This window comes from Mustela nivalis (assembly GCF_964662115.1).
Source record: "Mustela nivalis genome assembly, chromosome: 11".
Taxonomy (NCBI): domain Eukaryota; kingdom Metazoa; phylum Chordata; class Mammalia; order Carnivora; family Mustelidae; genus Mustela; species Mustela nivalis.
The window spans coordinates 37,378,699-37,450,787 of record NC_139030.1 but is presented as its reverse complement, the minus strand read 5'-3'; the positions used below and the strand labels follow the sequence as shown (position 1 = coordinate 37,450,787).

The following is a 72,089-nucleotide window of genomic DNA, read 5'->3' as shown; positions in this document are numbered from 1 at the left end:
ACCCCAAGATCATGACCTGAGCCAAAATCAAGAGTCATCTGCTTAACCCACTGAGCCACCCAGGCACCTCAGAATTTATATTTTGACTGATACTATACAAGAGTTCCCTTTTCTCCATAACTTCAATACTTGTTATCTTTGGGGTTTTTTTTTTCCTTTGTTTTATCAGAATATAATCGATATATTGCACTGTAGAAATTTAATATGTACAGCATAATGACGACTATAAGTGGGTACAAGAAACCCACTTCAAAGGTTATATTTTTAAGTAATCTCTATACCCAACATGGGGCTCAAACTTACAACCCTGAGATCAAGAGTCACATGGTCTACGGACAGCCAGCAAAGCACACAAAAAATGCAGTTCTATATAGATTCTATATAGATTAAAAGTAAAGGTATGAAGAAAAATATACCATGCTAACACCAAAAGAAAACAGGAGTAACTGTATTAATTTCAGACAGAGTAGACTTCAGAATATGGAAAGTTACCAGAGATAAAGAGGGGCACTTTGTAATGACAAAGAGGTCAATTCTCTAAGAAAATATAATAATTTTCACATATACGTGCCTTACAACAAAGCATCAAAATACATGTGGCAAAAACTGATAGAACTGCAAGTTTATTATTATAGTTGGAGACTTTACCTCCCTATTGGAAATGGACAGATCCAGCAAGGAGAAAAATCAAAAATATTTGAACTGAACACCAATCAACTAAACATAATAAACATTTGTAGATTATTTCATCAAATAGCAGAATATGCATTCTTCAAGTTAACACTGAACATTTACCAAGACAGAACATATTGTAGGCCATAATACACACCTTAACAAATTTAAAACAATGGAAATCACACAATGTCTGCTCTCAGACAATGGAACTAAACTAGAAATCAGTAACAAAGATAACTGAAAAATCCTGAAATATATGAAAATTAAACAACACACTTCTAAACAACACACAGTGGAAAAAGGAATCTCAAGAGAAATTTTAATGTATTTTGAACTAAATGAAAATGCAAACCCAACTTAATAAAGTGTGTGTGATGCAGCAAAAGCTATGCTCCTAAATTTATAGCATTGAATGTATACATTAGAAAATAAAAATCTAAAAACCAATAATCTAAACTTCTGCCTTCAAAAACCACAAAGAAAAGAAAATTAATTCCAAAGCCAGCAGAAGAAATTATTCAAGCAGAAATAATTGGACACAAGAACTAAAGAAAATTTAAAAACCCAAAAGCCATTAAAAAAAAAAAAAAAAAAAAAAAACTACTTCTAGCCTGGCTAAGATAAAAAGAAAATACAAATTAATAATATCAGAAATTTTTAAAAAGGGACATCACTACAGATCCTATGGATACTAAAAGGATAATAAAAGAATATTATCAGCAACTCTATGCCCACAAATTTGTTAGCTTAGAAGTGGACATTCCTTGAAAGACACAATCTACCAAGGGTGAACATTAAAAGTTGAAGAAGTAAATGTGATTCCTCACATCACCTGGCAGGGGAAAAAAAAAGACAAAGGAAAGAAAGGAAAGGAAAGGAAAGGAAAGGAAAGGAAAGGAAAGACCACAGGATCTTACCTTCAGATGTAGAAAAAATGGTTTTTTTTTGAGATTTTTTTATTTATTTGAGAGAAAAAAAGAGTGCACATGCACAAACCAAGGCAGGGAATGGGATGCAGAGGAAGAGGGAGAGACTCTCAAATGGATTCCATCCAGAGCAGAGCCAGACAGAGGGCTCAATCTCAGGACCATGTGGTCATGACTTGAGCCCAAATCAAGAGTAGGAGGCTTAACTGACTGAACCATCCAGGCGCCTCAGAAAAAAACATTTGAACAATCCATCACTCATTCATGATAAAAACCCTTGGTAAGTTAGGAATAGAGGAAACCTCCTCAACTTCATTTTTAAAAAATTAAATAAAAAACTTATGGCTAACATTATACTTAATGGTGAGGAACTCTAAGCTTTTCTACTAAGATCAGGAACAAGGCAAAGATTTCCCCACTGCTTTTCAACATTGTAATGGAAGTCTTGGTAATGCAATCAGAAAAGGAAATGAAGGCATACAAATTGGGAATGGAGAAATAAAACTGCCTTCATTTGCAGATGACATGATCATCTGCATAGAGAATCCTAAAGAATCAACAAATCAAACCTCCTTTTAGAAACTTCATAGAAGAAATTATGTCAATCACTTTTCTATATAACAGCAATGAATAAGTGGAATTTGAAATAAAGCACAATATCATTTATATTAATATCCCTAAAGATGAAATACTTGGGTATAAATCTAACAAAATATGTAAGATCTAGATGAGGAAAATGACAAAACGCTGAAAAACTACAAAACTATAAAACATTACTGTCTTTAATCTGTCCTGTCTACCTGCCCCAACTTCAATCACTTTGACTCTTTTTGATCCTCTTCCACCTTTATTCTCCCCTACATACTATAAACTCCAGTCATATTCAACTAATCCCAGCTTCTAAAAGGTCATACCATTTCCTGGGTATCTATGCTTTTGCACACACTATTCACTGTAATAGCTTTCATTAACAGTGACTGTTATTCACTATTATAAAAGATTTAAGCAGTGTTAATACAGGCATTTGTAAACATAAAGAATAGTACAAGTAAAGTGTATCCGGGCAATTTGAAGCCCTCACTTTCAAAGGCAGGACTATCTTTAATCCAAAACTGTTCTTGTCAAGGTCATTGACAAACTATCCTAGGACCCCTTCTCTGCCTATTTTCTTAAACTCTCAGTAGCACTGATGACTCTAGTAAAGCCAGCTCCTCTCTGGGCTTCAGTGGCATTATATTCTCTTGGGCTCTGCTTGCTCACTGTAACTAGTCCACCTGCTTCTCTCCTATTTGACCTTTAAACATTAGTGTAACCCACAACTCCATCCTCAGCCGTCCCATTCTCTGCTCTGCCTACATTCACTAAGATTGCTGGACAATCTTATTCATTCCCAAGACTTCGGAAAAACCATTTATTTGTCAATGGCTCCCACACTCAGGTCTCATTTAGCTTCTGCCAGGCTCCAGATTCATTCATCCAATTGCCTACTTGACATTTCCTTTTGGAGATCTTAAAGGTATTTCAAACTTTACATAATCAAAACAAAACTTACTCTCTGCCTCCTCCTTCCCAAAATTCTACTTCCTCCAATGATCTTTTCATCTCAGTAAAATGGCTGGACAGCTGCTCATACCAAAAACCTAGGAGTAATCTTTGATGCCTTTTTTCACTTAACCTTCTATTACCTAATTTGTCAGCAAGCCTTATTGATGCTACTTCGAAATATATCTTGCCCTCTCCTCCTTCCTCCCCTGGTAGTACTATCTCCAACTTTCAGCATCTCTTGTCTGTGTTCCTGAACAGTGTCCTAGCTGAATATCACTTTTGTGAGTGGTATTTATTGAGTGGTAGAAATAATTTTTATAAAGTATAATCAAATATGATTCTCTGGCTGAAGAATCCCTCAATGGCGTCCCATTTTATGTAGAATAAAATTAAAACTTTTTGGTGACTTACAACAACATTGGTGTAATTTTCTGCCAATTTCCCAAGCTCATCTGGATACTAGCCTCCCTCTTTCACACTACCCTCCAGTCACACTGGTCTTTCTTCTGTCCTGTGAACTCCTCAGGATCATTCTTTACTTCTGGGCCTTTGCCTCCTCTGCTGAGATTATGTTGTCTCCCAGGTAGTTATGTAATTGGCTCCTTCTTGTCCTTTAATCTCAGTCTGAATCTTACATATAAAAGTCAGTTCTTGAAAATCTTGCTGCTCTTCTTTACAACGACCTAGTTAAGGTGATTGTATGGGGATTCTCTAAAATAAGACAGGAAGCCCAGTTTTAAAAACAATGAGTTCAACTTAGAACCTGTTGAGTTTGAGATAGGATGCTACCAAGCAGTTAAATAGATGGAACTCATCCTTGGGAAAGAGATATGATTGAATATGTAGTTCCCAGTGCATTGGTTGTAACAGAATGCATGGCAATATGTTTGCCTCAGGAAATCAGAGAAGAAAATTTATAAAAGGAGTAATCATAGAACATGATGAAATGCCACCAGTTTCACTGATGAGCATAGGAAAAGTTACCAAAGGGGTCTAGGGGACAAGAAAAAATAAAGCCAGAGATGCAAAGCAAATGAGAAAGAAGTTTCCAAAAGAATAATGTGATAAACTCTGATAAGAAATTAAAAGTTTAAATAGAACCAGAAGGGTTCATTGCTTTTGGAACTGAGAGGTTGGATGTCCTGGGCTGGAGCATCAGGCCCAGCTGCAATAGATTTGAAGTAAGAAGTGAAGGCAAGGCTACTCCATTACTTATCAAACATTTGTCTTTGCCAAATATTAGTCCCCATGAGGGCACATCCCAGTCTTTGCAGTACATTCCTGTTTTCCAGAACTCACCAAGTGTTAGACACATCGTAGGCAACTCCTACCCTCAATAGTACTTACCCAATGAATGAATGAAAGGAAGAGTTTGTAGGAGGAGAAGGGAGGAGGAAGTGGGGGGTTCTATGAAGAAAAAGAAATGGAGACAGGAAGGGAAAAAAGAACAGAGAAAGCCAGATACAGCAGTGGATAGACAGGATCTAATTGTTTTCAGAATGGGAACATCTTGAGTACATTTATGTGTAGAGGCAAAAATAACCCATGGTGGGGGCACCTGAGGGCTCATCACATATCAGACTCTTGATTTTGGCTCAGGTCATGATCTCACAGTTGTGAGAGCGAGATTAAGCTTGGTGCTCAGCGTGGAGCCTGCTTGGGATTCTCTCTCTGTCTCTCCCTCTGTCGCTGCCCCTCCCCCTCCCCTCATGTTCTCTCCCTAAAAAAAAAAAAAAAAAAAATAATAATAAAGTAACCCATAGGGAGATTTTTAAGAAACAGGAAGGAGAAAGCAAAATAGAATGAGAAAACTCTGCAAGAAGATGGGAGGTGGAACTAGTGGAAGGATAAATTTTATATTAATAATCAAAAAAAATTAAGTTTCAGTAGGACTGCAGAATGTCATTGATAAGTCACAAATGATCTGTAAAGGATGGTTTTTAATTATTTAATAATAATATTCTCATTTTCCTATTGGCTTAATAAAGCAATAACATGAAATAGCTAATATTACTATCAGATTTTAAATTCTTGATTAAATTCTTAATAACCCAGTTAGAGTTTACACTTGTTCCATTAGAATTTTAATTTTTTAGAAAAGCTTTCTACTGTAGCTATAAGATGCACTACCTTTGAAGGTAAGGTAGAAATAGGACCAAGAATAAGGAACAGATGTATTTAATTTTCATAGAAAATAAATGGCTGAGTCTCAAGAAGTTTTTTGTTGTTTTGCTTTGCCAGTATCAGAACCAATAGAGAGCAACAGAAGAAACAAAGAGGGTTTGCTGTTTGTTACCAAAAAAAGATTCCAGTCTAAATCTCATATATTTTAGTCAATGTCCTTTGAGGAATGTAAACTCCCCTCCACCTCCAGAAAAGAAAAAGAAACTGAAGTTACTGAACTCAACTGTGGTGTTGTGTTAATGTTGCCAAATTTCTTGTTTACCCAAATTGAACTGTCATAACATTTGTCCTGTACATTCCTACCCAGAGGACAAGGCTCTACTGATTTCTTTGTGCTCTCTTAAACCTTACTTTGGCGTCACCCCCTAACCCAGGGAAACAAATCTGAGTTTTCACTAATTTGAATCTGAGTTGAAGACAGGCAAGGAGGACAAATTTAGCTCGAGCTTCAAAACTAGGTGCCTAACTAGGACATAACCTCCGAGTCTTCACTTAACGTTTCATAGGCTACTTTCTCAGGACTGCCCTTAGAGAACATCATTCTGTAAGAAGACTAGGGAAAAAAATCAACAAAATTTGGACTAGATCTCAGGTTTTTTGATTGCTAAAGCAGTTGGTTTCCTACTAACCATGGAGTGCCAGAAGTTATTTGCTATTATTTGTGGATAAAAGATTAACTATGATACAAGGTACAGTGAATTCCATCTGATTCTTCCATAGTAAATTTTAAATTCCACTTCTTTCCCATCCCAATAGCACCTATTTTCACTAATTCAGAAATCAGTGAACCTGTTCGTTGATAACCACAGCCCATGGTCCCCTTTTTTGCCTTTGGGCCATTTTATATTGCTTGTTCATGCTTCCGGTAGTGAAAATGGGCACTCTAAACAAAGGTGAAGCTTACCTCTATTTAATTTGCAGAGTTAGTAACTCTAGACAGAACTTTGAAACAAATGGTTAATCGGGATTGTGTGGCTGGTTGTTTCCCATGTAGATTCCGACCATGAGCAATTAAAAGTCCTGTGGTGGATACCCTGGTCTAGTCCACCAGAATCCATGCTCTGTCTCCACTGAAAATCACATGCCTCTTCTGCACATCCCACCCCCAGAATCTCTTGCCCTCATGTATCTTGACCCAGCCCTATGTCCACTCTGAGAACTCCCCAGAGACACTCACCTCCATGTGGGGTGCCTTGCCTCTGTGGAGCCCTCCTGGGCACCTCTTCATTCCCACCCTACCCCCCCGCACACACACACAACTGAAGTGCAGGGGTCTGTCACACCCCAGGATTTCTTTTGACACAAAGGGTGATGGGAAACCCTGGGTAAATTTGTTCACATTTCCCTCCACCTCCATCTCAGCCGGGAACACAGTTTCCCCTAGACTCAAGCAAATTTATTTTTGCTCAGGCCCCAAGAATTCAGTCTTTTCAGTCTTTGAAACCCCATTCCTTCTCCATTGTTTCTTAGGGAGTTGTTGATGTTAGCTTGTTGTTGTTTTCTAGAGGTGGGAATGAAGAAGGAAAAAAGTGTGGGGAGTGCAATGTCTATAAATACGCCACCCAGGTGCCCCTCCTTTAAATCCTTCTACAGCCCTTATAGCTTCCCCTCAAACTTCTCTGATAAAACTTCTCTGTCCAGGAAGTACTTTTCACATCTAACCCTTCGCTCTCTTCAATTTTTATAAAATTATTTATTTATTTGACAGAGATCACATGTAGGCAGAGAGGTAGACAGAGAGAGAGAGGAGGAAGCAGGCTCCCTGCCGTGCAGAGAGCCCGATGCAGGGCTTGATGCCAGGACCCTGGGATCACGACCTGAGCCAAAGGCAGAGGCTTTAACCCACTGAGCCACCCAGGCGCCCCTCTCACCATTTTTCTTAAAGTCTTTTTTCCTCCACCTTTGCCATGTGGCACCAACTCTATCTCCTTCTCTAAAACTCCATCATGAACAACAACAGCACTTCTGGAGGTTTTCTAAGAGTGAAAATACCTTAGGTTATGCAGAATGAGTCAGGATTCATATCAGCGCAGTGGTTCTCAAAGTGTGATCCCTGGAGTAGCGTCAATGAGCACTGGAACTTGATAGAAGGGAAACTCTCCCAACTCACCCCAGACTTAGAAACTCCCGGAGGAGGGCTCATCAAGTTGGATTTCATGAGCTCTTCAGGTGTTTCTGATTGAGGTAAACTTTGAGGTTAAAATAGTAAACAATGCCACATGATTCTCATTGAACCCTCCCTGTATATCAGAATCATTTGGGAAACATTTACAATGGAGAGATTCATAGGATCTATTCCCAGAAAGCAGTTTCAGTTGGGCTCTGATGTGGCCCAGAGTTTCTAGCTGATCTTATTGTTTTGCCAGGGCTGGTACAACATTGCAATATCCTCAAAAAAGAACTAAACGGGACAATAATTTTTCTGTTGTGGAGGGCTTGGGAGGCGGGATGGTGTGGGGAAGGAGGATATGGTTCTAGTCTCCTGGTTTAAGTACAGAATGTTTAATGTTTATAACCTTAACTAAAGTAGTTGTTAACATGAGCAGAGAGCAATACTGCTTGTCCAGCTTTTTAAAACTTGTTTCAATAAAATACATAAATGGTCTTTAGAATCCCTGAGCTCATGTGGTAGAACTGCTTAAAGTAAGCAGAACTGTTCAAGCAGCATGGACACCTAGGTTGGCGACAAAGCCCTTGTGGTTCATGGATGGCTGGCTGAGTGCCTTTCCCCTTAACAAATAGAGCAGCCCTTTAGGTCGGCGCCCTGGGCAACTGGCCTCCTTACACCCTCCTCTCAGCCCCCAATACTTTGGAAAGCTGCTGCAATTCTGCTAATGTCTTCAGACAAAGGCATCATTTTATTCAGTTTTTATTAATAGCCCAAAGTGTTGGAGACTTTGTAGACTGAACCCTGTGGGGAGAAAAGTTAGACACCGGGTGTGGATTTAAGCCTTATGCCACCTCATCAGGCCATTTTCCACTTTCTTTTCATAAGGACCAAAATAGACAATGGAAAAAACACCAATTTCAATGTTCCAAATGGAAATGAGACACTACTTTGGGGTAAAGTTTATGTTTAGATAAAATAACACAATCACACATATCTCTGCATTTTCTGGTTTAATCGGCCTCCGTTACCACCAGCTGATTTGATTTAGGGGTTTTCTTTTAACTTAGGTAATCATTTAGCATGTAGTCATAAGTAGTAGAAAAGTTTGGCATAGGAAACTTAAAGGTTGACCAATGGATTCAAGTTTCAGTATTTTCATCTTGGTTGTATGAATGACCTTGATTAGAAAAACCATTAGCCAAAAATCGAGCATATTATCTGGTTGCCCCAGGAACATTCACCAACCTACAGTTGAGGAAAAATCACAAGAGGCATGTGGTATTTATAAGGAATTTGAGTGCCAGTTTGTCTCTGTGCCCAACGACAATAAAATACGTTAAATATTTATTCTGTGTTTACAGTAGGCCAAATGAGCATAAAGGGTACATGAGAAGGGCACTGTGGTTATTCTCCAAGTGAAAACACATCTGTTCTTTTGTTCATGATGTTCTAAACAGTGCTGGGAATAGATGTTCATTGTGAAAACTACCTGCTGAGAATTCCTTAAAATCTTGAATCTCGTCTTTGAAGTTATCTGCAAAACTCAAGGAAAACAAAAGTGGAAGGAAACACCATAGAGGTAATTTGAACACTTGTCCATGTCAGATGCATACTATTACGTGTCTTTAAGAGTGCACTAAGTTCTCAGTGTTTTTAGATATGTCCTAGAGTGCTCACCTTGAACCTACCCCCACAAACTGTTGATGTGCAGAGCCTGAACACAGTGGGGCAAGAAGTAGACAAATTTGCACACAGTGATTCCAAACCCTTCTGAGCTTGCAGGTGACTGACACTGGTCAGAGGACTTGGAAGGACTTGACCAAAGGCCCAGGGGTAGGAAATAAAACACAACCTGTGGTGGTAGAGAGATCAGATGAGGAGAATGGCCACTGCACCTAGTCCAGTCATCAAAGAGAGACAGAGCTTCTAGGCTATGGTGGTGGGTGGTTCCAGTCCTTGATCTCACCCAGAGAGGTAACCTTTGTGAGGAGCCCTCTCGGCTGAGGTAGCACCAAGTTGGTGACCTCCCTTACAAAGGTAAAAGCCGCCACAGCCAGCCAGTTTGTCCTAGCCACTCTTCAGAGGCATGACCAAAGGGCCTGTGAACTGTGAGGGAGATGTTTTGTTTGGTTTCTTTAAATGGACCAATGCACGCAGGAAACTCAAAGACTTTGTGCTCCCTACTCCCCTTTTGAGTCTTTATTATTAATAAAATCATAACTCTAAGGAGCTACAAAATAGTCAAAATTGGAATTTAAAATATGATGGGCTTCACACTCATAGATACAGACAGCAGATTGGTGGTTCCCACAGGGGACAGGGGAGTTCAGGTGAAGGGATTAAGGAATGCACACTTCTAATTATAGAATAATTCTGATTATAGAATAAACCAGTCATGTAGAGTCTGGGAAATACAGTCAACAACACTGAACTCATAAAGTGAGAAAGAGTCACTAGACTTCTTGCGATGATAACTTCTCAGTGTATCATTATGCAGACCACCTGAAACTCCTCTGATATTGCATGTCAATTCTACATCAATAAATAAAACATAATACGATAAAATAAAAATGATGGGATTTCAAAAGCCTTTATTCAAGTTAGATGACACTGTGACCCCCAGAAGACTAAACATAAACTTCGGCTCTAGTCCTTGGCCATTGTTTCAGTAGTCTGCTGATTAGTCAAATATACTGAACCAAAGTTAAAACTGGGTTTTTTCCTGCTCCAGAATGACATGATTGTTGAACACAAAAAATGATTTTTTTTAAGTTTTAAGGGCCAAAAGTAGAACACAGAGAAGGCAATGCTGGAGCAAATCCCAAAAGATGCATATACACTAGTCAGGTTAACAAAAGACAGAATTGCTTAGACCCAGAGAGGCAGCAAAAGACAATACTCAGGAATCTCCATCAGAGAGGTTTTTTTTTTTTTGGTTTTTTTTTTTTTAATTTTTTATAAACATCAGAGAGGTTTTAAAAGACTTTATTTATTGATTTTAGAGAGAGAACTCTCAAGCAAGGGGAGGAGTAGAGGGAGAGGGACAAGCAGACTCCATGCTGAGCACAGAGCCCAAGGTGGGGCTTGATCCCACGACCCTGAGATAATGACCTAAGCTGAAATCAAGAGTCTATACTTAATCAGCTGAGCCACCCAGACACCCCCTTCATCAGAGATATTTAAAAATATTTTGTGCCCCTGAAAATATTTTTTAATGCTGATTATATATTGTGTCATTAGAAAAAAAAAAAAAAAAAAAACCTCTACAGGGCACCTGGGTGGCTCCATTGGTTAAGCACCTGCCTTCAGCTCTGGTCAAATCCCCAGGTCCTGGAATCAAGTCCCACGTCAGGGTCCCTGCTCAGTGGGGAGTCTGCCTCTCCCTCTGCCCCTCCCCAGTGTTCGTGTTCTCTCTCTCTCGTAAATAAATAAAACCTAAAAAAAAAAAAACCCTACAGATTGTAGTTCATTAAATGTTTTCTGTACATCACCTCACTTGGTTATCTAGTAGTCCTGCAAGGTAGGTAACACTATTAGTCAATGTTGTAGGTGAGAAGGCTGAAATCTGACATGATGCTGAATTTACGACTAGCTCCTGAACTCACCCTCTTTTACACCTTCTATGTATAATTATGCAGTGCTATATGGTCTCATCATTAATACCTCCTCCAAAGCTAATCAGCATACTAAGATTTCCAAGAATTTATCACCAAAGCACACATAGTGTACAAATTAACTTCTTGGCATGACTTGTGAAAGTGTATGCCTGGACCCTCAGATTCTTCTATTTTTCACTTTTTTATTTTGGGGATTTTGTTTGTTTTGGTTCTTTAAAATTTTGGTGCTTTTAGTGCTTTATGTTTTCCTCTATTTTTTCCTCTGCATTTCCCCCCAAAGCATATGCAGATTGCCATTTGTACTTTTTGAAGCAATACATTTGGCTTGTTAGAAAGGGAAATGAGAAAAAAAAAAAACTAGATTTTTCTAACCTCAGATTTTTTTAAATGCAACTGTAATCATTATATATACAACTTTGAGTCTTGTTTTATTCATTCAAATTATTATAAGCATTCTTACATTATTAAACATGCAAAAACATTTAATGGTTGATCCTGTTCTCTCAGGTAAAAAGACCATAGGTCTTTTAACCAATTCTCTATCATGTGACTAAAGCTAACTTTGAAGTCTAAGGGTTAACCTAACTCTCACTGCAGCTCTAGAGATCTAGAAACTAATCAGTGAGTACCGCTCTGAGTTGGTATCTTCAAGGCTATTGCAATCAGTGAACTCTACAGCATGTCACACTTGATCAGTTTTTACCATATTAACAGTGATTACATGTTTCTCAAGTTTCAGAGGGAAATCAAATAATTGACCGCAGCTGGCGATATTTTATTTTACATGGAACACCCCAGCTGGAGGAACATCAGCTTGAACAGGGCTTGAACTGACTGGAAACATTTAGGGGCAGCGTCTCAGGCTGGCTAACTTTATCTTCTTTGCTAACTTTTCATTTGGTATCCGAATATTTTCAAAAGTACACACAGGAATTGCAAAGCCTTCACCGAGATCCAAGGAGAACCCAGAAGCCCAACAAGCCTTATTCCAAGAATGCAAAACAACCCTGATCATGTGGGATATATCATAGGCATTTCTGAATGCCTATGGAAATTGGAAACTCATTTGATCCCCTCAGGTTTTGCAGCTGCTTCAAATCGATAAGCAAGGACAGTCCTGTCAGAGTAGATGTTTTGAATACCAGTAATTCTTGTCACAAGACTTTTATAAACAAGAATGAAATAAAAACGAGAAGAACCAAAAGAGAAATAGAAACTTTTCCTACCACTTATGTTTACAGCCTCTGCCCAACAGTCACTCTATTTTACTTAAGTGAACTGATTAAACACAGAAGTGTTTCCTGAGTGTGTGATGCAACATTATTAATATCATGCTTAACCCTTCTGCATTCTTAGTTGCAATAGTTTTGTTATTAGAAATGTCAATCCATTCTAGCCTCATGATCCACAGAATTTGAATCAACATGTTATATGATTTAGACTTTAATTTTTCTAAAGATGATTAGTTTCCATTGGGCACTGTAAGGAAAAGGGGGGGAAGTGATCATAGGAAATATTTTCTAAGACATATCCTTGATTTACTAAAAATAGAGAAAGAAGCAAAAAACCCAGTCTTATTACAGCTGCAGAGTTACTTGGCAGAACAAAGGATGCTGCTGTCTACAGTAAAGGTACTTGCGGTCCACACTTGAAATAACAAAAATAATCCTTAAAAATTAAATTAGTACAGTATGTCATACCCTAACTTAAAACACTAATTAAGGACCAATTGGAATCAGCTGATGAAAATATTTTCACTTCTAATAAATAACTATATACACATATGAACATACACACATACACATTGATCTATACTTCGCACAAACTCGGGCCTACTATAATGCTAACTTTAAAACTTTGATAGATCAGCATTTTTAAATTTTGTATACAGCTCCACTATTATTATTTGCTTTCCATTTTAGAATGTAGGCTTACCATGCCTGTTTTCACGTGGAACAATGTTGTAAGGTGAACTCTCCTAAAGAAGCAGCCTTCAAGCTTTTACTTTATTTCCAAAATCTTACTTTTAAGAAAATGTTGATGGATAGCTTTAAATATGCCTCCAGAGTCTATAGGCCCATCCATTTTGGAAGGGTGGGAGGGCTCTCCTCCATTAAAGTGAGTGTCACTTTTACACACACTACACAACCAGAGAATGGCTTTGGGGGTAAAAGAATCTTGTAGGTATTTTATCCCAGGGATGATTTTAATAATACTTCAAACTGAGATGTCACTTGGGGCCTGAAAAATGTTTGAATCAGTTTAAGGGGGATAATGTCAAAATCGTAAGCTATTAGTAACAAGAGGATAATTGCATTATTTTACAAACTGGTAACTCAGGTTTATGTTACCATGGCACAACCATTTTTCTGCAAATGCAACCTATTTTATTTTATTTTATTTTATTTTATTTTATTTCTTTTTCAAACTCCGCTTCCAGGTCTGCAGTCACTTTCATGGGTGTGGAATGGAGCTGCTGTGTTGGTCTAGCGTCTTTGTACCATCCCATGTGGGAACTTAGTAACCTTTGCACCGCCACAATTAGAAATAACAAAGAGGTATGTATTCATTCAGTGCAAATGCTTAGCATTAATAGTTGGCCCAGGACCGGTAAAGTTCTTAGACTGGCTCCTATCTCGGTTCATTGTGTTTCCGCCTTGGTAAAATAAGCATGCGGCTAGGTTTCTCAGGCTTAAGGCTAGACACCAGTTTATAGGGCAAAAGGCAACGGGACAATTTAACTCTTAGTTAAGTGTTTTTCCATTAATTGGGCCACACATTCTTACAAGCACCTCAGCACACAGTTTGGTTCTGAGAAGATTTGTAAGCATTTTGTGTGTCTTTTGTTAGTCCCAGAGTACAGATTAGCCTTCATTTAGCAGACTACAGTATACAAGACTTTTCTTAATTGCTTTTCATGCATAGTTGGAAGAAACAGCAGGCAGCCTGCAAGTGAAGTTTTTGTGGAAACGGTAGCTTAAAGTGCCTCCTTTCCTGTGTTTATTGTTGACAATGCAACCAGCAGGCCAAAGCCGCTTGGGGCTGTGGAAGGCACGTCACCAGAGCTGCACGCGCAGCTCGCTTTCTCAGTACAAAAACCAGAAGGGCCGACTTAGCTGCGATGCCTTTGTCTCTGGGACTTACTGCAGCAGAGGAGGGATGGGAAAGTCTAGCCAGTTTTCCCAAATTTAAATTAATCTTGTGGAAAGTCACATGTTTAAGCTGTTTTTTCCCATTAGTGGCTGATGAAAAGTTACCCGTTTCCTCAACTCTTCAAGCTTTCACAAAAGCCACATTTGATGACGATAAAATAAAGACTTCATATTCGTTCAAGATTTTCTTCTTCTTTAAAAGTGATCTTTTTCTGACCAAAGACAGGCAAACAGTTACGTGTCTGCATACAGGTACTTTATGGGTGATGCCGTCAGCTCTGGCATTTGGGTGGCCTCGGCAAACTGACTTCTTAAGGGGCTTGTGGTCGTTCAAATGTAACTGGAGAGGGACAATCCAGTCTGTGTGAACAGTGACACACAGGTAGGCTGATGGGACTTGGTGGGCAGAGTGTGAGGAGCTCCTGAGGAGCACTCTGGCTCCATAAGAAGCATCAAGGGGCAGTTCCCAGGCAGAGGCTGCACATCTCAAGGGCGCAGTCTTTCCCTGGAGCTGTTTGGCACTAGTTCCCCGAGCCACCTGTTAGAGCTCAGAGGTCACTGTGACATCTCCAGGAGCTGGGCGGTGAGATGAGCTAGAGCAGCGTGGATGGGTCCGTACAGCAGCCCCTTGGCGTGCCCCAGCCAGAAGGAGGGAGAGGTCACTTTGCGGAGGTGACACTCAGTACTGTGGAGGTCCCATGTGGTAACACTTAAAACTTAGGTTTGACTTTTGACATCGCTGTTGGCCGATGACAGCAGCAAGTGGGAGTTGGAGGCGGACTTCACAAGGACACGGCTTAGGGGGACTGTTCTGCCTGCCCTGTTTCGTTTACCTACCAAAAAGTTGACAAGGAGCCGAATTTGCAACTGCATCCCTTTTCTTTCCAGTGCTATCAGCAAGGTCTCTTCAATTCGTCCATTATAATCCTAGCACAGTCTCTGCCTCTTATTCTACTTTTCTCTAAAATGTTTTTATCTTATCATTAATCTGTACTCCTTTGGGGTTTAACACTCTAATGTCAAGCAACAGAAAAAATGTGACTTTTGCCCTGAAAGCTTTCCTGTCTGCTTGTCTCTTGTGCTGATTATCTTCTGCTACCTTCCTCGTGCCTACCTTTTTTTTTCTAGATTAGATTTTCACTCAAATACTGTTAAGGTTCTCAATAAGTATTTTGGGAACTGTATGTATGAACAAAAACTTCTAGGTCACCAACTCTCATCAAAAACAGAGAAGAATCTCAAGAAAGGGGGCTGTAATAAGATTGAAACTCATTCACACAGAATCCGCTTGTGGAATATTTCCCATAGGGTCAAATGCTGAGTTGACGCTGGCATTCTTCACATTTCATAGTTACAGATGTCATTCCCTACAAATTTTACTTTGTAGCCTAATAATCTTCTTCCTCAATTCCAAAGTTACCTTAATACCTGGGTATTTTTTAAAACCTGAATGAATGATGTTGTTAAGAATAACACAAATTTCATTGCATTTGCAAGTACTAATTATATATACTAAACTATATTCCATAAGGAAAAGGTAAGAACTTTATTTATTTATTTATTTATTTATTTATTTTTAAAGATCTTATTTATTTATTTGACAGACAGAGATCACGAGTAGGCAGAGAGGCAGGCAGAAAGAGAGAGAGGAGGAAGCAGGCTCCCTGCTGAGCAGAGACCCTGAGATCATGACCTGAGCCGAAGGCAGCAGCTTAACCCACTGAGCCACCCAGGTGCCCAAGGTAAGAATTTTTAAAGACCAGCATAATTACTTTCCCCTTCTAGCACATATCTCTGTCTCACAGCTCTTTGAAATTGTCTCTATTGCTACTGACACCATGTACAAATATGATTTTTTCAGGATCCTAAACCCTCAGATTGTGTTTAATTATAGTTGACATTTAGAACTTTTCAGCCAGATTAGCCAATATTCCTACTCCTTGCTTATTTGCAAAAATATGTATTTAACTCTGGGAAAACATCACCTAACTGAAACCTCCTAAATTCAAGGTCTTAATCCACAGGCAAACACAATATTGGCCACATTTCACATATGCTTTAAAAGCCTGGTCTGTTCATTGATTGGAATGATTCAGTGGTAGTCGCATAATTGTTTCTCACAGGCCACTAAGAAATGTAAACTCACTCTGATAACAAAGTTAAAGTCTGATTTATTAAGACGGTATACATATTTCACATACCTAATTCATTCCTGCATACTCGAGTGGGATTAAATAATGCCAAATCATGTCTAACTCCATAATCCTGCTTTATATCACCTTCAAAGAGATGTCAACATTGACATATTTACACTTATAAATCCATAGCCATTATAATAATAGTAAATGCCTTTTGAGATATTCCCAATACAACTTCTTGTGAGTATTGCAACCTTCTAGCTATACTCCAGACTCCAACATCTTATGTTTTTATTTCATTTTATTTTATTCTTTTCAGTGTTCCAGCATAAATTGTTGATGCACCACACGCAATGCTCCATGCAATATCTGACCTCTTTAATATCCACCACCCAACATCTTTTTATAAGAAACCTGTAGTTCCACATAAAGTAACTCTTTAACTGAGCATTTCTACTTAATCTAGTTTACAAACTTTGTCCTGTCCCATTTAATTAAATTACAGAATGAAGAACCACTAAAAGGAGCAGAAATAGGAATATTACATAGTGTGGAAATATGTTCTTTATCATATTTATGTTGGTGACTCCTAAATTTGTATCTGTGGCTTTCTAGTCAATGTCTTCCTATTAAGTAATAAGTATCTCAAACTTAGTGCAACCAAATCAGAACTCAGATTTTCCCTCAACCCATCCACCCAATTTTTCCCTCTTCCTAGGCTCTCCTCGTCCTAGTAAGTAGCACCACCATCCACCCAGTGGCTCAAGTCAGAAAATCATTTGTCAGCTTTGTCTCTTGTCTCTCTGTCACTTGTCTCTTTCCAGCTCTGTACATCCAACCCATTGGGTAGTCCTATGACTCCAAAATCTAAGGTGTCTCTTAAGCCTGTCGCTTCCCTCCATAACCACCCTAATCCAAAGCACCATCACCCTTCACCTGGAATATTACGACAGCCTCCTTTCTCTAAGCACACCTCCACCTCATATCAAGCATTCTTATAGAATCTGAGTCATCTTCTCTTTTTTAAGGTTTTATTTATTTGTTTGTTTATTTTTTAAAATTTATTTTAGAGAGAGTAAGAGCATGTGTGTGAGTAGGGGAAGGAGCAGAAGGATAATGGGGGGCGGGGAGAGAGGAGGGGGAATAATCTCAAGAAGACTCCGTGCTGTGTGTGGAGCCTCACACGGGGCTTGATTTCAGGATCCCAAGATCATGACCTAAGCCAAAACCAAGAGTCGGATGCTTAACCGACTGAGCCACCCCAGCACCCCTAAGTCATCTTTTAAAAACATAAATCTGATCATGTTACTCTCCTGCTTCAAACATGTTAATGGTTTTATGTCAATATCACACTGACATAACCAGACTACATAATATGGCCACCGTGGCCCTCCATGTTTGCCCTGGCTAATGTCTCCAACCTTATCCCCCACCTCTCTCTCCATTCCCCATTCTACTCCTTCCACAGGTCCTCCAACACAAGGCAATTTCCAGCTTCAGAATTTTTAAATGGTCCTGCGACCTACCTGGACCACTGTCCCCACACCAAGCATGGCAGGCTCCTTCTTGTCCTGGTGGAATCAATTAAAATATTTCCTCCACAGAGAAGCCTCCCTAACCACCAAGCCTAAACTCAGACTTTTTAAGCCCTAAAACTTACACAATTGGGGGGATTCTTTTTTATGGAAAAATAATTTTTCAAAATCTTAAATTTGCAAACGTCACAAAAACACCTGATCATGGGATGCCTCAGGACCCCGGAAGAAGCCAGGACAAGTGAAGGACACTGAAGCTTAGCCTCATCAGTTTCACAGTGATTTGAGTTCGATGACTCCCCTTGTTCAGCAGGTAGTTACCTGCTCCCTGCCACCTCCCTCTCCACCTCCACCCCTAATATCATTGCATCTTATTTATCCTTCCTAGCACTTCTCACAATATGTCACTTGTCTTGTCTGCTTCCCGCCTCACGTTTCAAGTTACAATGGGGCAGGCACCATGCCAGAATGCCCACCACCAAACATAGCATCTGGCATAGTAGCACTCAGTAAAAATTTGCCCTTGAATGAGTAAGTGACAAAGTGTCTTTTAAGATGAAGTGTGCCAGATAAATGTAAAGAACTATTTTATAATTTAAGTTTGCATGTAATTAAAGCAGCCTTGTTTTCCTTCCCTTTCTAAACCCAGTCTAAGAAGAAGTTTCTACTTCCAATTCCTGGTGCAGAGGAAACAATTGTTATGCCCTTTCTATCTGTTCCAAGATTCGGGAATTTTTAAGACCACAGCTAATTTCTTGAGACCAAAAAAAAGAAAAAAGAAAAAACAAAAACCAAAAAACAGTTGTTCAAGAGGTAGGCTCCCTGGGTCAAAAATCACCATCCTCTGTGTTTTAGAGGAAGATCTGTGCTTCAACACAGCCTCTGACTGTTTGACACTAGACCAGGGTCAGTGTACTAGCTTGTTCAGTGGAACTCTGGACATTTTCCAGACTCAAGCCTGTCTTTGGATACATTTGTGTGCCCACTGCCTCATTTATTCATGTTTTGTTGTTGTCATTGTTGTTCTTTGGTCAGTGGCCTCATCACACAAGACATTTTCCCACTCTCCAGGTTGTGGCTCTGAGAAGCGGGTCAGGTCAAGAGCCTGTGGTTTGTCTCCAAGGACTGCTAACATCTGAACCCAGGCATAATTGGAGCTAACACATCCCTTCCTGAGCTTAAAGGAGAATAGGAGGACCTTAAATGTTACCAAGACTTATTAAAAGAATATCCAACCTAAGTCCAAAATACTTACTGATCTAGCTATTTAAGTGTAAGGTGTTGAACAAGCACTTTAAAAAAGTACGACGTTTATAATTGTCACTAAATATTTCATGTAATTTGACATTTCCTTGTGCTAAAACCTGCAGTGGAACTTGTCAATAGTAGGAATTATTAAATTCCAGAATTATCTACTAAAGGATCTCATTAAATGTCTTTCAGAATACTCTTTTTGAATGAGGTAGGTGATACTGTCATACATAGATTTTATCTTTTACCTGGACTAGATAAAAATTAGTGGGCTTGCTCTCAGATCTAGAATTCTACAAGAATCATGTTTGCCTTCCTTTGAAAATCCCAGGGCACCTGGGTGGCTCAGTCTGTAAGTGGCTGCCTTCGGCTCAGGTCATGATTCCAGGGTCTTGGGATAGAGCCCTGCATTGGGCTCCAGCAGGTAGGGAGCCTGTTTCTCTCCCACTCTCCCTGCTTGTGTGCACTCTCCTGCTGTCTCGCGCTCTCTCTCTGTGTCAAATAGTTTTTTTTTTTTAAATCTTTAAAAAAATAGAAAGAAAATCCCTTAAAGTCCTCAAAAAAAGAATAAACTCACAAATCCAGAAAGGAACTCAAGGTTCTTTTGTATTTATACAAACAAACTGCAGTCCTTTCGTTGAATGGCTCAGGATCTCTGCCATTTATTTATTTACGGCAGGTTCAACAGTCAGCTGGAGTGTATATTTGATGGTTAAATGAACCTGAGGTAGGTTAATTATGCCAGCAATTTAACCTCATTCCTATACCTTGCAGACTGAACCTTAGTATGACCATATTAGACTCTAAGCTACAGTATTTCAAACACAAACTTCTGACTGGGAGCAGTTTCAGAATCAATTTACATTCAAATAAAAAGGGACTCCAGTGAGAGGCACATTAAGATGTTTAAATTATGGGGCATGTGGGATTCATCAGGCAGGGAAAGCAGTTGTAAATCAAGCTTATGGTGAGTGGGTTAAACACACAACAGGGTTTTTAATGCATGGGCAACACTTCCTAGTGTCTTTATTTTTCTTCCTTTCTTTCTTTCTTTCTTTCTTTCTTTCTTTCTCTCTCTCTCTCTCTCTCTCTTAGTTTTAGCAACTTAAATGGATATGTTAAGGAAATAGCAAAGAGTAAATAACATTTTTTAAAATGACAACTACCAACCATATTTATAGTTTTTCATTACTATAGGCATGCCAGCTTTAAAAAGAGGGGATAATTAGCAGTAGGAACACTTTTCAATACGCCGAACTAGAATGAATGGGAGGGGAGGCAAGAGAGAAATGAGACCAGCAGATTGAAGGACTTTTAAAAGAATTACCTTTTGTTTTATTTCTTTTGTAGGTTCTACCATCTTGTACTACATATGAATTTTCCCTGGTGGATCATCCTAACGATTGTGCCTTTGCAGGGAAACAACAAAATATCACTGGGTGGTCAAATGAGTCCTCTGATTAATTGCTTAAAGGGGGCAACTGACATCTCCCTTTTCTAGCTTTTTTTATAAAAAAAAAAATATATATGGTACTCCCTATTCCCTATTCCCTAGGCCAGGTACCATGTATTCTCCTGCAGCTTCTAGGGACTTTTTTGGTCCTAATTAGTTAATTAATTAAAAAATGGTAATTTGAGGGACGCCTGGGTGGCTCAGTTGGTTAAGCAGCTGCCTTCGGCTCAGGTCATGATCCCAGCGTCCTGGGATCGAGTCCCACATCAGGCTCCTTGCTCGGCGGGGAGCCTGCTTCTCCCTCTGCCTCTGCCTGCCATTCTGTCTGCCTGTGCTCGCTCTCCCCCCTCCTCTGATAAATAAATAAAATCTTTAAAAAAAAATGGTAATTTGATATATTTCCCAAGCCCTTGTGTTTTATTCCTGAAGAGAACAATGTTCTACCCAATAGATTCACTCTCTAATGGCAAAATGCTAGGCAAAGTCCTATTTAAGCACAAACCTAACCTTTCCCCATAATTAAGTCTCTGTGCCACAAAACTATCTATTTCATTAAGTATAAAAAGTGATCAAATCATTCAAACTAGTTAGTGAACATTTGATTAGATGACCCACAAAGGTAGGCAAACTATAGCCCAAAGGCCAAAAGCAGCCTACCTCCTGTTTTTGTAAATAAAGTTTTATTAGAACACTACCATGTTCACTCATGTATGTATTATCAATGCCTGCTTCTAAGCCTCAAGGGCAGAGCTTGCAACAGAGGCTTTACTAAGTGTTAAGTATTTACTATGCAACCCTTTACAGAAAGGTGTGCCAACCCCTAGAATCAGGTTGTTACCTTTTACAGCTGGCTGATAGGCTATCTTCTATTTTTCCAATATGTACTCATCCGAGCCCTTAGGAGTTATCCTTATTTCCCCAACTTCAGTTAAAGCCGCCTCTGTTTTGAGAACCCTCAGTGTGCAGCCTGGAATGCAGAGCCTGCACTTTTGAAACATAAACACTTTGTCTCAATATACTTTTAGTACTTCTGGAACTCTCTAGGAAATGAAAAACACCAAGAAGCTCCTCTAACAAAATTTAGCTCATATTGAGAACACATATCATTGCAAGAGATGTCTTCTTGCTCACCTAAACAATGAACAATAACCATTCTTGGGGACCAAAATTTTACCAATAACATTAAAATATATATTGGCTTACTTGTTTTGTTCCTTTATGTGAAATAATCTTTTACTTACAATGAATAACAGCAAAACATAAAAACCCACTTCCAAAGCTGGAAGATTAAGTGAATCAATCTGGAAGTTGATATCCCCATAGAGATAACCAATATAAAGATGTGAAGCTTCCCATAAGTTTACCATTCTCTGTATTTAAAAGTGGTTAGAGAAGAGTCTTGTTTTTTGACTTCCAAAATAAATCATATTTGGGGCGCCTGGGTGGCTCAGTGGGTTAAAGCCTCTGCCTTCGGCTCAGGTCATGATCCCAGGGTCCTGGGATCGAGTCCCACATCGGGCTCTCTGCTCGGCAGGGAGCCTGCTTCTCATCTCTCTCTGCCTGCCTCTCTGCCTACTTGTGATTTCTGTCTGTCAAATAAATAAATAAATAAAATCTTTTTTAAAAAATAAAATAAATAAATCATATTTGGAAGGAAACACATTTTTATCAGTTATATAAGTTTTTGTAGAATTGAGTATTATGTGTGTGTTTTTTTTTTTTTTTTTCAGAATCTTACCTTAATTGAATGAGTGAGTGTTCTTCCTGTCTCCTGACCCTGCTACTTCTAAGCACATCAGCTTAAGAAGAAGAAGAAAAGAAAGAGGATTTCAGTCTTCAACCTGAGGATGAATGAAGGGAATTTTTTTAGTTTGGCATCTTAAAGATGGTGGAGTGAGAACAGGGCAGCGTGTAAGATCTCTTGGAAGCCACTTTTTCTTTTTGCCTGGGTAAGCACTTAATTGCTTAAAGGGGGCAACTGACATCTCCCTTTTCTAGCTTTTGAGAACTGTGGACACTGTTTGAGAACTGTGGACCTTAAAGGGAGAATTCAAGAATAAAAGGTGGAACAATTCCGGTATTTATTAAACACCTACCATGATCTGGGCACTGCTCTACAGGCTCTGCCCAGCTCCACTCACCTGATCTCAGAACTTGGAGAGCAGGCTAAACAGCCAGTAAGTTGCAAAGCAAGAGTTTGAATCCAGGTGCCCTAACTTCGGAGCTCTTTTCAAGGTGGGTTAAGGAGGCTGTTTTGAATGAGTGAATGTTTCTAAGGAAGTTTAGAAGTAGTAGTTTCAGGCTATTGGTACTGGGTATATAGAAGAGAAGCTAAAGACAAGACTGTCTGAACTAGGGATTTGAAAGAAATTTAGATGAGCTTCAGGGATATTATTAAAGGGCTTAAAGAATGTCAGTCTCTTCTATTTGTTTCATACTTGGCTTTCTAACAGTTCTGCACATACTTCCTACAGCCCTGTATTTGATTTAATGAGCAGAACAATATGAGGAGAAGCAGAACAGGGGAGAACGAACAAGAGGGAAAGAGATAAATGCTCACAGACAGGACAATGCCGTCTTCATAGGTATAATATTTCTGAACTCCATGCTTCTTTTTAAAGCTCTGATCGATCATTTGAGTTATAAGTCCCAGGGAAAGAGTTCTGCAGTAGAGATTTTGTTTACATTCATCTATCCTTTTGTCTAGTTGAGTCAGAAGTATTTACCTCCAATTCTCTTCTTAATACTAGTATAGGGATCTTATCTCAGAGAAACCTTGATCCTCCCAACCAGAGTCACCAAAATAATGTGGAGATAAAATGAATGAACCAGATCAACTTTATTAGCTTTATTGGCCGTCCAGTATAGACAAGAAATTCTTTGTTCTCTGTTTCATAGACTATTTACCATCTCAGAAGGATCCTAAGCTTCGTGTATAATTCAACCTACCCTTGCTGATGCCCCAAATTTTCCTAAGACCCAACCCTACAGAACATTCAGTCCCATTTCATGATGTGTAGTGTGTGTGGAGGGTGTTCTGGCTATTTGGAAGGGCAGCCCCAGCACTATGGAGGGTGATTTCCCCTCCATAGCCTTGAGATTAGTGGGAAGTTCTTTTCTACATTTGCTTTCATTTCTGATTTAGCTTCCGCAGTCCACACATCCTCTCCTTTTGGACTGGCAAGCTTCCCTGAGCACACCCTATCCTTCTTCATAGCTCCTCAAGTTCTCAGCACCCACCATTCAAAGTTGAACCAACAAATAATGGTTGCATTTTATCCACCCCCCCTCAAAAAAAGCCTTTAGTTGTCTTTCAATGTGTTGAATCCCTGTCATTATAAAAATATTTAATGAAAGAAAAGCAGGAGGAATTAGGTCATATAGAATAGTGTTCTTTCTTGTCTGTGGAAGATGCTGGTGGGGGAGGGCTTAAGGGAAGATCTAAGAGTGAGAAACAGAGTTCCCAGTAGAACATAATCAGTCTGGTTTTATTTGTGGCAACCAATCAACAATCAACTTTGAATTTCAACTTTCCTCCTAACATTGTTAAATACTATGAACTCCATACTTCTCTCCAAATTCAAGGGAAGATGGAAACTCAGAAGGAAAATACCATGTTTTCTACAGAGAATCCCATATCTTTAAACTACTAATGCTAAACAAATCAAACTGTTAATACCAAAAGAATCACTTTAATTGTTTATTTACCTGCTCCTCCTCTATAAGAATCATTCCATTGAAACTTTAATTTTGTAGGCAAGGAAAACTGAAAAATAAAAACAGCAGTACTTGGGATCAGAATTGGAACTATATCATATACACTTTCTGGCATGCAGTCGGTAGACCTCAGTTTAAGAAAAAAACATGAGTAGCCCAGTCCATGCCTGATACTATGTTTTTTTTTTTAAATGTCAAGATGCATTGATCTTTTTATCAGCATTTACAGTGGTGGAAAACTTGGGAAATAAAAATTAGAGCATCTGAGGCCCAGCTCTGCTACTTACAAAACTCCAAGTTTCTAAGGTTTTGATTTCTTCATCTGTAAAACAGAAATAATACCTACTTCACAGACTTCCCTCTGCCTCCTGTGTTACAGGAGGTAACACAAATACAGGTGTTTTTTATAAAGCTCTAGCCAATGTTAGGTATTATTACCCAAAGAGATAACTTTAAAAAGGTCTGACTCTACCATTTTTTGTTATTAATACAGCTAGGAACCATGTTCAAAAATTCTATCAGTTGGATTTCTGTAATAGTATGAGAAATCTCTGCTCTACCTCATTTTTACTATCTTTTGAAGGCTTATATTATCTAAATATTAAAGCTCCCAGTCTGAGTAAACACCAATCTTGAAATACTTATTTGTCATTTTAACTTGTTGAAAAAATAATAGCAAGTAATTTCTTGCAGAAGGCAATAAGTAGTGCTATTTACTCACAGTGATTGTAATTTTTGTATTTGTCTTCTTAATACAGAACAGATGTGGAAAGCCATGCATTTGTCCCACCCCACCCCCAAATGCTCAGTGCAACATATGGCACCGAATCAGATTACACTCTATATGTGACACAGTAAAATACTCGCATATCTGTGCAGAGAATCCAAATTTGCTGTTATTTTAACCTGTGCCAGTCTATTCAGCATGCACCTAACATTTTGGTGTTGTTACTTGGGTTGGAGAAATTAAAATCCTGAAGGTGAACAAAATTGCTCAAAGAAATTTTAAATTAACTCTTTAGATTTCAAGGTTACCCACAAGGGTGCATATATATTAAATGTTTAGTGGCTTTGGAAGTTAGTACCTGTCAGAAAAGCCTGTAGAGAGGCACGAATAAGATGTATGTATATTATGGCAATTGGAGAGTAGAAATGGTTTTGCAGTCTGATTAGAAACACAACCATCATGATGAAAATCAAGTTATCTCCCAAGAGAGGTCTGTACATAATTTATTAATGAAGATATTGCAACTATCGTAGCAAAATACCAGGAGCACATTATCAACACCACAATTCACAGACCTCATATCATTGGAAAGTTTGCTGACAAACTTTTACATAGAATGAGCAAAATCGAGCATTGCCAGTAGAGATCACTAAAGGGAAGGTGGCAGAGAGCACAGGTGAATCCAAAAATGGAGTGCTCTTTTGTTTATAAATATAATTGTATATGTTCTGAGCATAAACAATGTCACATCTCTACACAGAAACTATTACCATCACCATAGCTATTTCTCAACCCTGAAAAAATACTGTAGGGCCTAGACATGTCTGTGTCTTCCATTGTACATCAGAATATTTCTTCACTTAAAATTCCTCTTACTATGGGGGAGGTCCCTGGGTGGCTCAGTTGGTTAAGCAACCAACTCTTGATTTTGGCTCAAGTAGTGATCTCAGGGACGTGAGATCAATCCCCACCCCCCCGCCCCGTTCCGGCTCCACCCTGGGCATGGACCCTGCTTAAGATTCTCCCTCTGCCTCTGTCCCTTCCCCATTCTCTCTCACTCTCTCTCTCTAAAAAAAATGTCTTCCTTACTATGCTTTGGAAGAGATGAGGACATTTCGTGGATTTGAGAAACCAATTCTTCTCAACCTCCTTCAGTCTATTCTTGCCCTTCTGCCCATAGTGAACATGAAAAACACGTGAGAGAAAGAGAACACTGAAGAAGCATGACTTTCCAGTTCTGAATCCTTGAAGCTCAAGTTGAGTTATCAACACCATAATGAGAAATCCCAAGATACGGGTCTTCCCTTGTGCCACTTCACGACTCCCCTGGGACACCCAAACTTACCTTTTTTTTTTTTTTTTTAATTTTTTAAAGATTTTATTTGCTTATTTGAGAGAGAGAGAGAGCATGAGAAGGGGGAGGGTTAGAGGGAGAAGCAGACTCCCTGCTAAGGAGAGAGGTCTCGATCCTGGTACTCCAGGATCACAACCCAAGCCAAAGGCAGTCACTTAACCCACTGAGCCACCCAGGCACCCCCAAACTCACTTTTTCTAAAAAAAAATTATTGGGGCACCTGGGTGGCTCAGTGGGTTAAGCCAGTGCCTTCGGCTCAGGTCATGATCCCAGGGTCCTGGGATCGAGCCCCGCATCGGGCTCTCTGATCAGCAGAGAGCCTGCTTCCTCCTTTCTCTTTCTGCCTGCCTCTCTGCCTACTTGTGATCTCTCTCTGTCAAATAAATAAATAAATTCTTTAAAAAAAAATTATTTATTTAATTTATTTGACAGAGAGAGACACAGCGAGGGAGGAAACACAGCAGGGGGAGCGGGAGAGGGAGAAGCAGGCCTCCCACTGAGCAGGGAGCCTGATTCGGGGCTTGATCCCAGGACCCCGGAACCATGACCTGAGCACACTTAACAACTGAGCCACCTGGGCGCCCCCAAACTCACCTTTTTAAGGCTATGACTGCAGCATCTAGAAAAAGATGCACCTGCCCTAGCCATTTGAGAATAAACCGCAAAGAGCAAGTGGCCGATTGACCCACTAGCAGCCATTCGGCAGCTCAAAAAGCATACAATCTTCATGGGAGGCAAAAGTGGCGACTCTTCTGAGATTCCCAAACTGCAGGGGCTTAAGTAACAGCCAGAATGTCAGGATGATCTCTTACTTTCAAAAGGGAGAATTTAGAGGAATTATTAACTATTTGGGGAAATGATTGTTCCAGAATTTCATTCTGGCACGATTGCCCTGGTAGAAGGAAGCACAGCACCATTTTGCTTCATAAATGTTTTATTTTCAGTATGCCATAGCTTAGAAATTTGGTTCTGCTTATATGAAATATGTAAATTGAAGAGAAGAACCTGGCTAGAAGAAGGAAAGAAGGAAACGTATCAGGTGTTCCCCCAAGGTCCCTGGGGACACTGCAGCTTGGTTAGTGAGATTGCGCATGTGGTTCAAAAGTCAGAAAAACTGTCCTCCTGACAACCAGAATTCCTTTTATTAGGCATATTTTACTGAGCATTAAACAGCACAAATCCAAGTGATAAAGTACAGGCCTGTAATTCAGTCCAGCTTGGGTGTGAGTGCACACACACACACACATGCGCACATACACACAGGCACACCCTCACACATTTTACCATCCTGCAAACTACAGCATTTTATAGAGCTATGTATCTTTCAAAAATAACACCCGGTGCACATGCATACATACTTTCTTTTCCTGGTCAATGCAGCAAGTCAAGATTTATTTTAAAAGGTGGGGAAAAAAAGACTCATACCAATGAGTTTATTTAAAGGGAAGCAAATTTAACAGAGCTACACCGATAACAGCAGATGTCTAGTTATAATTCACTTCCCTAATGCTGATTAATATATTCATAAACAAACCAAATGCATTGCCCAAAGAAAAATGCTACTGTTTACACCCCAACAGCCACTGGTTTCAGTGGTGCTTCTCAATCAAGCGAAATGTTCTTTCCCCTAGAACTATTTATTTTGCTTTCTGCCAATCTTGCAAATAAGTTATCTTCTGTGTTGTTTCCTCATAAATGCTTCCTGGTGCTTGATTGCCTGGCCTGTGTGGCATTTGATTTCAAACTGTCATTTTACCTTTATAAACATTCAGAACTTTTAAGCGTGAGGAGAATGCCCAAAAGGCATGTGAAAACGAGGCAATTGCAATTAGATAAGCAGACTGTTTTACGGCATATCTAGCTTTCTGTGGATACCAGAAAGCTCTCTTTGCATCCAATATTGCATTCCCAATCTGGGTGCAGAACAGCAAATTAACATTTACTCCAGCAAAGAGGCCCTGGTATCAACATGTTTAATTTATTATTATTGCAAAGAACAGTTTTCCCAGCATTAGTGAAACAGAATACATATATTTAAGGATCTGCACTCAGACCACAAAAAAAGAGGTGGGGGGAGGGAAGAGAAAAACAGAAAACAAGAGAGAAAATAGAAGTAATATCAGTTACCACATGATTTTTGTGGTAAAAAATAGAATATGGCGTGCAATAGTGCAATTTTCCTTTGCTGGTCCAGCAATGCAAGTCTTAATAGGAAGTCCACTGATGTTCTTTGCATTTCAGGATTTAGTTGCGTGCTTGCCGGGGGTTGGAGTTCCTGCCAGACTTCTGACTCTGAGTGGAATCACTATGGCTAGAATCACTTTTATTCAGTCCAAGATGACGGAGCTTCATATCCCAGCGCTGTGAAATTTAAAACATTAAATGGTCACAGGCACATATCACCAGGGTTATCATTTCTATTATTCTAACAACTTAATAAGACCGCAAAGTCCAATCGTAAAAGCATTTTCCAAAAGTATAAAATTCTGGGGGTATAGCTCAGTGGTAGAGCATTTGACTGCAAAAGTATAAAATTTTGTTTTCCTGAGATGTTATACAGACATAATTCTCTGATCATAAAAGAGTATAAAATTTTGTTATCAGATGATGCTAGACGGACACAATTCTCTGACCGTAAAAAGCACAAAATTGGCCACCTAGAATATGTCAGCCATGTTTTCATATCAATCCTCAAACTTAAAATTTCCATGTCAAATGGTGACACAAATATCTGTCCAAACCTGTGGTTATTTCTGGAGGTAATATACATAAGTCTGGCAATGAATGGAAGACACTCAGACTTTGAAGTGCTATTTTTCATTTTCTCTGATGATGTGCCAGAACTTAGTCTTTTAAGACATACGTGATTTAAGCAGTGAAAAAAATGGAAATTTGGGGGGCAAATGGGATCTCTTAAAAATGTATTTCCAAGGGGCAACTGGGTGCCTCAGTGGGTTAAGCTCCTGACTTCGGCTCAGGTCATGAGCTCAGGGTCCTGGAATCGAGCCCCACATCAGGCTCTCTGTTCAGCAGAGAGCCTGCTTCCTGCCCCCCCCCCCCCAACCCTGCCTGCCTCTCTGCCTACTTGTGATCTCTGTCAAATAAATAAATAAAATCTTTTAAAAAAATGTATTTCCAAATAATTTCTATCAAATGCAACAATCACAACAGATGAGGGTCTACACTCAAAGTTGTACAAAGCAGACATTCACAATGTTTCTAAAACCCACAATCAAGTTCACTAATATTCCATAATAACAATGCCAAGAGGGTCTACATGTAAAATAATAAATTAAAAGGAAGTTATATTTTGGGTATTACAGGTAGTGAATAAGGACTACAACAGTACTTTTCAAATTTTGATAAGTATAGAAATAACTTAAAATTGTAGATTGTCATTCAGTAGGTCTGGGATGGGACCCAAAATTTTCATACCTAGAAAGCTCCCCCGTGACGCCAGTGTTGCTGGTGCAGAGACCACAATGAGCAGCAAGAAGCTAAGGTCAGAGGGCCCAGATTCAAATTCTACTTCCACCAGTTACTGTGGAAAGTTTTTGAACTTATTAAACCTCATTTTTATCATTAACACATTGAAATTAATAGAACAGACTTATAAGACTGTTCTGAAGTTTAATAAATAATATATAAAGGGCTTAGTACATAATAAATTATCATTTTTCATTTACTACAAATAATTCTTCATTCTAGCCTACTCAATTACACAATCTTACTGTTTTTCATATTAAAAAATAGTCTGATTCTCAGCTCCCCAAGGCAGACCAAATATTTTGATTTGAACATCCTGGTACACCAGAGACTTAGGTAAACAACAATTCGTATGGCAAAACCATAAGAAGGTCTTTATTAAATTCTTATTCTACTCACTCAGCAAAAAAGAAAAAGAAATCAGCTGAAAAGGGCAACTCTTATTTGGAAAAAAAAAAAAAAAAAGAAAAAAATGGTATCCTCCCTAAAACTTTTTTTCACATCCTCATATTGACAGGCAAACTAAAGTAAGAATCTCAATAAATCTAGACAAAAGAGACTTTCTACCCAAGATCTTTAGCCATGAATATCTGCATATGAATTAAAAATTGTTCACATTTTGGTTCAATTCTTCCCTTTAGCAAGTTTAAATCCAGACTGAGAATATAAAGATTCCACAGTAACTCTGTGAGCCCCCTGTAGAAAACAATGGAAAATATGTTTGTGTAAAAAATAGGATAAACCAGCCATGTGTCCTGGGTCTTTATATGAGGGTCGCTGTTTGGGTATACCAAGAGAAGCAGAAAGCCTCGTTACATGCTTTGCAGCAGGGATGTTGAAGACTCTTCCAACTGGTACAGGAATTTAGGACAAATTCCTGTTCTGCATTAGCAAGCAGAAAACCAAATTAAAAGGACAGTAAGAGATTCCAACTTCCTGAAAAAGAGCCATTTTTTTAATAAACACCAAAGTAACTGAAAAGAGACACAAATGGAGAATTCCCACAAGTCTGAACTTGAAATATATCTCACTTTTGACAAATATACTGGGGGGAAAAAAGAACTTACCAAAGGGTAGTTTCTCCCTGAAAAATAATGCCCTTTACATTTTTGTAGGTCACTTAAACTGAAATGTGTCTGCTCTGTCAAGTGCCAGATGTATAAGATAAACTGCCCAGGGGTGTTTAACTTACCCTGTAAATGTTTCCCAAGCCTTCAGACTCACAGAAGGAAGGGGATGTATTATGTTTGGTACAATTCCCACTCTTTCTTTCTCCCTCCCTGCCCACTACACACACACACACACACACACACACACGCACGCACGCACACACTTTTCAATTCTTTGCCATTCTATGCATACACTCCATTCTTTGAGACAGATTTGCTTAGTATAGTAAAAAGAAATGAAACCTTCTAACTTTCTATAATAATTTACTGTGATTTCTAAAAACACATCATTCCCAGAATCTAAGAATCATTGGCTTAAAAATAAACCTCCATTACTGCTATAAAGACTGATTTGGTCAGATCTCTCACATACAGATGAATGTGGCTGCAGCTTGTACAGAGGAATTGGTGTCTATGAATTGAGATGACACTGGTAGTTTCCTGCCCATCATTTTTTATCCCCTTCTTCTTTGACTCACAGAACTGCAATTTGTTCAAGGAAGCAATATGTCCAGCAAAAAAACGACACTTTCCATTTTCTCTTGCAGGTAGGGATGGAAGGGAGACTAAAACCTAAGTATAAATTGCCAGATGGGACACTTGGAAAGCCCTTTCTACCTCCCCTTTTTTCTCTCTGAAATATAGGTGGGATGCTGGAGGTGGGCAGCCATCTTGTGACCTCCAGGTGAATATGAGCATGGAAGCAGTTCCCTTAAAAATGGCAGAACAGGAAGCAAGGAGGATCCTGGAGCCCTAAGGATAATGTGGAGCCACCCAACCAGGACTAGACTAACCATAGTCAGATTTCTCACTGTGAGAAGATTTATTATGGCTAAATCTCTGATACATTACAAAGAATTCACTCCTTAAATTAAATTGGCATTAAAAACAAACTCCATCCTCAGAATTTGAGACCCAGACAGAGAGACAGACAGACACACACAGACACATAACGTCTCAGCTTTAAGTATTTCTCATGCTCTTAAGGGCAACTCTTTCATGTAAATGACGAATGACTATTTTTCTGCTTTTATTTTTATGTATCACTTTGAACATAAGATTCAGGCTTACCTTAACTTTTTTACCAAGTCGATCCTTCCATTTCTCAGCAATAGAACCTTCCACCAACAGTAATCTATATTTTTTAAAGAAGCAACCATTTTTGAAAATTAAAATGTATTATTGAAAAACACAAGGAATCTTTGTCAAGAAAGATTTACTATTTATTCTAGAGTAGAACAGCCAAGTTTTAGAGCAGTAATTCTTAACAATCTGGGAGTCATGGACTCCCTTAAGAAGAAATGTTAGGACCACTGTCCCCAGAGAAATGCACACCCACAAATTGCACACATACACTTTTCTATCCAAAACATTATATTGAGGGACCCAACCAAAGCCTCTGTCCCTAGAAGGCAGACAGAGCCCCAGGTAAGAACCCCAGAGTAAGAGGTCTAGAGAAATGCATAGGATAAAAGAAAGGAGAAGCACAGCAATTATTCTGAATCCTTAGGGAGTGAATTACCTGGAGCGTTCCTCATCTTCATAGCCCATGATGATATACTCCTCGTTAACATTAAGTGGAGGACACAGGCAGCCAGAGCTGGTATAAAGGTTAATGGTGTCCCTTGGAATGTTTACCAGAGAAGCCTTTAGAATCTCCTTCACCTCAACTACAACAGTCACGTCATGGCACTTGGTCTTTACTTCTTTAACTTTAGCCCGAATGACTAGATAAAAGAAAATAAAGCTGATGTGGTAATATGATACACAATAATGCCCTAATCAAAAAAGACAGGTAGGCTTATTTCTAGTCAATTCAAAAACGTTGACCAGATTTTTTTGCCTTAGATGGTAGTGAATGACACACTACATAACACACCTGCCCCTTTACTCTTCAGCCCCATCCCCTTCCAATTCATGTACGCATACATGTTTGTGTGTGTGTGTGTGTGTATGTATGTATTTCATTGTGAGAAATCCACTTAGGTAATCAAAGGTTGAGTGACTCTGATGTGATTTTCCTCCAAAATTTTATTTTGAATGTGCACATATGTGCTTTGAGTTGCTGTCAACAGGAATTTATATTAATTAGACTCTATGTAAAGACCTGGTATTTGATATGTTTTGTTTCTTTCTATCAGATGTATTAATGAATTTTCTAAAGAGTTGGGGCCTCTTCAGTGTTTTAAAGTCCTGTTCTACAGTGTTCCCCAGCTGCTTCTGCGACCTCTCCACCTTGCTCATCTTAGGGACTGTTCAGACACCAGCTCCTTTCTCCTTTGTTTCAGTTCAGATTATCTTTTATATTCTCCTGTAGGTATACGACATTTTCTTCTTGAATAAGAACTGCTACCACAAGATCCTGTTTCCTCCATGTGTTTTGAAGTCAGACTCCCCCACATTCCCTCCCTTCATGAGCTATGGAACATGGTCTACTAAGTTCATTACATGATGTACCTCACTCAACAGAAATCCTGACACCCAGTGTAGCTCACAAAAGCCACCTTCACTTCTCAGTATAAAGATGAACCCCCTTAAAGTAACCAGCTCAGCTGCAAAGTCCAAGGATTTAACTCAGAATCTACAAAGTACAGTTCTGCTTCTAATCTGTATATTCTGTCCTCTGGAAGAGCCAAATGTTTTAGATTCCTTCTTCTGATAAATGAGCTTGTCTCCCCCCCCCCCCCCTTTTAAGGAGGGCTTTGAAAAGGCCTGCAAAGAAGTAAAAATGTCAATTAGCAAGAAGCCAGTGGCTTTTGGCCCAGCTCTCTAGTCCAATATTCAAGGACGTTACAGAGAGGAAGACAAAATGTATCTAAATGAACCCACTTTTCCAAAGTCTCTTAGGCATATCTCTGCAAACCACTTTAGTCTAAGTTCCTTCCCACAGATTTTAGGGTCTTTTGGATTACAAAGGAATGGAAAAAAGTAATCCACAAAAACGTAAAGCCAGCAATAAGCCATTCCTCCTGTCAGTGCCCCGCCTTGATACAGAAATGTTCAATGTTCCACCGGTAGGACGTACGGATGAGAGAAATCAGGTTGCTGATTCTAAAATCTTTAGGACAAAACCTCATTTTTGCTCCACTGGTATTTCAATTTCTGGAGAAAGTATGAGGACTACCATGAACAAAACAGAACTACCCAGCTGTCCCTGCTTGGTGTGAACTTGCAAGCAAAGGAATCCCTTCTTCGTGTTCTCGCGTCTTTATTTTAACAAAAAAATAAGATTACCCTTTTTGAAATGGCGTTTGGGAGATTCAGATGATAAATTGACAAGCCTGGCTCGCAGACATTTTTTTGTGTCCTGGTTTATGTAAATGTGCTTCAGAGCCTCCATCAACTCTTAGAGATTAGCCAACTGTGCAAATGTTCTCTAACTAATGATTTATTTACCCAGTGTGTCTACTATTTTCATTAGAAATTTTTAGCACATGTACCCACTCCAAAATAAATACCTCTCTACAAGACTTACTTTATTATTCAAGTAATTTGGTTAAAGCTCAAGAGCTTTTACTGAATTAATCTGAAGGAAGCAGAGGTTGTGTGAATTATCATTTACTCTCACCCCCAACTTTGTTTTCTCATTAGACACAGGCAGACACTGGTGATAAAAATCAACACATTTTAAAATTTAAATTGCATTTTCCTTTCCTTCTACTTAATCATTTGAGTGCTTGCCTTCCCCCCCCAGGAGGCTTAAAGCAGTAGCTACAGACCCATGAAAACCCTTCAACTCTGGGCAACCTGGTTATTGTTTGGCTATGAGGAAGTCCCACTGACTGTGACTTGTATTCCATTTTACTTTATAATGTTCACTCAGACTTGTAACCACTCGTATTAGAACTTTTAACCAAAATAGCAGGACCAACTGCCACAGCTCTAAGAAAGTGAGATAAAGTAAAAATTAATAATAAGAGAAGTAAAATAAATACAAAGTCAACTAAATTTCCTTGAAATAACATTTTTTATTACGCTTTTGTTTTTATACTTAAAAGTTCACATAACATTTTTCAGTCTTGAAAAACTATCTCCTAAAAATTGAAAGCTCCATTTCCTTGTGATTTTTCACATCAGTTTTTAGAGGTATGGGTTCTCAGATGAGCAGCCAGGCATTTGACTTCTCAGAAAAACATGACCTTCCAACCTTGGAAAGCGCATCTACCACTGACTAAGAGAAATTAGATTCCTCTTAAGATGAGTAGTAAGCAAAAAATAAAAATTGATTTCATTGAAGAAAAACTTGGGAAACAAGTACATTTATTTCAAAGAGATTTATTTACACTGAGAATTTTCTACTTTATACCTTCTAAGACACAGTATTTTCATAGATATCAAAAATTACTCTTACAGAGTCTTAACCAACTTCTCTCCTTCCGATTCCCAGCAGTATAGAAATAAAAATAAATCTGTGCTGTATGTCCTCTATCTTCTAAAATAAGGCACATAAATTCGATAATAAAATTCTCATTTTAATAATGTTTCCTTTAAAAATCTATTTGATTGTCATATTTTTACTCATTGGCTCAGCATCAGCAATCTTCTTCAGGGATAGTCACATGACCTTTATTAACCTCATAGATGCTAGGGGGAAAAATCACAATAAAATGCCTATCCATTACAGCAAATGTTGATTTGTCCCTTATTTTATCAGCTGGAAAACTCTGAGCCTTTCAAATATAATAGGAATTGATATCTGTGACTCTGAAGCATACCAGTGCCCAAAAGAACATTCTAAATAAGAAAGGACAATCTGGGTTCAATAATCACTGATAAAATTAGCATAATAATACACCTGGGGGGGGGCAGTTGAAAAAACTATGAAGGACAGTGTATAGGAACCGCCCAGCACAGTACCTGCTACAGAGACAGGAGGCTTTTCCTCCTTCAGTTAAGTCTGGCAGCTACATTTGGAGGGAGTGGTGGTTCTTCAGTTAATATTTTAACAGAACGTCACTTTTCTTGGTCAAGCTGGACAAAAAGAACATTTCCTTAATTGAATACTAACAACTTTTGCCAGTGTTACCTTCCAGTTCTGTCAGTGTGTTCCAGGAGCTAGACTGACTGGAGAAACCAAGCTGTCCTCTATTACCCATCAGTCCCTTATGCATCAAAGCGCACTGGGGAAGCGGACTTCGAAGCACGACTGAAAAACACAGGCAGCTCCAGACACTCAGGCTCCAACCCTCCTTAGCCTGTCAGGGAAAGAAGTGTCCCTCCCATCTTGTCTGAAATGCAGCTCTGGGTGCTCACTTACTTACATGGTTCTAAGATGGCCGCAATGCAGCCTGAGCTGCTGTAAAATCAAGCATTTGTTAAAAGTTCTGCCCATGAGAAAAAAGAAAAAAAGAATTTTGCCCAAGAGACATTTTAATTGCTCAGGAGGAACAGTAAACTTGTGTTTGAAAGTTGTCTTTGTTTGGTTCTCAGCCTTAATTTTAAACTGCCCTACGAGCTCATGCACAAGCGTGCGTGTGTGCACACACACATACACACACACACACACCCCTTTCTCAGCACAGCAGTTTATAGGTCAACCATGAAGTTATCCTTACCATAGTTGTAATTGTTTCGGAAATAGGTCTTCTGTGTAGCTCTAATGGGCTTACATTTGCAGCGTTCTGAAAAATACAACATTTTCGCTATAAGCAAAAATTCACCATGAGCTCTCTTTTTAGTTGTTTGTATTTCTTGGTAAGATTCGATCCAAATTTGGTGATGAGGAGGCTCTTCACCATTCTATGTGTCTGATCTCTTTCTCCTGGGACTACATTCATGTTACTTCTATTTACCTAGCCTCTTATTTAATGCCAATATGTTCATAAGCTTCTCCTCTTCAGCAAACCACCCAAATCCTAAGGAAACCCTGTTCACTGCCACGCATGAAGAGGGCATGAACCCCAAATCCTAAAAGAGTTATGTTTAGTGCCTGTGGAAGTAGAATCAATGCTTACTGAAAGGCAACTTCCTGCTCATGCTCAGGTAACTGGTGTGCCTCTGTGGGGTCCCACGTGCATTCATATATACTTTACTGATTACAGGTCATTTTTTTAAATATTAGTTCCTGATCTAAAAGCAACTCAGTGAGATAAATAGGTTTGATTACAACCCATTGAACTCAGTGAAGTTCTTAAGAGCAGCTAAGAGTCCCATCTAGAGGCAGAATAACTGCTATTTAACTCAATGGTATTTTTATTCTTATTGGAAGAAATTACTAGATACATAATTTAAAAATGAGAAGTTCCATGCTTTTTAAATCTGGTGAGTAGTGACAAGAGTACATTTTATATATAAGACAGGTATTGTATTGTCTCAAAATGTTTTATATATAGGATAAATCACTTAAAATCTTGGAAAGTGGATTACTATACTGTTTATATATTAGTTGACAAATATATGTCATATATGCATCATAACCGTGGTAAGTTGTTAGTCATTAAAGTCAATATAAAAATAGATAATAATATACAATTATTTCAGGAAGCATTTAAACTAGTCTGCCTGAGAAAGCTTCATTAAACATAAATGGCATCTGTCTATGCTGTGACACAGAAAAAGGAAAAAAGAGCACATGAATCACAGAAAGTCAATAAAAGTATTTTGTTTAAGAAATATTTTATGTTAGCATAGACCAATAAAAGGCAGAAGCTTTTGATGACCAGCTGATGTTTTCTAATCAAAATAAATTTTACTTGCAGTTGAACTTATAGATGACATGTTTTAAAGTAGCAGTCCCAAGAAGGGTATTAAGCACCATACTAGCAGTGTTTAAGTTCTAGAAATCACCACTGATGGGGATAGGTGCTATCTACAAAGCAATTGTAACAACATCACTCTCATCCACGAGAGAGGTGAGGATTTTCTCACACTACACACAGCACTTCCCTTGTTCTGCAGATAATTTTTAACACACAATTTCTCTAGAATAAAGACCTCAAATAAATAAATTATGGGTAATTTCAATGTTGGTTGCTATTCTGAAGAATTCTACTCCAATAATTACTTTCTTATTCACAAAATATTTATATTCCCATTTGTCAAAAAAGGAAAGATATCTAGGTCTATTGTATAGTTGCTTTATTTTTAATGGAAATGTTATAGTTTTTTTTAAGGAGATATTCTTTTCTTGCTGAAATATAGTTGGCGCAGAATGTGACCTTAGTTGCAGGTATACAACTCAGTAATTAGAAAGTCTATACATTATGCCATGCTCACCAAAAGTGTGGCTACCATCTGTCCCCACAGGTAACTGTTAGAATACCATTAACCATATTTCCTACATGTGCCTCTTATCACTGTGACATATTCATCCCGTAACTGGAAGCCTATACCTCTCACTCTCCTTCATCCCTTTTGCCCATCCTCCCCACCTCATCCCCTCTGGCAATAACCAGCTTGTTATCTGTATTTATGGATCTATTTCTGCTTTGGTTTTTTTTTTTTTCATTTGTCTTGTTTTTTAGATTCCACATGTAAGTGAACTCATATATGTCTTTCTTAGTATGACTTATTTCACTTAACATAATACCTTCTACGTCCATCTATCTGGTCACAAATGACAAGATCTCATTCTTTTTTTGATCAAGTAATATTCCAGTGTGTGTGTACCGCATATTTATCCATTCATCTATCAGTGGACACTTAGGTTGCCTTCTTATTTAGCTGTTATGAATAATGCTGCAATAAACATAGGAATTCATATATCTTTTCAAATTAGTGTATTTGTTTTCTTTGGGTAAATACCCAGTAGTGAAATTACTGGATCACTTGGTGTTTCTAATTTTTTTTTTTTTTTAAGTGAACTCTATACCCAATGTGAGTCTTGAACTCACAACCCTGAGATCAGGATTTGCATGTTATACCAACTGAGCCAGCCAGGAGTGCCCTTATTTTGAATTTTTTGAGGAACCTCCATAATATTTTCCACAGTGGCTGCACCGATTTACATTCCCATGAACAGTTCACAAGGGTTCCTTTTTAAGGAGAGCTATTCTTGAGATGAGACCATTTCTGAAGCAATAACTGCTATGGTCTTTGATTTACAAATTATTCTCACCCATATACACACGGGGATTTGTGCTTTTCTAGCATTTAAAAATAGATATTTCTTAAACGTGATGCAGGTAGGTCAACCATCTACATATTTGTAATTCGTCAGAAATGTGCTCATACTCCATACTCTAATAATAATTCTTGGCAAAACTATACCAACCATCACTGGATTGAGTCTAATATGATGTTGTTACCATACAACTTTACTTGAAGCATAAACAAACAGATTCCATAATCTTCCCAAGGAGATATTTTTCAAAAATCAAATCATAAAGTAATTTAGAAGATTTCAAGTAAGTATTTACATAACTATATATAAGCAACTACATATGCAGAGCTAGGCCATTTCCTAATAGCTAAGGAGCAGAGCGATTATATTTTCGGAACTGGATTTGATTCATTTACAGTGCACTTACCTCTGCTAGCCTCAGAGGTGGCAAAGCCTTATCATAAAAGTAACCCTTGCCATGCTTGGGTCCTTAGCTCTTGTTACAAACAAACATCTGCCTAGCTGAAGTAACTAGTAGCTCAATAAAATAATAGAATAAAAGGAGAAGTGGAAATTTATATCTACAAGGCTCAAATATGGAAAGACTTCCTTTCACTTATTTATGCTAACTCAAACCAAACATATTCATATGAGAGCATATTCATGAAAAATATATCTTAAATCAATTCTTCATCCTCTAATGTGCTTTCATTCACATCTACATATATATCCCCAAAAGCCCAAGAACTGGGAAATTGCAAAGAATCATGGAGGGATATAGTACATGCATTATTCATTATGTTTTTTTCCGTGACACCCTTAATCAGATTGCAACAGCCTTCTTTTTTTCCCCTTCTTTTAGTATAAATAGTTAATTTCTCAGACTTTTTATGGAGCCAGAAATATTATCATCATTTCTACTTTAATCTGCTAATAATTTTGCTAGCAGTCTTCCTCTCCCAGCTTCCCAACTGCACAAGGTTTTTAAATTTTGCTTTCCACCGTGGCAAGATAAAATCTATTATTTACTGAGCTTTGCACAGAAACCATTAGATATTGATTCGCTTGCATTCCACTGTTGGGAAGAAAAGGTTGTAAAGGAACTGCCTTGGCATTTTTCTCTAAGGAAAAAAGTACATGAATAAGTTAAAGGAGCAGGCTGCAACAAAATGAAGTGACAAAGAACTCTTCAAATGTGGGGAAGGTTTTATATGAACAATTCATTCTCTTCAACATCTAGGATGGAATGTAACATCCTAAATTGCAGAATAACATGGCATTCTACATCCCAGGAGCATCCATGGCCCTCCACCTCTGGCAGGTCTCCCTCATGTTTTTGCTTGGTTCTCTCAGACACTCTCCTAGAATCAATGATTTCCTACTTCTTTGCTAATGAAATTGAAGACTGTTCATCATCCTCAAACAAATAGGAGTTTATCACCCTCATACAAACATTAGTTTGCAAAATTAACATGGCTGAGCTCCACAGAATCTGGTCTGCAACTCAGAGGAGATGCCCCCCAAGTGCACAGTCTCAACAATGAGGTTTCTTTTAAACATAATTCAGAGAGGAAAGCAATCCTTTTTTATTTGAATTTTTGTTCATAAAAATGGGTTCATTTATTGATAATAGTATTTTTAAAGAATCATATGGTTTCATAAGATCTAAAGAATTATAAGTATCTGATAAAACTATGAAATCTGATTCTCAGTGGACCTTCACTACTTAGTACAATCTGTTTACATTCATACGTAAGGATAATACAACTTTCTAACCTTGACCTTTGCTTGAAATCGACTAATGCTGGGTCCAATCCAGAGCTAAAAGACTCTAACTGACTTCCTTTGCCAGATTCTAAAGCCCCTATAGTTTTTCAGGTACCATGACTTTGGAATACTACTGTCTATGAGTTAGTATTTTTCTGCTTTTTCTAGGAGAAGACATCTTAGAGCTGTGTGCAGAATCTATTGTCAAAAAATACATGGGGATTAAAGAAAATATAATTCTATTTGTTTTACAATTTCCACTGTAATTCTTTCAAGATTAAAATTTCAGCAATTTTAATTTGTACCAAATGTATTATATGTTTTATATCTTGACATTTGGCCTTAGAAGCTCACTTGACTTCTTCCCTCCATTTTAAGAAACAGGAGCAAACCACAACTTTTAAAACAGACAGAAAAAATAAATTTTTACAATTTGAATATCTATATTCTTAACTACGACTTCTTTACTGAGATCCAGGTCCATATTTGTAAAGGTGTCGGTAAGTGTGCCCTTAGGTAATTTCAGACATACCCTTCATAGAATTATTGGGAGAATTAAATGAGAAAATACACATAAAATACTTATCATGGTACCTGGTATGCCTGCCCCATAAATGTCAGATTTAATCAAGATTCACTGGGATTTTTTAATCCATTCTATATAAAGACCATCTAATGATAAGAGAAGCACTATTTATCTTACGTTCCTTGCCACCTACAGAACTGAGATGTCCAAAATTAAGCAATCAGGCGTTTCAGTGGTACCAGATTCTGCTATTTTGACTCAGGTAGGACCAAGGTAATTTCTGTCCTGATATAAGAAGTCCATTTGAATTATCATGTACATATTCAAAATGGGAAGGATCAAACTTAGCAAGCCAAAATGATCACATATGTGACCATTCTAATAATTATTACAATGCAAGAGAATATGACAAAATGATTAAGGGCATGTGGGTTTGAATCCCAACTCCATTGCTTCCCAGCTGTGTGACCTTGGGCCAGTTACCTTTGGCAAAACTTATTTCTAAACGAATACTGTCTACCTCATAGGGTTATTGTTTTTTGTTTTTTGTGTTTTTTTAAAGATTTTATTTATTTGTCAGAGAGAGAGGGGGAGAGAGAGTGAGCACAGGCAGACAGAATGGCAAGCAGAGGCAGAGGGAGAAGCAGGCTCCCTGCCGAGCAAGGAGCCCGATGCGGGACTCAATCCCAGGACGCTGGGATCATGACCTGATCCGAAGGCAGCTGCTTAACCAACTGAGCCACCCAGGCGTCCCTCATAGGGTTATTGTTAAGAATTTAAAGAGTAATTCACTTAAGGAATTTGGCACAAAGCCTATTACTTAGTAAATCACTCACTGAATGTTAGCTCTTAGCAGTAGGGGTAATATATAAACAAACCAAAAAGATCCGAAGATATTTTATGCAAATTTAAAAGCAGTTGGTGAAACAGAAGAGACAATTTTCTAAAGAAAAATCATTTGCAAGTTGATTTTAAAATTAAAGTCAAAAGTTTATACTTAAAAGTTTTAAGTTTAAAGATAAAAATGTACTAAGTTTTCCTAGAGGTAGAAACTTTTATATGTATTACATTTAGGTGGGGGTGGGTAACTAGATTTAAAAAATAGAATTGAGAAATCATATTGGTATCGTGCTCCACAAAGGTACACTACTACGCTTTGCCTCACAATGGGGTGCGTGACTGGGCCCAAGGAAATTCTGAGGGGTGATGGAAATGTTCTTTATTTTCATCTGGGTGATAGCTACATAGGTGTATACATTTGCCAAAATTCATTGTGCCACACACTCAATTATGCATTTTACTGTAGGTGAATTATATGTTGATAAAGTACCAATAACATAAAAATTCATGAGACATTCCTTTCATTTTTCCATAAACTGAAGTGTGCCATGACTTAGCAGCTGTTCATTACATATTAAAATAATATTTATTTCCCAATCATAAGCATAAAGCAAAGAATCTGTTGGATTTTATTTTGGATAAGAGCAGTATGTGGAAAATGCAATGCAGCTGATGGTGAATGGAGGTAATATAATAAGGCTTTAAAAAGCAAAAATAACATTTGCTCAGTTTAGCTTAAAAAACAAACCTCAAATATTGTAATAAAGGTCTCTATTCATAGTAATTTGTACTTTGTAAAAGGGAACTGTTTAAGATTGAGAGGACTAACACTGTATTAATAAGAAAAGGAAATTTAGTTTATTCCTTTAGGATTTGGGTCTTTGGAAATTTTTAAATAAACTGTCCTTCACAACATTTCTGGATCCAAGGGTCATTCAGGATATACAAAATATAGATAGTCAATGAGATTTTCCCATTTTCTCTTGTGAGAACTGAAGTGTTATGTTCAACAATATATTTTACAGTAGTCAATTAACAAAAACATAAAGTGGGCTTCACAGTCTTTTACAACATCACATATCAGGGCTCCTAGGTGTTTCAGTTAAATGTCTACCTTCAGCTCAAGTCATGATCTCAGGGTCCTGGGAGGGAACCTTGTGTCTGGGTTCCCTGCTCAGTGGGGAGCCTGACTCTCTTTCACACCTCTACCTGCCCACTCCCCAACATGTGCTCTCTCACATGTTCACTCTCTCTTTCAAATAAATAAATAAAATCTTTTTTTAAAAATTAGGTATCTCTCTAGCCCTCTCAAGTACACACAAAAGAGGACAGAAAATGGAGATGCAGTCACTGCTCACTTTCTCGCCCCATACCCCTGGCATACAGAATGCCTGGCACGAGGAGGCGGCCATTACCTTTCTAATGAACAGTAGGGTAGATGGACCAATAAGCTGAATATGAAGTTTCCATACTGGGAACCTGAGAAAACAATGGTGCTACATACCAAAAAAGAAAGTTGCAAAGAAGAAATCTCTAATACAAAGATAGCTTTAATTCTTAACTAGGTTGTATTTGAAGTACAACTAGGTGACTGGGTAGAAGTGTTTACCGAAGGAAAATGTGGTGCTCTACCCTTGACAGTGATAAGACCTGGAGTCATGAGAGTGATAACTAAGCCCATGTAGCTGGATGCAATCCAATGGGAAGAAACGATTGTAAGGAGAGAGGAGCAGAGGCCAAGCACAGAGCCTTGGAGGACGCCCACAGCTGGGGGACAGGAGAAGTGCAAGCATGATTTGGGTAACAGCTCGAGAAGAATGCTTAGGAATAAAAAATGAGTCAAAATTGTCAAATACTGCAAAGTAATTTAAAAAAAAAAAAGGAATGCATATACTTGTAAGCTATTGTAAATTTTAAGTATACTACTTTTTACCTATCCTAATTTTTTTCCAATAAAGGGCAGAAGTTACCACCAAGTTAATTCAGCTACTATAGTCAATAAACATTGGCACCAAAGAAAAAAAATCAAATTCCTTCCCCAAATTAGGAGGAAGTCAAAGGGGAGGAAAGAAGTTTTGAGAAGGAGAAAGAGAATGAATTTATACCACCCAAGCCAGGCCTAGGCCATCCCAAAAAGGGGGATGTTCCTCAGACCCCGGAAGAGTTTCTCGGAAACACCTCTAAAATAGAGGCAGGAAGATGTTAATGAAACATTTTAGAGCACCCAACTTATGCTGGGGATTCTGCTAATGTTGCCCTGATTTGAAAATATACCTGATGAAACCTCAGAGGTCAATACAGTGTGATTTTATATTTGGAAACAAAGCAGAAAAGTAATTTGATTATGCTTCTATGATTATTTAGTGTCAGAATTTACCGGCTATATCTCCTCCCTGGAAAAAAACTGTGTTTTTCAAATACAAAAATTCATAAATTGGTCACCATCCCAAAGTAGGAAGCTGAGAGAGTTCTTTTAATAAAAAATAGATCTTTTTGTTGCACCATTCGAATACCTGCCTTTATTTTCTGTGTTGACTTGACAGACCAAATGATTCAGTGGAATAAAACTAAAATTGTTTTTTCCCAAATTCCACATTATGGAAACCAGAGGTGATGTACTCTTTATTAGGGCAGTGGGTTTACAATAATAAAACACACTCACAAATTGGAAGCTGTTCAGACTAAGTCATTATCTCAAAAAGAAAGAAAGAAGAAAAGGAATGAAGGAAGCAAGAAAAGGGAGAAAAGAACTGTTAAACTTTCAGGCAAAGGATAAATTAACTGGAGTGAAAGAATTTCTTTTCCAAATTCCAGGCCAAACAACTTGACACTTTTGAAAATGGGGTTATGTGGGTTACAATGTTTTTGTACCTTCCTCATTCCCTATTTTATCAACCCGGATGCTCCATTTTTCCAAAGCATAAAATTTTGAGTGTGAAGAGTTTCTACTTTCTTTACAGAACATGTGAATATGTCAGTGCCCAAGCTGAATGAGCTTGGTTTTGCCTGTTTGTTGGTTGGTTTTCATCATTCCTGTTATACAGGGAACAAGAAAACATTTGTAAAAGGGGAACAGTAAACACTAAACCCAGGAAAGGACATTCATTCCAGGTAGTTTTACACATTGAACTGTTTGTGTAAATTATTTATAGTATTGTTGATGCCATCGTCTTTCATTGACACACTGAAGTACTATATTATTCTAACCATAACTTCTGAACAGTTTGATAACCCATGCCTGCACTTGACCAGAATGTTGACTTATCAATTGTAATATATAATTGTGGTTTGTTTTGATCAAATATAAAGTTGGAGTGGTCATTAAAACAGAACCGTGGCTGGACACCCATAATTTCCAGCTGATTTTATGATACTACATGAACATCATTCTCAATTGCATCAAGAAGGTAATGAAATAATTCTAAACAAGTCATTTTCATTCACTTGTGTTTTTCACAATATAAATGTTTGTTGTGCACCTTTAGTAGACATTGCCTCTGGTCAAACTCTTGTCACTCTGACAAGATTCAGTGGAAATCAACAGTGAATACTGTTTCAGTCTAATGAAAATTGATGTCTCAAAGTTATTTACAATTCAATAAAATAAATATTCTACTTCCACATACAAAACACTTTACAAGACAGAGATACCTGTGTGGCTCAGTCAGTTAAGCATCTGACTCTTGATTTTGGCTCAGGACATGATCTCAGGTTGTTTCGAAGGAATGGTTCTTATAGAGAATGAGAAGGTAAGTGAACAATTAAAGTGATTCTTTTGGTATTAATAGTCTGGTTTGTTTTAGCATTAATATTTAAAGATACGGGATTCTCAGTAGGAAAAAAATGGTATTTTCCCTCTAAGTTTCTGCTTTCCCTTGAATTTAGAGAGAAGTTTGGAGTTAATGGTATTTAACAAAGTCAGGAGGAAAGTTGAAATTCAAAGTTGATTGTTGATTGGCCACTACAAATAAAACCAGACTGATTACTTTCTACTGGGAACTCTTGTTTCTCACTCTCAGATCTTCCCTTAAGCCCTCCCACCACCAGCATCTTCCACAGCTGAGAAAGAACACTATTCTATATGACCTAATTCCTCCATTAAATATTTTTATCATGACAGGGCTTCAACACATTGAAAGACCATTAAATCCTGGGAGTTTTGTGTGTGTGTGTGTGTGTGTGTGTGTGTGTGTGGCAGGGTGGGGGGGTAAAAGTATAATCATTATTGGTTTTTACTTTGAATGACAGGTGTTAAGAACTCAAGGAGCTGTAATTAAGGATAGGATGTGCTCAAGGAAGCATGTCTAGTCCAAAAGGAAAGGATATGTGGACTGTGGAGGCTAAATCAGAAATGAAAGCAAATGTAGAAAAGAACTTCCCACTAATCTCAAGGCCATGGAGGGGAATGACCCCTCTCTCTCCCATTCTCTCCCTCTCATATAAATAAATCTGAAAAAAATAAAATAAAATAAAAAGACACCTGAAAGGCAGGACACACAGACCCAAATCAATGCAAATTCCTAGAGGAAAGTGAAATAGAAAAGGTATATAGTAACTAACTGTAGTTATAATGTGCTTGTAGAAGCAAATACAGCACTAATCATAGAAATAAAAACTAGAAACAACCCAAATATCCAAGAACGTTAAAATAATGTGTGGTATATCCATATGATAAAATACTATACAACAATGAAAATCCAGAAGTACTACCATATACAGCATAGTAAAGAGCAAAGGAAGCCACATATGCACACATGCATATGAAGAACCAGAAAAATCTCAATATGTACAGGGAAAAAATCAGATGACACAAATGTTAAAGTTATCCAACAATAATTTCAAGGCAATTTTTATAAAAATTCCCCCAAAAGTAATAGTGAACACTCTTGAGATGAATGGAAAGATAGAAAGTCTCAAGAAAGAAATCTAAGATACAATGAAGAACCAGTTGGAAATTTTGAATGTTGAAAATTGCAATAACTGAAATAAAAAATTTACTGGATGGGCTCCATAGCAGAACAGACATGATCAAGGAAAAATTCAGTGAACTTGAAGACAGATTAAAAGAAATTATCTAATCTGAAGAAACAGAAAAGTTTGGGAGGGGAATAAACAGAACCTCTGGGACCTGTAGGACAATAACAAAAGCTCTAACATTCACATCATCATAGAGTTGGAAGTAGAAGAGAATGTGCTGTAAAAATAAATATTTGAAGAAATGGTTGCTGAAAGCCTCCTAAATTTGACAAATGCAAAAACTTATAGACTCAAGAAAATCAATTAACTCTAAAACAGGATAAATCTAAAGAAATCAAATGTCCAGACAGAGCATAATCCAACTACTAAAAACTAAAGACTGAAGAATTCTTGAAAGCAACCAGAGAAAATTGATGCATTTATATAAGGGAACAATGATTTGAATGACTACCAATTTTCCATGAGAAAGATAGAGGACAGAAGTAAGTGGAATAACTTTTTTAAGCACTGAATGAACTACCAACCCAGAATTCTATACAGTGAAAATGTCCTTCGGGAAAAGGTGAAAGGTAGATATTTTCAGATAAAGGAAAACTAAGAATTTATTGCCACCAAAACTGCTCTAGAAGAAGTGTTGAAGGATGCTCTTCAGGCAGAAGAAATACTAGAAATCGGGGGAAAAAATAGAAATTAAAAATATCTGTGTAAAGACAGTAAGCTATTCTCCTATTGAGTTGTTTAAAACATTTTTAATGTCAGGGTTCCTGGGTGGCTCAATTGGTTAAGCATCTCCAACTCTTGGTTTCAGGTCAGGTCATGATCTCAGGGCCATAAGATCAAGCCCCCCATCAGGCTCCATGCTCAGCACAGAGTCTGCTTGAGATTCTGTCTCTCACTCTGCCTCTGGCCCTCCTCTTTCAAAAATAAATAAATCTTTAAAAGAAGTATTTTTTATGCTTAAAAGAAAAAATTCCAAGTATACATATTCTCATTATATATATATATCTTGTGATATATCTGTATGCTGCATACATGTATGTGTGTGTGTGAGAGAGAGAGAGAGAGACTTTCACATAATCCAAAATAAATTAGGAAATAGAAAACAGGAATGAAAAAGAGAAGAGACAAGCAGAAAACAAATAATAAAATGGTATATCTAAATACAAACATATCAGTAATGACATTAGATGTAAATGGTCTCAACATATCAATCAAAAGACAAAGGTTGGTAAAATGGACAAAAGATACCAATACTAACAAAAAGTGACCCAATTATACCAGGTCTACAAGAAATTTATTTAAAACATAGTAATATAAGTATGTTAAAAGTAAAAGGATAAAGATTACCTTGCAAATAATAATCGAAAGAAAACTGAAGTTAATTAATATAACTATTTATAATAAAGAATAAAAATTATTATAAACTAATTATTATTATTATTATTAATTAAAGAAAAAGACTTTAGAGCAAATTACCAGACATAAAGAGGGACATTACATGATGAGGGGTCAATTCCCCAATTAGATATAAAATACTAACTGTGGAAGCACCAAATAACAGTTTCAGAATACCTGAAACAAAACTGACAGCCTTGAAAAGAGAAGTAGTAAAGACTACAATATTTGAAGACTTAAATACTAATCTCAAAGTAATCAATAGATCTAGTACACAGGAAATGGGAAAGAATATAAAAGTACTAAACAACAGTATTAATTAAACTAATTGACATTTAAAGAACATTCTACTTGGGATGCCTGGGTGGTTCAGTCAGTTAAGCATCTGCCTTTGGCTCAGGTCACGTTCCCAGGGTCCCATGATCAAGCCCCACATTGGGGTCCTTGCTCAGCAGTGAGCCTGCTTCTCTCTCTCCTCCCTGTTTGTGCTCTCTCACTATCTCTGTCTCTGTCTCTATCTCTCTCTCTCCCCAAATAAATAAATAAATAAATAAATAAAAGAACATTCTACCCAACAACTGCAGAATATATATATTTTCTTGCCAAGTGCAGATAAAACATTCCCCAAGATAAATCATATCCTGGGCCATAGATTAAACCTTAACAAATTTAAAAGGAGCAAGATTATACAAAGTATGTTCTCTAGTCATAGGGGAATTAGAATAAAATATAACAACTTAAAGTAAAGAGAAAAATCTCCAAATAGCAAATTTAACAGCATAATCCTAAGTAATTCATGAGTCAAAGAGGTAGTCTCAAGGGGAATTATAAAATATTTCACACTGAAGAAAAATTAAAATAAAACCTACCAAGCTCTGTAAAAAGCAAATAAAGCCATCCTTAGATGGATACTTATAGCATTAAATTACTATACTAGAAAAGAAGAAAAGTCTCAAATCATAATCTAATCTTCTACCTTAAGGGGGAAAAAAAGACAGCAAAATTAAATCCTACACAAGCAGAGGAAAGAAATACTGAGTGGAAATCAATAAAATTGAAAAGAGAAACAATGGAGAAAATCAAAGGAACCAAAAGATGGTTCTTTATATCCAGAATACAGCACTACTTTAATAGGTGTGAGTTACCACTCCACACCTATTAAAATAGCTAGGATTAAGAAAATAAAAACCTGAAAATATCACAGGCAAAAAAGGATCCACAGCAACTGGAACTCTTACATATCGCTACTATAAAATTGAATAACCATTTTGGAAACAGTTAGACTATTTTTTACAAAGTTAAACACATTACCATATAATCCCAGTAATTCTATTCCTAGATATCTGCCCTAGAGATATGAAGACTTATGTTTATACAAAAACTTTTACACAAAACGTTTATAGTAGGTCTATCCATGACTGACAAAAACTAGAACCAGCCTGACGATCCTTCAAGACATGAATGGCTAAACAAATAGTAATGGACTCAAGGCATAAAATATTTGGCAATTAAAACAAATTGATATTGCTACATGCACCAACAACTTGGATAAAGCTCAAAGGCATTGTGATAAGTAAAATAAACCAAACTCAAAAGGTTACATACTCTACCATTCCATTTATAAGATCATCTCAAAAACACAAAGCTAGAGAAGGGAATAGATCAGCAATGACCAGTGGTTAAGGGTGAGCGGAGCTTGCCATTATGAAGAGATAGCATGAGGAAGTTTCTTTTGAGGAGATACAACTGTTCTGTATCTTTCTCATGGTAGTGGTTACACAAGTCTATCCATGCATTAAAATCCACAGAACTCATAAAATCCACACAATTTTTAATGACCAAGAGAAAAAGTCAATTTTTATTATATGCTAACTTTTAAAATAAAATTAAAATGTTTAACTTTACTTTCAAAACACAGGACACAAATGTACCCATTTAAGAGTTGAGTATCTAGGTTACAAAGACAAATTTGAACACAAATGAAAACTGGGAAGATAGTGATATACTCACCACTGCTGGCTCCTCTACAGTTTCCATTACTAGAATCCATAGGAAAATCTGAAAGGTGATAGAATAAAGAAAGAATTATAAGTTATTCATTATTATTTCAAAATTTCCCATACAAAAATCTAATTCAGTCATAAATTTAATTTGAGTAAGAACCCAGGAATCTCAAGGAAGTGGATTCTTATTAGTGCCATGACTTTGCCACTCTATTACTTAGAGATCAAATAAGGACAAAACCTATTCTTTAGTGTGACTGAGAGATGATACACTTTCTTGAATCCTCAACAACTGTGCCCAAAATTTCAGGATTTTATAAGTTTTTGAGTCTCACGAAATTTCTGACCCAATAAAATCCACATACATATTAAGCATTCACACAACACTTGTGTTTTAACTAAAAGAAGTCAATATATCTCTTCAATAAATAGACATATCACACATGACTAGCATATATTTAAATTCAGGAAAACATTCAGACCACATTCTCATGCCCTTTGTTACCTATAAACTAAACAGTTCTTCGGCAGAAAGCAAGCATACCATGCAAGGACCCCTCAAGCCAGTGCGATTAATAGACATAGGTGGAAATGGCCAGTGACTCCACCATAATCCCAGAAAATGGTAACAACACGCAGTAAATAGTACTTACAAAAAGTTTTTCTGGGTTCTAGTTAAGAACTCAGCCTCTAGTGAGTAAAAGTGCCTCAGCAAAACACCATGCTGAATTTGCTGCATGCCCCTATATATTCTTATTGATATTACAACTCCATACTTTTATGTTTTAATTTTGTACTAACATTTTATGTTTAATGAGTTTAGTATCCATTTATCCTAACAGAAAGTAATGTTCTTCCTCTGTCCTTTTTCCTTATAGGCTGTATCATGAATAAATTAAAAAGGAGTAGCTCAATATCATTTTAGGACAATAGCACTCCAATTACAATTAATGAATTACCTTCTCAGGCTTAGTAATCATCATCTGGGATGAACTTTTTTGATCTCTTTTTAACTTTTATTCATCTGGTATTTAAAAAGCTATATACAAGGAAAGATAGTAACTACCAAAAAAAAAAAAAAAAAAAAAAAAAAAAAAAAAAAAAAAAACGGGCAACAAGTACTTGATTCCAAAACATTAAGTTCTGCTCAGTCATATACTCTTAATTTTATGACTTTTATTCTATTCAACGACTTTATTCATGATAAACATAACCAAGTGTTAAAGCAACATGCCAACGGTTTTATTCCTGAGTCCAATAATCATGATAACATGCATTTAATCCATACACAAATGATCTCTCCGGGGCGCCAGGGTGGCTCAGTCCGTTAAGCAGCCAACTCTTGATTTGGGCTCAGGTCATCATCTCAGGGTCATGGGATCCAGGCCTGCCTGGGGCTCCATGCTCATCAGGGAGCCTGCTTGAGAATCCCTCTCCCTCTGCCTCTGCCCCTGCCCTGCTCATGCACACACACACACACTCTCTCTCTCTCTCTCAAATAGATCTTTTTAAAAAAATGAGCTTTCTATAAATGAAAAAATTATATTAATACACATGTAAAGTAACTGTTAAGTGTTGAAGAGTTTAAATAAAAATGAAAAATACATCTCTTCTCCTGGGTTGGAGGGAACCCTTGATACAGCAGAACCTAGGAAAGTGGTTTTCTTCTTTCATTATTATTCACAGGAAAATGTTCCTGTTTTTAAAAGTGCTTAGAAATCAGTTGTTAGAATTAAAAGAGGGAAAAAAAAAAAAAGTTGTCTGGTCATAAATAATCCAAAAAAAAATTGTTTTCAGAAAATTCAACTTAGGAATCCAACAAAATCATCCTACATTAAAATCCTACATCCTACATTAAAAGGCATTAGTAGGTTGTATGCCCCAAGGATAGTCATAGAAGCTTCCTAAAGGAGGTGGGGAAGGTTGGTTCCACTTAGAAAATAACATGTGTAAGAAGTATGGAAAGAAACTACAGTACTCACCAAGAGACCTGCAAGTCTTCCAGAGTGGCTAAAACAGAAGTGTGAGCAGGAAGAAATGGAGCTAGAGGGGTAAGAAGGGATGAGGTCATGAAGGCTAGAGACAGACACCAAAGGATTTTAAGCAACAGATCTGCAGTTCAGAATGATCATCCTCTTGGACTACGGAGGGGCAATACTGAGTGTAAGCAAGCCAGTTATTCTCCTGTGGCTGTAATACGTGTGAGACATGTTGAGATCCGAACTAAGAGAGTAACATCAGAGAAGGAGGGGAGGAAATTGGATTCAGAGTAGATCCAGTAACATTTGATATCTACTGAATGCAGGGTAGGAAGGGGTAAAGAATAAGGTAGAATCAGGGTGCCTGGGCGGTTCAATCAGTTAAGTGTCTGCCTTTGGATCAGGTCATCATGATCTTGGGGTCCTGGGATCGAGCTGCATGTTGGGCTCCATGCTCCGCACAGAGTCTGCTTCTCCTTCTTCCTCTGCTCCTTCCCCTGCTCCTGTTCTCTCTCTCTCTCAAATAAATAAATAAAATCTTTAAAAAAAAAAAAATAGGATAAAATCAAGGCTGACTCCCAGGCCTAGGGCATGACTATGGGGCCTCACAACCATATAAAAAATACTAGAAAAGAATAGGCAGATGAGGTAAGGAAATGAGGAGTTCACTTCGTGGCATGATGAGATTGAGGGGCTCTGGGTTAGCTGTGAGAGTCTGGAATGCACTTTGTTATCTCAAAAGGGCACTGAAGTACTTATCTCTTATCTCTTGGAATCCCTGTCCAGGGCTGTCTTTTATTCTCTTAAACTACACATAAGTGGGCTTTCAAAATACAATGGACAAAACTTGATCCTTTACCTGAAATCTGATAGTCAAAAGACACAGATTCTTCCTTAAGTTATGAATCACCTCTTTCTCCATGAGACGGGAAGTGTAGTAGAGAACGGATTCTGGCTTGAACCTTTCCTCCTAATAGCTTCATGAACTTGCACAAGTCACTTACATGCCTCAGCTTTCTTTTCTTCAAAATGGAAATAATAGTACCTACCATGGAATTTGAATAAGTTGATACGCATAACACACTTAGAACAGCAGACAGAATATGTTTGCTTATTCTGTTGCTGCCAAAGACCCCTCTCCTGAGAGGACACGTCCTCTCCCCTCCCGAGCATGCTGTTTTTGCTAAGCACTTACCACCTGCTTTGCCATTTCTTAGTCACTTCATATGAACAGTTCTTTTGTTCTTCTCTGTTCCCGGGGTCAATCTCAAATGACTTGCTCAAGGCCTAACCTTAATGGCAAAGCTGGAATTCCAACTAAGGGCCTCTACCTCTAAAACTAGGAAGCTGCAGAAACAGACCCAGTTCTTAATGATTCAAAACTGTCTCTTCTTTCTATATGCCTCATGGAAAGGCAAAGGCCAAACAGAAGGGAGTCAATGATGCTATTTACAGCAACAACTATTTGGAACTTTGATAAGAATGAAATAGAAAATGAATTATTAAAATCAGATTTGGGGACTACGAAAGATTCTGTTACCACTAATTTCGTTAACTATAATGAAATACCAGAGCTCTCGGAGATACTCTTGTCCCTACCCCATCCAGAGTACCTTTCAACATTTTAGGGAATGACTGGTCCTCAGAAATGTGTTCTCTCCAGCCTTAATCTAAAATTTCCATTTCTCCTTTCCATTCCATTTTCCTCCTATCACACTGAATAATTCTTCCTTCTTGGTATTTGGCCCCTCAAATATTTGCAGACCAGGCCTAAAGAAAAGGCTGCCTGTTCCTCAGAGCACAGAGAAATGACTCCACGGCAGAGCCTGCATGGGAAAGCTGGCGTGGGGCAGGCAGGCAAGAGACGGCCGGGAGACGTGTGGAGCAAGAGCCGGGGTGACAAGCTACCACTGCCACGGAAACCAGCAACGACTGAGCGTAGATTATGAAGCCCTTGGCATGACGAACCATGGGCGTTGAATAAATAGCTGGTGAATATCATACCATAAGTTTTCTTAAATTCTTGATCTCTCCATTTCCAAGATAAACTATTTGTAACTAACAGACATCCTTCAGACTCCTTCTTTCTTCCTGGTGCTCCCAAAGGAATTTATTCTTGAGCCTGAGGTCCAAGTCCTTTTGCAGAAAGTGCAATATTAAGCTTATATGTTCAGAAGGAAAATCGGCTTTTCCACTTGGTTCCTGGTGTGCAGCTTGGTTTCCGGAGCTGAAGTGATCAAAGTTCTAAGCTGTATCTACACTGACCAGCATCCCATTTCAAAAAAAGAAAACCTCATCTTGAGAGAACGACCATTATCATGGTAGAAGAGCAGCACAGGCTGTTTAGGGACTATGTCCCAGGTACTAGGCTGCTTCATTTCATCCTCGCCATGCCCCGGAGATGTAGAGGCAGGCTGTCCCCATGGTACGGCCCAGAAAACTTTCAATCCGAGAGCTTATGGAATTTCCCCATAATAACACTTGAGAGGAAGCAGAGTCCAGATTCAATGCCTGGTTTGCCAGGCTCCCAGCCCATACTCCTGACTTGCCACATGTACTTGCCACAAGTACTGAAGACTGGACTAGAGGTCTTCATTCAGATAAAGCAGTTGTGCGTGAAGCCACAGCTCTACAGTAAATAAACAATGTGGGAAAAGGAACACATGTAATGTGAATTTGTTGGTAATGGTCAGGATTGGAGACCTTTTTTTTTTTTTTTTTAACGTATGTTGGCCTTAGTATTTTGAAAGCAAAAAGTAGTTTGAAGCACTACTCCATTTCAATAGACTTTGCTTTGTGAATGGGCCTAAACTTGTTTGTGGCATCATCCTGAGCTAGGAGCAAACAGACCCATGCGAATGGTAGGATTTCAAAATCCTCTTGGCATCAAAGGAATGTGAAGGGTGGCCCTTTTCATTCAGGGAGACCTCATTTTTGTATTCAGCTGGATTCTAATCATAAAACATAAGTGATTCTGTTTATACCTAAAGGGAGAAAAAAAAGGGCTTCATGAACTATCATATCCCACTGAACCAAAGAGTATATTGCATCGTAAATTAAACTGGCCACATATGGTACTTACTAAGTAATTCCAGGTGCCTGACAGTTTGACCCAGGATAGGGAATGCAATTTTCAGCAAGCTGGCCTCGGAAGCCAGGAGACCCTTGGGGTTAGAATCCACCTCTCCGTTCCCCATCCCTACCTCCCCTGCGGCTCCCTCCTGCCACCCGTGTCTCTGACTCACACCAAAGCTTGTGGTAAAGGGAGACAGTCACAAAAATATGGTTCCCACTGCCACCTAACCCTCCGTAATTTTCTAGCAAGGATGCTGTCAACAAAGCAGATATTATGGCATTTTAAAGCAGCTCAGAAACCAGGTCCCACGGACTGACAAATTGTTTCCATGCATGGCCTATTTGAGTGTTTCAATGAGGCAATTGTTCTGCATTTGGTCCCCAGTGATAGGTAATTCAGGGACACTTAAGAAAACTGCTTCCCATCCATACGGACCATGGGTTTTGAAAACTGTTACCCTTGCCAAACCTCTCTCACTTGAGGTCCATTTCTAAGAGAGGTTTCAGAGCAAGTCTTTTCCTTTAAGGGGAGTAAAGCATTTCAGAGTGAGCCACAGTCACCTCATTCCTAGTCCTTGGCCTGAGCAAAGCACCAGCATTTAACTGATTCTAAGTGTCTGGCAAACCAGGGCAGCAACTGACCAGGCTCTTCCAGTTTCTGCACAGCCTGTGACATTAGTGAGTACAAAGGCTCAAGAGCACGCTCTTAGCCCAAAGATTAATAAGAAATACATTCCTTTCTGCATATAGTATACAGCCAGTTCTTAGTTCTTGATTAAAATCAAGAAGACAATAGGTCTATATAAGACCTAGAGGATGATCGAAAAGCTGCTAGAATCTTTCTGTTCATTGTTGGTTTTGCAGCTATTTGTACTTTTTGTCTCTTCGCTCACTTTCCATTAAGAGGGTCAAGGTGCACAGAAAGCAATTTTTCCAAGTCAATTCTCTTGACAACCAGGAACTATTACCTAGAAATGGACTAAGGACGTGAGCATAGGCTGGACAAGCTGAGAGGTAGAAGGAAAAAACTGCTGCCCAGGAACGAACAGAGAAGGCAATTAAGTCATCACATCTAGTAACAGAGTTCCTCTGGGAAGAGGATGAAAAGGGACCCACCACAAAAAATATGAAATTATATGAAGGGTGACATTTGAGTTCGGGGGTAATTGGTAAGAGTGATACTTAGTGAGAATTAAACAAACACAGTGGACTAGGTGTAGCTGAGGTCTTCAGAGTTATGAGCGTCATAATTAGACCAAACACTAGTGAGATAACAACTTGTGATTGATTCTATTAAATGTAGAACTGCAATCAAGCTTTCCGGTATGGAAAGATTAAGATAGATGTGTGGTTGATGCACACACAGAACAAAGGGCATGAAATAAAGTATTAAAGGCATATTTGCAGAGCTTAACAATGGGATAAGGAGTGAGATTAAAAATAACATTACATGAGTGAATGATGATAGCACGCCTTAAATATAACTCCTTTCATCCATATGTCACTTACAAAAGGACTTGAAGGCATGTGGGAATGTGAAAAGAGCCCAGCAATTTCCCTTCGCCAGCTCTGTGGCTGGGAGCAAGTCACAGAAGCTAATTAGCAGTGCATAGCAATGTTTCACAGCTGTTTCAGTCTGGAATAGAAGAACAATTTATCTCATTGAAAGGAGGGGGAAATTTAAGGTGAAGGTAATTGCTCCAATTGGACTTTGAGCAAACACATACCACTAACATCTGTGGGTTAGAGTAAGGTTACTGAAATTATCTAGGCATTTCTAATGATTAGAAGAAAATGGTGCTTCAGTTTTCTGTTCTCGCCACACAGTCTTGACAAGCAGCTAAAACAGTAAAGCTATGGAAAGGGGAGGATTGAGAATGCAAGAGAATCCGGGAAGGAAGTGCAGTGCCTGTAAACAAATTGAGACAGTAAGGAAGGAGCATCACTCATCCAAGATGTGGCAACGAGGACACGTAAAGGATGGAAAGTTCAGGGTCAGTGTTGACAAGTGTGACCGGAGTGGAATGAAAGATTGCCTACTGGCATGGAACTGGAAGAGAGAAGAAAGAAGTGGTGCCCCACGGAGGAGTGACTAAGAGAAGCGACCCCAAGAAAACAGGCAGAATTAGAAAGCCAAAGGCAAGTAACAAAAACTCAAGAGAAGAGAAGAGCCGGGTGGCTGGAGGTCAGGAGAGAGGCTGGGCCGGGTCAGGACTCACCCGCTCCGTCCGCGGTGACGATAGCCTCGGGAGAGATGCACACGCCACGGTCATAAACAGGCAGCTCCTCGCAGGCCAGACTCTCCGGCCACGAGTGACGGTACTTGATAAGGATAGGCTCGCAGCCCTGCCGGGCCCGCTCGCACACGGACTTGCAGGGCTTGATGGGCTCGTGCTGGAAGTCAATGGTGCAGATGGGCGCGTACATGGCACAGAGGAAGAAGAGCAGATCCGGACTGCAGTGGGTGCCCAGCAGACCTTCGAACTGCTCGATGGCCAGAATGGCGTTGGCTTGGGTGCTGTGGTGCAGGTGGTTGGGCATCTTGGTCATGTTCCAGGGCAGGGACTTGCACAGGGGGATGCGGACGGGCTCACAGGCTGCAGCCCGAGCTCCGGGCACCCAGAGCAGGCAAAGCGCAGCCAGGGCGAGCAGCCCGGCCCGCAGCAGCAGCATCCCTCCAGGACTGCCACAGACCATGATCCCGGCAGGACGGGGCAGGGTGGAGCAGCACCGAGCACGCCGAGAGGCCCGCTCCGCCGTCCCCTCTTACCCCCTGCAAGTGGACACAATGATCTGGGAGCTTCTCCTCCCCCGACGATCTCAGTTTCCTTGGATCAAATTCCCCCAATGGGGTCCCACGAGCTCCGCCGACCTCCTGCCGCCGCCGCCCCTGCCGCTCTGGCTGTTCTTTCCCGACGTCTAAGCCTTCTGGGGCAGCAGCATCTATTTATTCCTTGCTCCCTCTGGCAGAAGCGCCAGACTTCGCAGATGAATCCGATTAGAGGAAAACAAGAGGAAGCGAGGGAGAAATAAAAACAAAAGTAGAATTCAGCGGAGGCCCTTGGAGCTCTGGACCGTCACGTCCCCTGGATTACGAAAAGGTGCTAACAGAAGCATGAAATTCTCCAACGGAGGGAGGGGCGGGGGGTGGAGAGGAAAACAGAGGGAAAGACTCTTAATGCGGGAGGAGGGGGCCGTTGAGAGTTCTCAAGTCTTGTAGGCTGAGCGAAAAGATCCAGCGCTTGCCCCGGGCTGCCGCAGCTGCGGGAAGGACCCGCCGGCCGCAGGAGCCCAGACGCGAGGTCCGTGCCTCCGACCCGCGGCTCTCCACTTTCCCACCTCCTGGCCGGAGAGGCAGCTCCGCCCCCCGGTGCAGTCCCAGCCCTCCGACGCGGGCTCCCGGGAGGGGAGCGGGGACGGAGGAGAGAAGGTCTGCCGGTTGGAGGCCGAGGGACGGAAGCCTCGAGAAGCAGCCAGGATGCTACAGTCCTACACGGCGCTGACTTGAGACATGTACCCCTTCCCCGTCCCCACACTGGCTCCAAAGAAGAGCCCCCAGCTCCTCGCTGAAAGCCCACCCCGATCCCCCACGGAGGAGGACCCCAAGCCCCCACTGTTTCTTGGGGAGTCTGCCCAGGCTCCCTCCCTCCCTGGAGGTGGCTCTTTCAGCAAACTACAGTTTGACCTCTGCGGATCACCAGCTCTGCAGAAAGTCCGACCTGAGGAGGATGGACTGCAGCAATGTCACTTTAAATGTCCGGGTCAGAGAAAACACAGCCCCTTGTCTGCAGCGGTGGAGGCTTAGGAACCCAGAGGTTAGGTCTACAGAGTCTGCATTATGAATAACAAAGTGGGGGGAAACTGCCTTTCAAAAAAAAAAAAAAGAAAGAAAGAAAAGAAAAATGCTGCACATAATTACAAGTAGGCCACCAGAAGAAACAGATTTAAAACATTTTTTTTGCCCTGCAGAATTAGAACTTTTGAGTTTTGTTTCTTAAGGTCAAGAATAGAAAACTATCTGCTTTGAAGTATTTGGATATCTTTTTCCTCTGATTTTACTCATTAAAATAAAATGGTTCTAATTATTTATCTCTCATCACCAACGATTTCACCTAACACTTGAGAGAACGGTGTAGGAAAAAGACACCGCACAGGTAATAGTAATCATGGTGGTGCTGACAACAATCAAACCCTTCCCATCCAAATTAGCTCAATCTAGAGAAGAAAATAGAAAACAGAGCCCCTCTGGTCTGCCCCTTCCACTCTAATGAGCGGTCCCTCCTCCTTCCTCTCCCTCTCTCCCTTCTCCGGGGGTATTGTAAATGGAATGACCTACAGGGGCCCTGCACCCTGCCCTTTCACCCAGCAAAAGAATTGCAGAATGTCAGAAAACACAGCCTTCATTGAGAAGAGAAGGAAACAAACCCTAAAACAAAACAGGAAGTCACCTTTGCTCTGCATCATTGAAATATTTTGCTGCTTTCATCCAGCCATTTCTCACAGTCAATCAGAAGCAGAAAAGATGCCTCCACTTCAGAGCACACGGGGAGATGCTGGTTTCCACTCCCCAGCATTGACCTGACAGCACTTACAAAACAGCAGTGCTCACTTGGGTTTATGGAATTCTATCTCTGAAATGACCAGAAACAGCACAGTTTATGACTAAAGTAAATTTTTGCAGAAGAAAGTTTGTTCCACTTAGGAGCGGGTGGGGGTGGGGGGACCACAACTGATGATAGATAGGGAATCATTTAGTTAGGATACAAACTTTGTCTACAATTATTTAATGCCATGCTTACATGGCATTTTTTAAAATTTATTTATTACTTTATTTATTTGTATTTATTTATTTTTGTTCTCTTAAGAACAAAGCCAAAAATACAGAAATGACTTAGATGAAAAATGATATAACAAGTACATTTTGGGGGAACAAAATTGAAAACAGTCAATATTAGAGCATTTGCGGGCTAATCTGCATCTAAAAATGTAGCTGGGGTTTTCAATAAATAAGAAGGAAGAAGTGAAGAGTAAACATAATAGATTATTTGCTATATATGTTCTGCTGTTTAAGTCTTACAATAGAAGAAACAAACTAATTGTTTTTATGGTTCCACAACTATCAGAAATAAAAGCTGCTTTCCTTCCCCTTCACAGATGTTAATTACCACTTTGTCTAACATGTCCCCTCACAAGGTTTCTCTAATCCAAATGTGTCTTTACCGAAACCCAAAATAAATTTCACTGCTTCCTAGAAGTCTTTTTGAGTATACTGCCTGGTTCTGTTCATTTTTCTAGTTAGTTCCTCTTGAACTTTGTTCATTTTTGTGAATTATTCTTTTAACACCTGTCAATTTACTGCTTTAAAATTTTTCCTTTTATTATTTCATCTGGGTGTGCTCTGCCTTCCTAAACGGCACGTATGATTTTTTTTCAAGAGCATTCATCTTTTGATGAATCTTTTTCTTTTGAAATGGGCCTTTGAGAAATGTGAGTCGATATAATTTAGCCTGCAATATTTTAAATATTAAAATATAAATGTCTAAAAAGTAAAAAAATAATAAACATCTTACAAAGAAATAACATACAATTTGAACAAATAGTGATGGCGAAGTTTGAAAAATAGGCTATATAATCATGTAGGAAACACTAATTAGCTAGGACAGTGTCCATTAGTGGGTGAGCCACATTTGTAAGAATGAGTGCCTTCCAACAGCGCCACATTCAGAGAAAATGAAGGGAAGGTTGAAATCTGGTTCCTCAGAGGATATGGGTCATAGGTAATTTGTTTCTCTGTTGTTATTTTGTACGGTTTTACCTAACCAGTGTTGAACTGACAAAATCCTTCTGTAACAGCACACCTAGGCTGCATAAAGTCAGCTGACTACTTCAGACATCTCCGCGGATCTGCTGAAGATATGTAAAGACTTTGCAGGCAACACATAAGTGGCTGGAGAACTGAAGCTTTTACATGATGTTTTGACTGGCACAGCAATAGGGATTCTTTAAAACTCACTTTTTAGAACTAAGGATGAAAATCAAAGATTTTTGCAGTAGATTTTGTATTGGAGAAAGTTGTCAAGATGACAAATGCAAATTTACTAATGTACTAAGACCCTACTGAAAAACATTAATGAAGACCAGATTCCAAGACCCTAAAAGGCTCCCTAAAAAGCTCCCCAAAACACATCCAGTGCCCTTCATGGGTGCCAGCACTGGGAGTAACCACGTGGCCCCGGACTCTCTGAGAACTGCAGCATAGCACCCGCCCCCTAGCACCTACTGGGGGCTGTGAGTCAGTTCTGGGCTCTCAGCTGCTTAGGAAGTGCCTCCAGACCTGTACATGGCCAATCAGTCTTCTCAGAATCATAGCACCAGGGTCATGGGCATTTCACTTAATTTCCTGACAAGTGATTTCAAGAAAAGATCTTCTATATAGAATTGTTGGATCACTCCATCGTACCCTTGAACCTGATATAATATTGTCTGTTAACTACACTGGAATTAAAATAAAAATAATTAAATAAAATACCGGGGGGATCTGAGTGGCTCAATTGCTTAAGCGTTGGCCTTGGCTCAGGTCATGATCCCATGGTCCTGGCATTGAGCCCTACATGGGACTCCCTATTCTGTGGGGTGCCTGATTCTCCCTCTCTTCCCCATTCATGCTCTCTCTTGCTGTCTGTCTCTTGTCTCTCTCTCTTCCTCAAATAAATAATCTTTAAAATAAAATAAAATGAAATAAAAAATACCAAACAGAAAAAAAAATAAAGAAAAGATCTTCCTAGAGGTTTTCACTGTGAAATCATCATCTTTCCAAAATTCAAATTTGACCAATTAAAAAAAAAGAATTTAATTCTTACAGATTTGTAATTTGTAATTCCTGTCAATAATTTAAGTGTCAGCATTTCTCTTTCATCTGTCTAAATACACTTTAAACTTACCCCAGTGTTGCATTTGTAAGAGGATCCACATCTGTCCCTTAAGAAATTGTGCTTACGTTCTCACGAGCAGGGCTGGTATGTGAACCAATTAACTAGTACAGCATGGTCATTGATCAGTCTGAACGAGTCTAGTCCCATTCTGTACCAACTGGGGATCAGCCCTATGTAGCCAGGGAGCAAAGGAACTAGTGTTTATTGAGTACCTACTATCTGTGAGCCCCATAAGCCATTCCATGCTTTGCAGGAGGTATTAGTTCCAAAGACAAAGACACTGAGTCTCAAAGGAATGGAGGAATTTCCCCAAGTTCTCACAACTAGAATAGAACCCTTCGGAGGTGGGACTTGAATCCATGTTCCTTTCCCAACTCTAACAATCACGTTTCTTTTTTTCTTTTTTTAAATTTTTTTTATTTGAGAAAGAGATTGAGAGAGAAAGAGAGCATGAGAAGGGGGAGGGTCAGAGGGAGAAGCAGACTCCCTGCTGAGCAGGGAGCCTGATGTGGAACTCAATCCTGGGATTCCAGGATCATGACCTGAGCCGAAGGCAGTCGCTTAACCCACAGAGCCACCGAGGCGCCCATCTCTCCCTAGGCAGACAGGATCTGGGACCGTGGCTCTCTGTGGACCTAGGTTTCAGCCTGAACCCTGTCCTCACTGTCAGACATTGGCTTTGCCTTCCCAGGAACAGAATATGAAGCCTTGCTCTTCAAATGCAGAGACCTTGTTTCGTGGCCTCATTCAAACTGTTCTGTGGACCTTGTAATTCCTCAAGTTCCACTTTAGGATGAAATTACCTTTCTGGTCTCCAAACAATCCAGTAAAAGCTTCCTGCCAGTGAGTTACATCAGCATCAGGGCAGGGATTGTGCAGCAAAATCGCCAGCAGGACTTGGGAAAACTCGGATTGCTGGGCCCCACCCAGTTTCTGGTACAGTAGGTCTGGGGTAGGGCCTGAGCATCTGCATTTCCCATATGTTCCCAGCCGATATGGTATTGCCTTCCAGGGACAACACTTTGAGAATCACCCTTTTGAATGAGATATGAAGTATTGATTCGCCCTTAGTAAATTTTGCATACTATAAAGCTTTCATTATTTTATCTCCTGGTGATCTTTTCTTAGGAGGAATTTAGAAACAAAATTTCAGTAAAGCTAGATGACACTCTGAAGGGGGACTGGGGAGGAAAAGAGGACTGGATTTCCCTACTAGTTACTCAAAGGGCAACCCCAGAGCCTCAGCGAGACTTGACAATAAAATCAGCGGGCTCTCTCACCCTCCTGTACTTTCCTAAAGTAAAATAGCACCATTCCACCCCCACTGCAACAAAAGAACAATAGAGCGAGCTTCAAAGAAGTTCTAGGAGTCACCATAGTATCTTAGTAATGGAATGAACCTCAGCGATCTAGCCCACCCACCTGCTCCTCCCCATCTAACCGCCCAGCCTTTCCTGCCTTATTTTGGAAAAAACTCAGAGATAAAAATCGCTTATGCAAAATCATGGAGTCAGTTCATGGCAGTTAATGGTGCTCAGTTCAATGATCTTTCTATTTACACCACCCTTCTTGATCGGCAACACCAATGCCTATACCAAATATGTATGTGTTCACATTTCACAATCTCTTAAAATCATCCAAACCTTCCAAACAGCCCAAATGGATTTGGGGGTTGAGAAGGAGAGGTATGAGACACATCTGAGTGGACCCCAGACTGTACTGCTCCCTCTGTCTAACATCAGTTGAAACTTAAATGATCCTGAATTTCTTTCCAATCTCCCTTTGACGATATTTAATTACAGATGATGTCTAGAATACTCTTTTGCCATCTTACTCTAGAACAGACCTGTGTGTTTGAAAACATCTTACATCTTATATCTTTAAAAGTCTTTAATTTTCTCCCTAGCTCCCCTCTGATGGTGAAGGGAAAGCAAGTGGCACACAGGTTGTTCCAACATGGGCTTTAGGCTTATGGCTGAACAAGTGAGCAACTGACTGTGACCATCAAGGCCAAGTCAGAAAAGCCTTAAAATAATTCTCACTATATTGGAAATCCTGCAAAACGATCAATAAGAAGCAATAACCCAGCTAGCCCTCAGTCATTTGTGAATTGTTAAATGTGAGGCATATAACTCATGTTAAACCTGGAAGATGAATTGTTCTCTTTCATGGATACATAAATAATGAGAACATCAGTCTGCCAACTTGGCAAAGATATCAGTTACTAAAGCCAATGAATTTTTTTTTTTTTAAGTCTAAAACTGTTTCCTCAATCTTGAAGAGTAAATGTTCATCAGAATATCAGAAATGGCTACTGACAAATTTCTAGGGTTGAAATGAAGTATTTCAAAATAAGTTAGCCAATGTTAAGCCCTAAATCTTAACATGGATCCTTCTAGCATTAACAGTACCTTTCTTGGGACTAAGTTTATTACCCTTATATCACTAATCAACTAATTTACCCCATGTGGGAATCCTGGCCTGCTAACCTTCTTGCTTCCCCAAGAATATTAATCATCCTATTCAATTTTTCCCTCTGATCCTTTCTAATTGATGTCCTTGACCCTCAAGGTGGCCCTCAGTTACTTTAGTCTTCCCATCACTAGCTAATAATCCTACCTTTGGCTGATACTCTTTCAATCATTCCCTCCATTTTTCTGTCATAAGGAATTGGATCATGAGGAGGCAAATGCAGATGTTATTTTATTCTTCCCCTCTCCCTTGTTTTGTTATCTGTCCAAAATTTGTCCCGGGAAATCTGCTTTCCTTACTCAAAGTTGGGCTCCTTTTTTAAATATATTTATTCCCTAAGTTAGAAACAGGAAGAGCTGGAATTCACTCAGCACCAGAGGATCAAGTCTTGAATTTTGTAGACTCTATCATAATAACAAATACTTACACAGCACTGACTGATTTACTACGTGCCCGGCACTATTAAAGCATCTAACTCATTTAAGCATCACAACAACTTTATACCATAGTATCATGATTATTCCCATTTTATGAATGAGGAGGCTGTGCCACAGAATAAATTGTTTTCCCAAGATCCCATGACTTAATAAGAGGTCATATCAGGATTCTGATTCAGACAGTCCTCTGCATGAGAAGTTACTCCTCCCCTAGGGCACAATGTCCACAGGAAGAGGTTTGGGATTGTATAATATAACATAAGCACTCTACATACTAAATTGCATACCATTCCTCAGATATCTTTTTTTAATAACAGTTGTATTGAGATATAATTTGCATAAAATTTATAAAATTCATTCTTTTAAAGCATACAGTCCAGTGGTTCTTAGCTTATTCACAGTTATGTAACAATCATCACTATCAAATTTAGAACATTTTTGTCACCCCAAGAAAGAAACCCAAACTCATTAGAGTCACTTCCCATCTCCCCCTTAATCCTTTCAGGCCAGATGACAACTAATCCATATCCTGTCTCTACACATTTGCCTATTTGAAACATATATATGCATTTTCATATAAATGGAATCATACAATATGGGTTCTTTGTGACTGGCTTCTTTCACCTCCTAAAATGTTTTTAGGTTCACCTATGTTGTAGACAAAAAGTGGGAAAAACTGAATACCTGTCAGCCAATGGGCACCTGTTTCCCCCCCCCCCCCCCCACTTTGGGGCTATAATGAATAGCACTGCTATACCATTTGTGCACACATTTTTTGTGTCTGGACATAGGTTTTTGTTTCTATTGGGTAGAACTCAGGAGTGAACTTGCTGAATCACGTAGTAACTTCATGGTTAACCTTTGGAGGGATGCCAAACTCTTTTCCAAGTAACTATACCATTTTGCATTCCTACCAGCTATGCATAAGGGTTCCCATTTCTCCACATCCTCGTAAACACTTACTGTAAGTGTCTGTCTTTTTTGTTATAGCCATCCTAATGAGTGTGAAATGACATCTCATTATGGTTTTATGTGTATTTTCTTAACGGCTAGTTATATTGAGAATCTTTTCAAGTGCCTATTTGCTACTTCTATATCATCTTCAGGAGAATCTTAATTCAGACCCTTTGCATTTTTTTAATTAGATTGTTTATCATTGATGATTTGTTCTTGTTTTATTTTGTTTTGAGTTGTAGGCATTCTTCATACTCTAGAGACAAGTCCCTTATCAGATATATCATTTATAAATATCTTTTCTCATTCTGTGGTTTGTCTTTTCATTTGCTTAATAGTGTTCTTTGAAGAAAAAAGTTTTTAATATTGATGAAGTTTTATTTATTTCTTTCGTCTCTTGTGAATTTTAGTGTTGTATTTAAGAAGGCTTTCAGTAACCCAGATCACAAAGATTTATTCTTTTGCTTTCTTCTAAAAATGTTATCATTTCAGCTCTTGATTTTGGGCTATGATCCATTTTTAGCTAGTTTTGGTGCATTGTGTGAGGAAGGGGTCTAACTCCATTCTTTTGCATGTGCCTATCAAGTTGTCGCAGAACTGTTTGTTGAAAAGACTATTCCTTCCCCCATTTCATTGTTTTGACATCTCCATCAAAAATCAATGAACAGGGGTGCCTGGGTGGCTCAGTGGGTTAATGTCCCTGCCTTCGGCTCAGGTCATGATCCCAGGGTCCTGGGATGGAGCCCCACATCGGGCTCTCTGCTCAGCAGGAAGCCTGCTTCCTCCTCTCTCTCTGCCTGCCTCTCTGCCTACTTGTGAACTCTGTCTGTCAAATAAATAAAAAAAATCTTTAAAAAAAAATCAATCAACATAAACGTAAAGGGTGTTTCTGGATTCTCAGTTCTATACTACTCATGTTCTGATATCCTGATTCATTCTAATGCTAAGTAGCAAAGACCTTAACACCAACATTGGTTTTGTCTTGGAAAATTTGTCCTATAAAGCCTATCTTCTTTGAGCAATCTCTCAGAAATAATAAGGCAAGACAAGAAGATTATAACTTTCAAATATTACCCTGAATATATGACTGATAAGTTATTAATACAATATTATTAACTGAACACAGTAGCAAATAATTTTTTGAACTCAAAGGAAAAGCATCTGGTTAAAGCCATTACTTATAACATTATGATACATGACAGTCTCCAGGAAAATTCTAGGGGAGAATTGTACTTTCTATGTCTTTCATCTAGATAAAAATTTGTTTTTACTTATATCCTTTATAAGAAATAGACTCTAAACCTATCTAGAATATACTTAATAATTACAATTCATTATAAGTAATACTTCTTTTGATACTCAATATTGGCTGTCAGTCTGATTGTGTACATTACTAAAGGAACAGAGAAGTAAGAGAAGAGTCTCTCCAATTCCTTGCTTGACCTGATGAGATTTAAGATTTGATAGGAGTTGGGGCACCTGGGTGTCTCAGTGGGTTAAGCCTCTGACTTCAGCTCAGGTCATGGTTTCAGGGTCCTGGGATTGAGCCCCGCATGGGGATCTCTGCTCAGCGGAAAGCCTGCTTCCCTTTCTCTCTCTGCCTGCCTCTCTGGTGATCTTTCTCTCTCTCTTTCTGTGTCAAATAAATAAATAAAATCTTAAAAAAAAAAAAGATTTGATAGGACTTTGCACACAGGTCTTCTGAGAAACCATCCTTTCCCCCTAGTTACATGTCATCTGAAAGGCAGCTTGGTACATGGAAAATTTTCCCAGTGAGAATTTGAGAAAGATGTAATATGGAGTTAACATCACTCACTTATTCAATCTGAGGTGAAAAGGGAAATGCGAACAACAACAAAAAAAAATCAGCCATCCTTTCTCTTGGCCTGCCAAAAATAAAAACCTGGCAAAGTTATGAAAACAACAACACATGCGAAGACCAGTTAAGGCCATCTAGATACTTTCTGAGCACAGAATTTTTATAAATCCACCTCCTATCTTGATGGAAGTTCAGATTTTGAGTTTTCACTAGTAACTGCCAAATGAAAACATTTTAAATTCTTTAAATATTTTGCAAGAGTAAGAAATAGTACGTCTTAGATTTTCTTTCTCACCAATTTTGAAACTAAGGAGATTTTAATTTGAGAGCATAATATAATCTGCTTTAAGTGAAAACAGTTTACTTGCCTTCAAGAGGACCTTGAAGGGGAATGTCCATTGACATCTACTTACACTGTTTTATAAACAATATAAATGTTTTCATACTTTTTATTACGATGATGAAGATGGTGATTAACACAATGACAATATAGCTATTGAGGTCTAGAAATCTGTGTCCAATAGCATCAAACGGGAAAAGATACAGAAGAAACATGAAGCATCTTCTTTGGGGGGCAAGGATGGAATATAATCTCTGGAAAAAGTTTAAAAGAATATTGTTGTTCTGCAAATAATCAAATCAAGAAATGGGCAGAGGACATGAACAGACATTTCTGCAAAGAAGACATCCAGATGGCCAACAGACACATGAAAAAGTGCTCCATGTCACTCGGCATCAGGGAAATACAAATCAAAAACACAATGAGATATCACCTCACACCAGTCAGAATGGCTAAAATCAACAAGTCAGGAAATGACAGATGCTGGCGAGGATGCGGAGAAAGGGGAACCCTTCTACACTGTTGGTGGGAATGCAAGCTGGTGCAGCCACTCTGGAAAACAGCATGGAGGTTCCTCAAAATGTTGAAAATAGAACTGCCCTATGACCCAGCAATTGTACTACTGGGTATTTACCCTAAAGATACAAACGTAGTGATCCAAAGGGGAACGTGCACCCGAATGTTTATAGCAGCAATGTCCACAATAGCCAAACTATGGAAAGAACCTAGATGTCCATCAACAGATGAATGGATCAAGAAGATGTGGTATATATACACAATGGAATACTATGCAGCCATCAAAAGAAATGAAATCTTGCCATTTGCGACAACATGGATGGAACTAGAGCGTATCATGCTTAGCGAAATAAGTCAAGCAGAGAAAGACAACTATCATATGATCTCCCTGATATGAGGAAGTGGTGATGCAACATGGGGGCTTAAGTGGGTAGGAGAAGAATCAATGAAAGAAGATGGGATTGGGAGGGAGACAAACCATAAGTGACTCTTAATCTCACAAAACAAACTGAGGGGGGTGGGATTATGGACATTGGGGAGGGTATGTGCTTTGGTGAGTGCTGTGAAGTGTGTAAACCGGGCGATTCACAGACCTGTACCCCTGGGGATAAAAATACATTATATGTTTATAAAAAATAATTTTAAAAAATAGAATATTGTTGTTCTGAAGAAGAAAATTCATCCATTCATTTCCTAAACACTTGTTGCTGGCTTTTTAAGTTCCAGATAGTTTTAGGTGGAATAAATAGCACAATTAACAAAGCAAAGTCAGGGCCATCATAAAATTTGCATTCTAATAAAATTTTTCTCTATAAAATAGAAAGAACCGTAAATGATCAGCCCTATATCTTGACCAAGGAAAGACTAAGTTACAACATTATGTTATGGCAAGAAAGAGTTATAATAGATTTAAAGAATGTTCCAGGTAGAGGTTGGTAAAGTCCTGAAATGGTTCCCTTAAAAATTAAGTTACTATTGAGAGACTATCTTTCTCTTCCAAGAGTGTGGATGACTCTACTTGTAAATCAAGCCACAAATTTTCCTCTTATCTTCAGACAGGACCCCTGCTTCATGTGGAAGACAGAGGGCGTGGGAGGTGAGGTTTAGAAAGAACTAGCAGGTAGAAAATGATTAAGTAGGCATTTTTGGTATTTCATATAAACAGCTTTTATAAAACAGCTTACATTTCACTGACATACTGTCATGTCGGTGTTTATATTTATTTAGTCACCTTGCATGTAATAATACCCTACCAGAGTACACTTGAAAGAATTATTTGTCCTACAGGTGACATTTAGTGTTTCATTTCACCAGATTATAGGTCCATATATTATTTTTATTTTTGTTTCTTTTCCCACATTATCCATGGACATGTTTGGGGTGTTTTTCCCCCCTCAGGAAATTGCATTTTCTCATCTAGATAGAAAAAATGTTCACAGAAGTATCTGTAAGACCCTAATTGCCAGGCCTGTGCAAGCCACAAGGAACTCTCTGTGACCCAGCACCACATCTCTGAGTCAATGTGTGATGCTGGTGTTACAAATATCATTTATAGTGAAAGATTAGGTGGGGAAATTTGCAGTGCTTTACACCTGCAATGCATTTTGTTTTAGAACTTGTTTTTCTGTGAGGAATGTAGCCTACAACAGGCTAAGATTTTCCATAAAAAATTTAAGAAGAACCAAACAGAAAACTATGAAAACTGTAGCACTTAATTCCTGGGAAGATTACAACAAAGGAACCAAAGGCTATCAACAAACTACTTTACATAAAACAGAATTCAATCACATTTAGAAAAGAAAAAATTACCCCAATAGATAGCCAATCAATGGCTTCTATCTAGCTCTTGTTACCTCTAGGGAGACAAATGTTTAGGCTCTGTATATAAATTAACTTATTCTATAGTTTTAACAAATGTAATGTTCCTTAAACATTCACACATTCCATCTTTTCAACCCAAGGTATTTTTTCTTTCCTGAATATAGATAATTAAGATTTGTGTCATTTCATACAGAGATCTCAAAATATATAAAATGCATGTTCCCATGTTTGCATCTTAAATGGGTATCACTAATGTTAATATTATATCTCTAATCTACAGCACATGATTGAAATAAGAAAATGCAGAAGAAAAATGTCCGATGGCCGCCCATGATCAATACAGCAGGCACCTACCTGTCTTACTGCAGGCAGGTAAATGAGAACAAAGGAAAGCCCAGGAGAACAAGATGGGCGGATGCCAGGGATGAACTTAACACTAGCAGAGAAACAAGAAGAGAGTTCGACAGAGAGGAGATGTTGTCCACTTTTTTCCCCAGGACGGAAAATCATGGGAGGAAACTGGGCAAAGAGCAGTTTTTCTGACCTGTGGATTTGAACAAAGGATGCCCACCACTCCTTGGGGGCTCTTCCACCCTGTCTGACCCCTCATGTGGTCACTGCTGGGGTGGTTCAGCCACTGCAGGGGGACTTCGCCTTGGGTGGTCCGGCATTTCTGTGACTGGGTACTTAATTCTTACTAAGCCAGAAATTAGCAAGCCCTATTAGCCAGATACCTAAATCTACATTCCATAATCAACTTTGTTAGTAATAACATCCATTAGTTCAGAACCAAGTGGTTCTGAAATTGAATTGGTAAGAGAGGGGTTTGTTTATCAGACTCCTTCAAGAGGTACCAGAAGTCTAATTTCACCCCATCGACCTCAGGGACAAATACATGCCGGAATCCAGTTCTGCCATGATATGGATGGTAATGGGACCTCTGTGTGGTGCCTTAGCAATACACCACCAAAGAGGATATGATTCCAAAGAGATGTTTTGATGCCAAAGTACTACTCTTATTAATATTATTGTTTGATTTTATAAATAGGATTATAAAGAATAAATAAGTCACAGTTGATAAATACACTGTTTACCAATCCTTCAACTCTCATCATTTTAATTTTTCTCATGTTTGGCATGACCCTACCACCAACTT

At 38.8% G+C, this 72,089-nt stretch overlaps 1 protein-coding gene across 1 annotated transcript; it reads right to left on the bottom strand.

The window, feature by feature from the left end:
- Positions 1–27,504: 27,504 nt before the first annotated feature.
- On the bottom strand, positions 27,505–58,990 carry FRZB (frizzled related protein). Its single transcript, XM_082689359.1, has 6 exons — positions 57,862–58,990; positions 50,596–50,643; positions 36,595–36,660; positions 32,562–32,766; positions 32,111–32,174; positions 27,505–28,745 (listed from the first exon to the last, which is right to left on the bottom strand). The coding sequence occupies exons 1-6, from the start codon at positions 58,337–58,339 to the stop codon at positions 28,629–28,631; spliced, it is 978 nt and encodes a 325-aa protein (XP_082545485.1). The 5' UTR covers positions 58,340–58,990; the 3' UTR covers positions 27,505–28,628.
- Between the last annotated feature and the right edge of the window lie 13,099 nt (positions 58,991–72,089).

What these genes read in the sequence shown, in the direction of transcription:
- FRZB (XM_082689359.1), bottom strand. Translation starts at nt 58,339, where the DNA reads ATGGTCTGTGGCAGTCCTGGAGGGATGCTGCTGCTGCGGGCCGGGCTG. An exon ending in CGTCACCGCGGACGGAGCGG is followed by an intron (nt 50,644 to 57,861) that starts GTGAGTCCTGAC and finishes ATCACCTTTCAG; the next exon opens with ATTTTCCTATGGATTCTAGT. An exon ending in GACTTGGTAAAAAAGTTAAG is followed by an intron (nt 28,746 to 32,110) that starts GTAAGCCTGAAT and finishes TAAATTTCACAG; the next exon opens with CGCTGGGATATGAAGCTCCG.